Source organism: Balaenoptera ricei, chromosome 6 (genome assembly GCF_028023285.1).
Source record: "Balaenoptera ricei isolate mBalRic1 chromosome 6, mBalRic1.hap2, whole genome shotgun sequence".
NCBI lineage: Eukaryota > Metazoa > Chordata > Mammalia > Artiodactyla > Balaenopteridae > Balaenoptera > Balaenoptera ricei.
Window position 1 is genome coordinate 30,393,800 of NC_082644.1, and position 72,089 is coordinate 30,465,888.

General features: G+C 38.3%; 1 protein-coding gene and 1 pseudogene across 1 annotated transcript; one reads left to right on the forward strand and one right to left on the reverse strand.

The window, feature by feature from the left end:
• Positions 1-9,337: 9,337 nt before the first annotated feature.
• LOC132366935 (potassium voltage-gated channel subfamily KQT member 1-like) lies at positions 9,338-11,550 on the reverse strand (annotated as a pseudogene).
• Positions 11,551-39,174: 27,624 nt separating this feature from the next.
• On the forward strand, positions 39,175-59,741 carry LOC132368038 (pre-mRNA-processing factor 40 homolog A-like). The gene is made up of 2 exons (XM_059926656.1): positions 39,175-39,309; positions 58,629-59,741. Exons 1-2 carry the CDS (start codon positions 39,175-39,177, stop codon positions 59,739-59,741), a joined length of 1,248 nt encoding a protein of 415 aa, XP_059782639.1.
• The last annotated feature ends 12,348 nt before the right edge of the window (positions 59,742-72,089 follow it).

Here is a 72,089-nt window from a genome sequence, read left to right on the forward strand (position 1 = left end):
ACCAACAGTGCCCAAAGTTTCCTTTTCTCCACATTTTCACCAGCATTTATCTCTTAACTTTTTGACATTAGCCTTGCTAACAGGTGTGAGGTGATATCTCATTGTGCTTTTGATTTGCAGATCCCTGATGATTAGTGATGTTAAGCACATTTTCATGCCTAACATCACTATTTCCAAATAGACCATTTGTATGTCTATTTGGAAATACGTCTATTCATGTTATTTGCCCATTTTCTACTTGGATTATTTGGGTTTTTGCTATTGAGTTGTATGAGTTCCTTGTGTATTTGGATATTAAGGATATGTGGTTTGCACATATTTTCTCCCCTTTTGTAGGTTGCCTTTTCAATTTGTTGGTGGTTTCCTTGGCTGAACAGAAGCTTTTTAGTTTGATGTAGTCCCACTTGTTTATTTTTGCTTTGTTGTCTTTGGTTTGGTGTCAAACCCAAACAATCATTGCCAATACTGATGTCAAGGAGATTGCCACCTTTGCTTTCTACTATGAAATTTATGGTTTCAGGTCTTACGCTTAGTTCTTTAATCCACTTTGAGATGATTTTTGAGTAATTATTTTAAAGTTTGGCCCTGCATAATTATCTTATCAATACTGTTTATTTTAACTTTGTTTGGAACAGAATAATGCTATAACAAAGGAGTGAAGGGGCCCCTGTAATCAATTTTTGACCTGGCCCACAGGGCAGATAAAAAATCTCAGATTCAAAAAACATCACTTACCCTTGTTTATGGAGTATAAAGGGCATTGCCTCAACACAAAGCTTCAAAGAGAATATCTTATAACCTAGATAATTAAAAGAAATTTGAAAATGCTTGTCCTACCAAAACTCAATAGTGCTGCTTCCTACACTGGGGAGGTCACTGTGTACAATTCAACAAATTATCCTAGCCCTGGAAAAATACTTTTTATAGCACATGCAGCATTGTGCACTCTTTCAGAAATAAATGCCCTGCAATGGTGTATTTGCTACCACAGAAAAGACTTCCAGAAGCCATGGCCTGAAATGATGCCCTTCAATAACGTCAGAAAAACTAAATAGAATATAAATACATATACAAGTATATGTGTATACACACACGTGTACACATACACATAAATAAAGCAAAGGATACCAAGGACTGAAAAACATTTCCAATAAATAATAAATTAATAGTGATACTCAAAATATTTCAAAATCTTTTACAAACTAGAAGCAAGAGACCTAAATGAATACTATGCAAATGTTTAAAACAACAACAACAACAAAAAACTTCATTTGATATTGATCTAGCACTTGTTCTTAGGGTGCTAACAGAAGTTCTCAACAGCAGTACTATAGACATTTTCAGTCAGATAATTCTTTGTTGTAGGGGGCTGTCTTGTACACTGTAAGTTTAGCAGCAACCCTGGCCTCTACTACTAGATGCCAGTCATACCTTCTCCCCCTGAAATTGTAACAACGAAAAATGTCTCCAGTCATTGCCAGCTGTCCTGGATAGAAAAAGTTGTCTGCTTGAGAAGCATTGCTCTAGCATTTTTAACAAGATAATGTGAGGCTTGTATATCTGATATCTGTTCCCTCAAGGTATCAACTGTAAAATTATCTAATTCTAAGTATGTCTAAAGAAAAAGATCTGTAACTGTTTTTTCTTCTTCTGTTAATTGGTGTCTTCAGACATTTCTATCTTTTTCTATCTTCTTTTCAGCTTTAGTGACATATCTAGAAAATTATGCCTTTTCTCTACATTTTCATATTTACTGTAATAAAATTATTATAGTTAAAAATCTTCATCACATCTATAGTTATAGCTCCATTCTAATTCATAATGTTGGATTGAGATATGACCTGTTTTTCCTCATAAGACATGATAAAATCTAGCCTGGCAAACTCAAATAAACTAGATTTGGTGTATCATTTTCCTCTTTGTTATTTTAATCTCTTTTAAACTTTATTAGACCCTTCCAACTATTCATTTCAGGGTTGCTTTGAATTTTTTCTGTTTCTTAGGTTGAATTCATAGTTATTCATTCAACAAGTGTTAATCCAGTACCCACTAGGTACTGAAGATACAGCATGAAAATGATAAATAATGTATGAACTAACTTCTATTGAAAAAAACTTTGGCCATATCTCATATCATTTTTTTGGACGTGGCATGTGGCTTGTGGGATCTTAGTTCCCTGACCAGGGCTTGAATCTGGGCCCTCAACAGTGAGAGCGTGCAGTCCTAACCATTGGACTGCCAGGGAATTCCCATACATCTTATATCTTAATATACTAGTGGCTCATTTTCACTCCCCTAATAGTCAATTTTCCATTTTTATTTTTAAAATAAGCATACAGATATTTCTAAATTTCTAAGAGTTTAGAATTTTTGACACCTAGAATTATTGTAGAAAATAAAAATTATACAGCTTTTCTTTAAGGAATTTTTTAATAGTGAAATTACTTCACAAAACACATTGTTTAAGAGCTATAATCAATAATTCCACATTCACTATATCATGAGGTTATTACTTTTCCATTACGATGTTGCAGAAATAGCAAAAAAAGTCCTGAATAATGACCTCTTCATATTCATTACATTCTGGAGTAAATTTTTCACATGTAGTAAGAGATAAAGGCTTTCTTATGTTAATTAAATGTAAAGGAGTCTCCATTCTTATTTATTAATTAATTTATTTAGGCTGTGAAGGGTTTTCATTTTGGCATGCTAGATTTTCACTGCGGCATGCAGGACCTTTTTTTAGTTGGGGCATGCAGACTCTTAGTTGTGGCATACGGAATTTTAGTTGTGGCATGCATGCGGGATCTAGTTCCCTGACCAGGGATTGAACCTGGGCCCCTTGCATTGGGAGCATGCAGTCCTACCCACTGGACCACCAGGGAAGTCCCTCCATTCATTTTCTTTTTTCTTTTTTTAACATTTTATTGGAGTATAATTGCTTTACAATGGTGTGTTAGTTTCTGCTTTATAACAAAGTGAATCAGTTACACATATACATATGTTCCCATATCTCTCCCCTCTTGCGTCTCCCTCCCTCCCACCCTCCCTATCCCACCCCTCTAGGTGGTCACAAAGCACCGAGCTGATCTCCCTGTGCTATGTGGCTGCTTTGCACTAGCTATCTATTTTACGTTTGGTAGTGTATATATGTCCATGCCACTCTCTCACTTTGTCATAGCTTACCCTTCCCCCTCCCCATATCCTCAAGTCCATTCTCTAGTAGGTCTGTGTCTTTATTCCTGTCTTGCCCCTAGGTACTTCATGACCTTTTTTTTTCTTAGATTCCATATATATGTGTTAGCATATGGTATTTGTTTATCTCTTTCTAACTTACTTCACTCTGTATGACAGACTCTAGGTCCATCCACCTCACTACAAATAACTCCATTTCGTTTCTTTTTATGGCTGAGTAATATTCCATTGTAAATATGTGGCAAATCTTCTATATCCATTCATCTGTTGATGGACACTTAGGTTGTTTCCATGTCCTGGCTATTGTAAATAGAGCTGCAATGAACATTTTGGTACATGACTCTTTTTGAATTCTGGTTTTCTCAGGGTATATGCCCAGTAGTGGGATTGCTGGGTCATATGGTAGTTGTATTTTTAGTTTTTTAAGGAACCTCCACACTGTTCTCCATAGTGGCTGTATCAATTTACATTCCCACCAACAGTGCAAGAGGGTTCCCTTTTCTCCACGTCCTCTCCAGCATTTATTGTTTGTAGATTTTTTGATGATGTTTGTTGGCAATCTGTATATCTTCTTTGGAGAAATGTCTATTTAGGTCTTCTGCCCTTTTTTGGATTGGGTTGTTTGTATTTTTGATGTTGAGCTGCATGAGCTGCTTGTAAATTTTGGAGACTAATCATTTGTCAGTTACTTCATTTGCAAATATTTTCTCCCATTCTGAGGTTTGTCTTTTGGTCTTGTTTATGGTTTCCTTTGCTGTGCAAAAGCTTTTAAGTTTCATTAGGTCCCATTTGTTTATTTGTGTTTTTATTTCCATTCTCTAGGAGGTGGGTCAAAAAGGATCTTGCTGTGATTTATGTCATACAGTGTTCTTCCTATGTTTTCCTCTAAGAGTTTGATGGTGTCTGGCCTTACATTTAGGTCTTTAATCCATTTTGAGTTTATTTTTGTGTATGGTGTTAGAGAGTGTTCTAATTTCATTCTTTTACATGTAGCTGTCCAGTTATCCCAGCACCACTTATTGAAGAGGCTGTCTATTCTCCACTGTATATTCTTGCCTCCTTTATCAAAGATAAGGTGACCATATGTGCGTGGGTTTATCTCTGGGCTTTCATTCCTGTTCCATTGATCTATATTTCTTTTTGTGTGCCAATACCATACTGTCTTGATTACTGTAGCTGTAGAGTATAGTCTGAAGTCAGGGATCCTGATTCCCCCAGCTCCGTTTTTCGTTCTCAAGATTGCTTTGGCTATTCGGGGTCTTTTGTGTCTCCATACAAATTGTGAAATTTTTTGTTCTAGTTCTGTGAAAAATGCCAGTGGTAGTTTGACAGGGATTGCATTGAATCTGCAGTTTGCTTTGGGTAATAGAGTCATTTTCACAATGTTGATTCTTCCCATCCAAGAATGTGGTATATCTCTCCATCTATTTGTATCACCTTTAATTTCTTTCATCAGTGTCTTATAATTTTCTGCATACAGGTCTTTTGTCTCCTTAGGTACATTTATTCCTAGATATTTTATTCTTTTTGTTGCAATGGTAAATGGGAGTGTTTTCTTAATTTCACTTTCAGATTTTTCATCATTAGTGTATAGGAATGCAAGAGATTTCTGTGCATTAATTTTGTATCCTGCTAATTTACCAAATTCATTGATTAGCTCTAGTAGTTTTCTGGTAGCATCTTTAGGATTCTCTATGCATACTATCATGTCATCTGCAAACAGTGACAGCTTTACTTCTTCTTTTCCGATTTGGATTCCTTTTATTTCTTTTTCTTCTCTGATTGCTGTGGCTAAAATCTCCAAAACTATATTCAATAATAGTGGTGAGAGTGGGCAACTTTGTCTTGTTCCTGATCTTAGTGGAAATGTTTTCAGTTTTTCACCATTGAGGACAATGTTGGCTGTGGGTTTGTCATATATGCCCTTTATTATGTTGAGGAAAGTTCCCTCTATGCCTACTTTCTGCAGGGTTTTTATCTTAAATGGGTGTTGAATTTTGTCGAAAGCTTTCTCTGTATCGATTGAGATGATGATATGATTTTTCTCCTTCAATTTGTTAATATGGTGTATCACATTGATTGATTTGCATATATTGCAGAATCCTTGCATTCCTGGGATAAACCCCACTTGATCATGGTGTATGATCCTTCTAATGTGCTGTTGGATTCGGTTTGCTAGTATTTTGTTGAGGATTTCTGCATCTATGTTCATCAGTGATATTGGCCTGTAGTTTTCTTTCTTTGTAACATCTTTGTCTGGTTTTGGTATCAGGGTGATGGTGGCCTCGTAGAATGAGTTTGGGAGTGTTCCTCCCTCTGCTATATTTTGGAAGAGTTTGAGAAGGATAGGTGTTAGCTCTTCTCTAAATGTTTGATAGAATTCACCTGCGAACCCATCTGGTCCTGGGCTTTTGTTTGTTGGAAGATTTTTAATCACAGTTTCAGTTTCAGTGCTTGTGATTGGTCTGTTCATATTTTCTATTTCTCCCTGGTTCAGTCTCGGCAGGTTGTGCATTTCTAAGAATTTATCCATTTCTTCCAGGTTGTCCATTTTATTGGCATAGAGTTGCTTGTAGTAATCTCTCATGATCCTTAGTATTTCTGCAGTGTCAGTTGTTACTTCTCCTTTTTCATTTCTAATTCTATTGATTTGAGTCTTCTCCCTTTTTTTCTTGATGAGTCTGGCTAATGGTTTATCAATTTTGTTTATCTTCTCAAAGAACCAGCTTTTAGTTTTATTGATCTTTGCTATTGTTTTCTTCATTTCTTTTTCATTTATTTCTGATCTGACCTTTATGATTTCTTTCCTTCTGCTAACTTTGGGGGTTTTTTTTTGTTCTTCTTTCTCTAATTGCTTTAGGTGTAAGGTTAGGTTGTTTATTTGAGATGTTTCTCGTTTCTTAAGGTAGGATTGTATTGCTATAAACTTCCCTCCTAGAACTGCTTTTTCTGCATCCCATAGGTTTTGGGTCGTCGTGTTTTCATGGTCATTTGTTTCTAGGTATTTTTTGATTTCCTGTGATTTCTGCAGTGATCTCTTGGTTATTAAGTAGTGCATTGTTTAGCCTCCATGTGTTTGTATTTTTTTTACAGATCTTTTCCTGTAATTGATATCTAGTCTCATAGCGTTCTGGATGGAAAAGATACTTGATACAATTTCAATTTTCTTAAATTTACCAAGGCTTGATTTGTTACCCAAGATATGATCTATCCTGGAGAATGTTCCATGAGCACTTGAGAAGAACGTGTATTCTGTCGTTTTTGGATGGAATGTCCTATAAATATCAATTAAATCCATCTTGTTTAATGTATCATTTTAAGCTTGTGTTTCCTTATTTATTTTCATTTTGGATGATCTGTCCATTGGTGAAAGTGGGGTGTTAAAGTCCCCTACTATGATTGTGTTGCTGTCAATTTCCCCTTTTATGGCTGTTAGTATTTGCCTTATGCATTGAGGTGCTCCTATATTGGGTGCATAAATATCTACAATTGTTATATCTTCTTCTTGGATTGATCCCTTGATCATTATGTAGTGTCCTTCTTTGTCTCTTGTAATAGTTTTTGTTTTAAAGTCTATTTTGTCTGATATGAAAATTGCTACTCCTACTTTCTGTTTCTCCATTTGCATGGAATATCTTTTTCCATCCCCTCACTTTCAGTCTGTATGTGTCCCTAGGTCTGACGTGGGTCTCTTGTGAACAGCATATATACGGGTCTTGTTTTTGTATCCATTCAGCCAGTCTATGTCTTTTGGTTGGAGCATTTAATCCATTTACATTTAAGGTAATTATCGATATGTACATTCCTATTACCATTTTCTTAATTGTTTTGGGTTTATTATTGTAGGTCTTTTCCTTCTCTTGTGTTTCTTGCCTAGAAAAGTTCCTTTAGCATTTGTTGTTAAGCTGGTTGGGTGGTGCTGAATTCTCTTAGCTTTTGCTTGTCTGTAAAGTTTTTAATTTCTCTGTCAAATCTGAATGAGATCCTTGCTGGTAGAGTAATCTTGGTTGTAGGTTTTTCTCCTTCATCACGTTAAATATGTCCTGCCACTCCCTTCTGGCTTGCAGAGTTTCTGCTGAAAGATCAGCTGTTAACCTTATGGGGATTCCCTTATGTGTTATTTGTTGTTTTCCCTTGCTGCTTTTAATATTTGTCCTTTGTATTTAATTTTTGATAGTTTGATTAATATCTGTCTTGGCATGTTTCTCCTTGGACTTATCCTGTATGGGACTCTCTGTGCTTCCTGGACTTGATTAACTATTTCCTTTCCCATATTAGGCAAGTTTTCAACTATAATCTCTTCAAATATTTTCTCAGTCCCTTTCTTTTTCTCTTCTTGTTCTGGGACCCCTATAATTCGAATGTTGGTGTATTTAGTGTCGTCCCAGAGGTCTCTGAAATTGTCTTCAATTCTTTTCATTCTTTTTTCCTTATTCTGCTCCTTGGCAGTTATTTCCACCATTTTGTCTTCCAGCTCACTTATTTGTTCTTCTGCTTCAGTTATTCTATTGTTGATTCCTTCTACTGTATTTTTAAGTTCATTTAGTGTGTTGTTCATCTCTGTTTGTTTGTTCTTTAGTTCTTCTAGGTCTTTGTTAAACATTTCTTGTATTTTCTTGATCCAGCCTCTGTTCTATTTCCGAGATTATGGATCATCTTTACTATCATTAATATGAATCCTTTTTCAGGTAGGTGGCCTATAAATAAATTTCTTCATTTATTTGGTCTTGTAGGTTTTTACCTCGCTCCTTCATCTGTAACATATCTTTTTGTCATCTTATTTTTTTTTTTTTAGATGGGTGGGATTGTGTTCCTGTCTTGCTGGCTGTTTGGCTTGAGGCTTCCAGCACTGGAGCTTGTAGGCTGTTGGATAAAGCCAAGTTTTGGTGCCAAGATGAGGACCTCTGGGAGACCTCACCCTGATGAATATTCCCTGGGGTCTGAAGTTCTCTGTTAGTCCAGTGGTTCAGACAAGAAGCTCCCACCACAGGAGCTCAGGCCCGACACCTGGTCCATGAACCAAGATCCCACAAGTCATGCGGGGCGGCAAAAAGAAAAAAAAGGAGCAGAACAATAACAAGAGTAAAAAATAAAATAAGATTAGAAATCTGATGTTAGAAAAAATAAAATTATACGTGAAACAACAAATGAGAGGTAAAAGAGAACTACAGTAGCAAAAAAGAGAGGGAAAAAAAGCCAAAAAAGGCCTTGGCTGTGGGGGGCGGAGCTTAGGCAGGGGCGGAGTTTAGCTGGCGAGTGGGGTCTAGGCTTAGGTCCCACGTAGCTGGAAAAGGCTCTGTGGGGGTGAGGGGTGGGGATTAGGCTCAGCGCAGCTGGAGGTGCCCTGGAGTGCCTCTGGCCTCAGAGAGCAGAGGACCAGGCCCGGGACCCTAGCAGGATCCCTGAGCCCAAGTCAGTGGGGGAAATGCTAGGCACATTCTTCCCGATCCTCTCATCCTGGAGAGTCCCTCCCCGTTCACCTCTCCTCTTCTTCTCCCTGCTCCCTCCTACACCTCTAGGACCCGCGTGGCCAGAGGGTTCCCCAGAAGGTGGGGGGACCCGGCCCAGGACCCAAGCAGGCTTCCTGGGGCCCGATAGGGCAGGGGAAACACTAGCCGTGTTCCCACCTGATCCTCTGAACCCCTGAGGGTCCCTCCAGGAATGGGAATGCTTCCCCTCCCCCAGCCAACCCTCAGGGGCACTGGTCCAAACTGGTCTCCACTTCTCCTTCCCACTCACTCCCCACCACATCCTACCGGGTCGATTGGGGGTTCCTGCCATCCCGCTGGGTGTCAAAGTCCTCCACCAGCATGTGGTAGGTGCCCTAGTTGTGGGAAGACGTGAACTCCACGTCCTCCCTCTCCACCATCTTGACTCCACCCCTGAATCAATGGTAATTTAAATACTTCATATATTATATCTTCTTTGACAGAGAAAGAGTTTAAAAAGCAGGAACATCACCAATCAAAACAGTAAAATGCTGCATCCAATTCCAACAAAATCAGAAACATGTCTGTGAATCCTTGCCCATTGTATTTCCAAATTAGCCTGCAGATCCTTCCTAACGCACCAAGTAAAGAACACAAAGTCGCTGGCATAAATATTTGATAGGGCACAGCAAAAAAATCAACTTTACAAGAACTTCAAATTATATATGGTAACAATCATGTCAGAACAAATGATAAAAACAGGAACAATACTGAAGAGTCTAGGTGGAACCAACCCATGTGTTTGTTAAAACTAAGGAGGTAGGGCCTATGTCCAAAACCTAACAGTTGCTATCTCTGGGTGGTAAGGGAAAAGGTCTTTTCTTCATTATTCTTTTCTGTATGTTTCATATGCTCTATATTGAGCATATGCCACTTTTTTAATCAGAAAAAAAAATCTCTTAAAATTTGAGTGGACATCTTTTCATCACGAAGAGATGGGTAGCGGTAGGATGACCTTTGGGCAAATGTGTCCAGATGGAAAAGCCTGGCATAATTGTCATATCTGTTTACCGAGAAATGGTCAGGCCTCTGCTCCTCCCATACGGGGTTGCATGTGATGTGAGAGACCTCCAGCATCTTCTTTCCAGAACTCATCCCGTTGTCCTTGTCCAGTTTGAACTTTTTTTTCTTTACCATTACAGACTTCTTGGGCTTGGGACTGAGGAAGAGCAGAGTGTAGCTCCAGGAGGGCTTCTGGACGTAGAATTTCTAGGTGGAAGAGTCGGGGTTCTCGGCCACGTAGCACAGCCATGCCATCTGAATAAGCGAGGCTGCCACCAGGATCTGCTGGTTGAAATCCTTCTGCCTTTGCTTCTGCTGGACCTTCAGTGCAGAACCAGAGCCTAGAATTCCCACTGGGAGCACAAAGGAGGAGATGGCGAAGACAGAAAAGCAGGAGGCGATAGTCTTCTAGACCCACGTCTGGGGCACCTTGTTGCCATAGCCAATGGTGGTGACCATGACCACCCCCCCCCCACCACAGGGCATCGCGTAGCTGCCAAACTCGACTCGGCTGGATTTCTCTTTCATGGTGTCCTTCTTGGCCAGGTACACAAAGTGGGAGGAGAAGATGAGGTCCACGAAGCTGATATACAGGAGTTCCTGGCGGTGGATGGACCATGGAGCCCAGCAGCCCTGGCAGTCAATGTGCAGCATCCTCAGGATCTGGAGGAAGCAGATGTCCCTGATGGCCAAGGTGGCAAACACCTGCCCTTTAGAGCCCACTTAGAGGACAACCATGGAGGCCTTGGCGGCAATGAGGTCAATGATGGAAATGGGTTTCCAGGCAAAGTGCAGCTGGCCCCAGATGTCCCGTACTCGCTGCAGCACCCTGCTGACCAGAGGTGGAGCACTTACTCCATCCCAAAGAACACAACCAGGACAATCTCCATCCAGAAGAGGGTCCCCGTGGCTTGGCAACATACAGCTCGACGGTGGACAGCACTCTGAAGATGTCAGACCAGGACAATGAGGAAGACAAAACACTTCCAGTTGGAGGTGCTGGAGGAAGTTGTAGATGCAGCCCTGGATGTGAGTGTGCATGAGCAGAGGGTGGCGTCCACTGTACACAGAGATGCAACACAAGGGTCGAGGCTCTGGGGCAGCCTTGGGCCAAGGTCAGCAGCAGGGGGCATGGTGGGGTGGGGTGATGAACGTGTAGAGTGCACTGCCAGTGGGGCCACCCTCAGCTAGTTCCACTGAGAATGGGCCCTTCTTGGCCAGCCCCACGCTGTCCTCCCAGGCATCTGGCAGGTGGCCCCTGCCCCAGCACTTCCTCTTGGGCAGGGGCGGGGAGGAGGCTGCAGCCAGGGCCAGGCAGGGTCCACAAGGGCGGGCTGGCATCAGGAGCTGCAGAGTAGTGTGGCCGGCCGCTGCTGTCAGCTGAGCTGTGGGGCTGCTGCCCGCCCAGCCAGGGTGTGAGGGACAGAGCCAGGAAGTCTCAGATGACTTTTTAACTAACAAACTACTGGTCTAAAATGTATTATTTCAGATTAAGTGGGTATCTACCTTATATACTGTTAAGGACAAGTGTTTAAAGAGCTTTTTTAACTCTTTGGACCCAGGAATCCTACATCTTAGAATTAATTAATTGTAGTGAATGCCCAGATCCAGTTTTAGAGCACTCATTCCCCAACTGCCCAGTGTGTTGGCAGACAATAGCTCACAGCTGAGTCTCCCTCCAGGCACTGGCCTTGGCAAAAGGGAGTGCCTCTTCCCAGGAGCAGTTGCATCCAATGGCTGGTCAATGTGGGGTATAAAGGCCTGTCAACCTTACCTTACTTTGGGCAACTCTCAAAGGTTTCTCCTTCAGTCTGCTACAGGCTGGACACTGGCAGTACTACCCAGTGAACTTTTTGCATATTAATCTCCATCCCTGAGTCTATTTCTCAGGGAATCCAACCAAATATTTAAAAATCCATGCAAATAAAAGATGTGTAACAGGCTGAAAATTTTATTAACAAGAAATTGCAAAGCAATCTTAAAGAACTATGAGATATATATATATACCTGAATCTATATCAAAATAAAAAAGATATGGTTGTGCTAGATGAAAGAACTATGAGAATAAACATATAAATTCAACATTCAGAACAATGATATTAAAACAATGTTGTTTCTGGAATGTAAAAAGTTTTTTACCAAAAATAAGAAATGTATCATCTCTTTCAAATTTCAGAGGAGAGAATTTTTCATTGAATGACATTTCAATCTGACTTCTGATCAAAAGAGAAAACTCACCAATGACCTATCAAGGGTCCCATTTCTTCTTTATGGACAGGCTATGTCTTCCATGAGGCTAAAATATAGCTCATCCTCCTTGACCCCTAATCTCTCCACTGACACTTCTTCCACCTCAATGTAGACATAAATTGCTTTTCTTAATTGCTTTCACATTTGCATCTTTAGACCCAATTTACATCTAAGCATCCCACTGGACCATCTTCCATAGCAGAGGCTACTTTATGGGAATTGCTTATGGACTTGTTCTAGCTCTCTTATTAGGTGAAACATTTCTTAATAGTTTATTCACTTTATTTCCTCTAAGTTCTGAAATGAGTCTTGCATAAATTAAACATCAACACCTTCTGGATAAGAGTCAATGAATGAAGTATGAATTACTGAATAAAGGAGAAACTTCTCAAAAAGGGAGTAAGTCACTGAATAGTAGTTAAAAATAGGGTTTTTAAAAAAAAATTTTCAGAAGTGACAATACTTACCCAAGTTTAAATGACAAGGAGAAGCTTGGAAAGAATTAGATTTAATGTACAGGTAAAAGAATACCAGGCATTGGGAAGGAAGGCACCTACATTTCTGAGAAGGGAGAGAAATAAGTTACTTTTCTCCCTATGTCTCAGACCTTCTCTTCCTCTTTAGGCCTTGGTCCTTGGAGGACACTTCCCAATAAAAATATCAAAGGTGGTGCTGCTGCAGGGCCAGCTGGGTTGTCAAGGCTTCTCTCTGCTGATGAGCTCTCACTCACCTGGGCAAGGTTCTCCTGGCATGGCCTTGGTAACCATCCAAGGCTGCCTCTGTTGCTCCAATAAACAGATCACATCTAGCTTAGACATAGAAAAATCCTACTTGCAAGAAAAGAAAAGAAATATGATCAAGCTGTAGGTGTGGCAGAATTCAAGTTCAGTTTTCATCATTGAAGAAGAAAGACGATTACAAGAATAACAAGACGAAAGTGTAAAGGACTTCTGAAGAATGGTATGCAACAGATACCTTTTTCACAACCATACAGTACAGATTATTCCCTCAGTAGCAGAGGCCAGAAATTCAGACAACTCAAAAAATCCACAAAGACAAAGGCATAAATTCCAGATGGTGAATACTGAATGATTTGCAAATAAATGTCCTTACCAATCAAGACCAGGCTGCCATAGTTCTCCAGCATCACATCTCTATATAGATCCTTCTGAGTGGCACCCAGGCAATCCCACTCCTTCTGAGTGAAGTCCACTGCCACATCCTTGAATGCCACCAACCTCTGAAAAAAGTCACCACATACATCACTGGCGAAGTTATAAAGACAAGTTTTCAAGAAATAAAGAGAGATGGAGAAGTCATCATAGAAAGGAGTAGGCACAGGCTGACACTAGAGGCACATGTCTGATAGGATAGGAGCTGGCACCCTCCCTCCTTCTCATTTTAGACACAAGTCTCCTTCAGACAGAAGGGCTGGAAGTGAGCAAATATTGTAAAATGGAGTTTCCCAAATAAATTAAGTAGCAAAAAGCACATAGCTTTGAAGACTAAGAAAACAAACTTGTGGCCTTCATCCATCTTATGTGTATCTTATATTTACATCTTTGAAAGTACAATTTGCACATGATTCAAAAATTTCTTACTCAGTTTCATCATTATGTCACAATATGTGATCACAAGCATTTTTCTTTGTCAAGACAAATATCCAGTAAACATTTTTATTGCCTGCTATATACAAGACAAATGGTATTTCTTATAGTTAAACCTAACTTAACAATTCTTATACTTTATATTTTACACATTCACATTTGCCCAGACTTCTTAAGGTCTTCACAGATATAAAGCTATTATCTAGTTATCCCATTACATCTCATTAAAAAACTAGTGGAACAAATCAAAGGTGAGAGGGGCCCTCCAGGAGGAGCGGGAGAGGAGCAGAGGGTGTTTTCCCTGCCCACTCAGACACTGGGAGCCTGCTGAACTCCCAGGCCAGTCCCCTGATCTCCAAGGCCTCCCTTCCCCGCAGCTGCATTGGTCCTGGGGGCATAGGAAGGAGGCCGAGGGGAGAACACAAGAGGCAGCTGGGCGGGGCCCTCTGGGAGGAGCAGTAGAGGAGCAGAGGTCATTTGCCCTGGCAACTCAGGCCCAGGAAACATGCTGGGCTCCCAGGTGAGGTCCCCCACCCTCTGAGACCAGGGGTGGGGGGCATGCCTGGGCCCCTTCTGTTCCATTGAGCCTAAGCCCCACCTTCCATGGCCTTTTCCAGCCCTGTGGGTCTTAAACATAGGCCCCGCCCACTGCCCAAACCTCACCCTTGCTTAGGCCCCACCCTCCACAGCCAAGGCCTTCCCCCCCTTTTTTTCTTTTCCCTACTCCTTTTTTTTTACTATTCTGGTACTGTTGTACATTCCAGTTGTTGATTCATCTATATTTTTATTTTTATATTCTTTCTAACATATCTGTTTACTAGTCTAATTTTATTTTTTACTTTGTTATTGCTCCCTTTTTTTTTTTGCCACCCCATGGGGCTTGCTAGATTTTGGTTCATGAGCCGGGGGCCAGGCCAAAGCTCCTGTGGTGGGAGCTCCAAGTCCAAACCACTGGACTAACAGAGAACCTCAGACCCTAGGGAATATTCATCAGAGTGAGGGCTCATGGAGGTCCTCATCTCAGCACCAAGAGCCAGCTCTACCTAACAGCCTACAAACTCCAGTGTTGGAAGCCTCAGGCCAAACAACAAGTAAAACAGGAACACAATCCTACTCATAGAAAGAAAAAAAAATGAGATGACAAAAAAATAAGTCACAGATGAAGGAGGAAGGTAAAAACCTACAAGACCAAATAAATGAGGAGGAAATAGGCAATCTACCTAAAAAAGAATTTAGAGTAATGATGGTAAAGATGATCCAGAATCTCAGAAACAGAATGGAGGCATGGATTGAGAAAATACAAGAAATGTTTAATGAAGATCTAGAAGAACTAAAGAAGAAACAAACAGAGATGAACAACATAATAACTGAAATGAAAAATACACTAGAAGAAATCAATAACAGAATAACTGAGGCAGAAGAATGAATAAGTGAGCTGGAAGACAAAATGGTGGAAATAACTGCCAAGGAGCAGAATAAGGAAAAAAGAATGAAAAGAATTGAAGACAATTTCAGAGACCTCTGGGATGACACTAAATGCACCAACATTCGAATTATAGGGGTCCCAGAACAAGAAGAGAAAAAGAAAGGGTCTGAGAAAATATTCAAAGAGATTATAGTCAAAAACTTTCCTAACATGGGAAAGGAAATAGTCACCCAAGTCCAGGAAGCACAGAGAGGCCCATACAGGTTAAGCCCTAGGAAAAACACACTGAGACACATATTAATCAAAGTAACAAAAATTAAATTCAAAGAAAAAATATTAAAAGCAGGAAGGGAAAAACAAAAAATAACGTACAAAGGAATCCCCATGAGGTTATCAGCTGATTTTTCAGCAGAAACTCTGCAGGTCAGAAGGGAGTGGCAGGATATACTTAAAGTGATTAAAGAGAAAAACCTACAACCAAGAATACTCTACCCAGCAAGGATCTCATTCAGATTCGGTGGAGAAACCAAAAGCTTTCCAGACATCCAAAGCTAAGAGAATTCAGCACCACCAAACCAACTTTACAACATATGCTAAAGAAACTTCTCTAGGTGGGAAACACAAGAGAAGAAAAAGACCAACAAAAACAAACACAAAACAACTAAGAAAATGATAATAGGAACATACATATCGATAATAACCTTGAATATAAATGGATTAAATGCCCCAACCAAAAGACACAGACTGGCTGAATGGATACAAAAACAAGACCCATATGTATGCTGTCTATAAGAGACCCACTTCAGATCTAGGGACACCTACAGACTGAAAGTGAAGGGGGGCAAAAGTATTCTGTGCAAATGGAAATCAAAAGAAAGCTGGAGTAGCAATACTTGTATCAGATAAAATAAACTTTGAAATAAAAACTGTTATAAGAGATAAAGAGGGACACTACATAATTATCAAGGGATCAATCAAAGAAAAAGACATAACAATTATAAATATTTATGCAGCCAACATAGGAGCACCTCAATACATAAGGCAAATGTTAACAACCACGAAAGAAGAAATTGACAGTAACACAATAATAGTGGGGGACTTTAACACCCCAGTTACACTAATGGACAGATCATCCAAACAGAAAATTAAAAAGGAAACACGAGCTTTAAATGACACAATAGATCAGATAGATTTAGTTGATATTTATAAAACATTCCACCCAAAAGTGGCAGAATACACTTTCTTCTCAAGTGCACACGGAATATTCTCCAGGATAGATCACACCCTGGGTCAGAAATCAAGCCTTGGAAAATTTAAGAAAAGTGAAATCGTATCAAGCACCTTTTCTGATTAGAAATCAATTACAGGGAAAAAACTATACAAAACATGAACACTTGGAGACTAAACAGTGTGCTACTAAATAGCTAAGAGATCACTGAAGAAATACATAGAAACAAATGAACAAAAACACGACGACTCAAAACCTATGGGATGCAGCAAAAGCAGTTCTAAGAGGGAAGTACAGAGCAATTCAATCTCACCTCAAGAAAAAAGAAAAATGTCTAATAAACAATCTAACCTTACACCAGAGCAAGTAGAGAAAGAAGAACAAAGAAAACCCAAAGTCAGTAGAAGGAAAGAAATCATGAAGATCAGAGCAGAAATAAATGAAATACAGACGAAGAAAACAATAGCAAAGATCAATAAAACTAAAATCTGGTTCTTTGAGAAGATAAACAAAATTGATAAACCATTAGCCAGACTCATTAAGAAAAAAAGGGAAAGGATGCAAGTCAATAAAATTAGAAATGAAAAAGGAGAAATCACAACTGACACCGCAGAAATAGAAAGGATTACAAGAGACTACTACAAACAACTATATGTCAATATAATGGACAACCACGAAGAAATGGACAAATTCTTGGAAAGGTACAATTTCCAAGACTGAACCAGGAAGAAGTAGAAACAGACTTATCACACGGAATGAAATTGAAACCGTAATTAAAAACCTTCCAAAAAACAAAAGCCCAGGACCAGATGGCTTCACAGGCAAATTCTATCAAACATTTAGATAAGAGCTAACACCCATCCTTCTCAAACTCTTCCAAAAAATTGTGGAGGAAGGCACACTCCCAAACTCATTCTATGAGGCCACCATCACCCTGATACCAAAACCAGAAAAAGATATCACAAAAAAAGAAAATTATAGACAAATATCACTGATGAACATAGATGCAAAAATCCTGAAGAAAATACTAGCAAACAGAATCCAACAACACATTAGAAGGATCATACACCATGATCAAGTGGGATTATCCCAGGGATGCAAGGATTCTTCAATATATGCAAACCAATCAATGTGATACACCACATTAACAAAGTAAGGAATAAACACCATATGATCACCTCAATAGATGCTGAAAAAGCTTTTGACAAAATTCAACACCCATTTATGATAAAAACTCTCAAGAAAGTGGGCATAGAGGGAACCTACCTCAACATAATAAGGGCCATATATGACAAACCTACAGCAAGCATCATACTCAATGGTGAAAAACTGGAAGCATTTCCACTAAGATCAGGAACAAGACAAGGATGTCCACTCTCGCCACTCTCATTCAACATAGTTTTGGAAGTCCTAGCCATGGCAATCAGAGAAGAAAAAGAAATAAAAGGAATCCAAATTGGAAAAGAAGAAGTAAAACTGTCACTGTTTGCAGATGACATGATACTATACACAGATAATGCTAAAGATGCCACCAGAAAACTACTAGAACTAATCAATGAATTTGGTAAAGTTGCAGGATACAAAATTAATGCACAGAAATCTCTGGCATTCTTATACACCAACAAAGAAAAATCAGAAAGAGAAATTAAGGAAACAATCCCATCTACCATCACTACAAAAAGAATAAAATACCCAGGAATAAACCTGCCTAAGGAAGCGAAAGACTTGTACTCAGAAAACTATAAAACCCTGATGAAATAAATCAAAGATGACATAAACAGATGGAGAAATATACCATGTTCTTGGACTGGAAGAATCAATATTATGAAAATGACAATACTACCCAAAGCAATCTACAGATTCAATGCAATCCCTATCAAATTACCAATGGCATTCTTCACAGAATTAGAACAAAAAATTTACAATTCACATGGAAACACAAAAGAGCCCAAATAGCCAAAGAAATCTTGAGAAAGAAAAATGGAGTTGGAGGAATCAGGCTCCCCAACTTCAAACTATACCATAAAGCTACACTAACCAAGACAGTGTGGTACTGGCACAAAAACAGAAATATAGATCTATGGTACAGGATAGAATGCTCAGAGATAAACCCACGTATATATGGTCACCTAATTTACAACAAAGGAGGTAAGAACATACAATGGAGAAAAGACCGCCTCTCCAATAAGTTGTGCAGGGAAACTGGATACCTACATGTAAAAGAATGAAATTAGAATACTACCTCACACCATACACAAAAATAAACTCCAAATGGATTAAAGACCTAAATGTAAGACCTGACACTATAAAACTCTTAGAGGAAAACATAGGAAAAACCCTTTGACATAAACCACAGCAAGATCTTTTTTGACCCACCTCCTAGAATAATGGAAATAAAAACAAAAATAAACAAATGGGACTTAATTAAACCTAAAAGCTTTTGCACAGCAAAGGAAACCATAAACAAGACAAAAAGACAACCCTCAGAATGGGAGAAAATATTTGCAAATGAAACAACAGACAAAGGATTAATCTCCAAAATATACAAACAGCTCATGGAGCTCAATATCAAAAAAACAAGCAATCCAATCCAAAAATGGGCTGAAGACCTAAATAGACATTTCATTAAGGAAGACATACCGATGGCCAAGAGGCACATGAAAAGATGCTCAACGTCACTAATTATTAGAGAAATGCAAATCAAAAGTACAATGTGGTATCATCTCACACCAGTCAGAATGGCCATTATCAAAAAATCTAGAAACAATAAACGCTGGAAAGGGTGTGGTGAAAAGGGAACCCTCCTGCACTGTTGGTGGGAATGTAAATTGATACAACCACTATGGAAAACAGTATGGAGTTTCCTTAAAAAACTAAAAATAGAACTACCATATTTCCCAGCAATCCCACTACTGGGCATGTTCCCTGAGAAAACCATAATTCAAAAAGAGACATGTACCACAATGTTCATTGCAGCACTATTTACAACAGCCAGGACATGGAACCAACTTAAATGTCCATCAACAGATGAATGGATAAAGAAGATGTGGCACATATATACAATGGAATATTACTCAGCCATAAAAAGAAACGAAATTGAGATTTTTGTAGTGAGGTGGATGGACTTAGAGTCTGTCATACAGAGTGAAGTAAATGAGAAAGAAAAACAAATACCGTATGCTAACACATATATATGGAATCTAAAAAATAAAAAAATGGTACTGATGAACCTAGTTGCAGGGCAGGAATAAAGATGTAGACATAGAGAATAGATTTGAGGACATGGGGTGGGAGGGGGAAGCTGGGGTGAAGTGAGAGTAGCATCGACATGTATACACTACCAAATACTGAATGTAAAATAGTTAGCTGGTGGGAGGCAGCCTCATAGCACAGGGAGATCAGCTCGGTGTTTTGTGGTGACCTAGAGAGGTGGGATAGGGAGGATGGGAGGGAGGCTTAAGAGGGAGGGGATATGGGGACATATGTATGCACATGGCTGATTCACTTTGGTGTACAACAGAAACTAACACAGTACTGTGAGGCCATTATACTCCAATAAATCTGTTAGAAAAAACAAAACCAAACAAACAGAAAAACTGAATTACCAGTTCTTAACCTTTATATTTTAGACATTTAGATTTGCCCAGACTTCTCAAGGTCTTCACAGATGGAAAGCTATTACCTAGTTATCCCATTACATCTTATTAAAAAAAACTAGTGGAAAAAATCAAAGCTTTCTTACACACAGACCCATGTGGTGATTCACCACAGCCTTATTAAGCCATAGTTTTGTGAAAGGAGGCTTTAATATTTCCCATGAGGGAATATGCTCTATCTGCATTCCTGACTGAAAACTGGACAAATGAGAGATATCTAATAATCTGTCAACTGGTCACTCAAGGACAGACTGGGAGGAAGAGGACTTAGGGAAGGCAATCATGACAATGGCAGATCTGGGAGTACATTCCTGGAAGACACTCCAGTACCTATTTTCAGGACAAATAATAAAACATAGGAACTGAAAAAATTCAGGAAGTGACAATTCGAACTCACATGAGCCATAGCTTTCAGAATTTCAAGACTGATCTGTCTTTTGGGTGATTGTCCTGAGATGGCAGAGCTGGATAGAAAAAAAGAATTCAGTAGAGACCAGGCTTTCCTCAGAGAAGTCAAAGTGAGTATTACAATTACCTGTTCTCCTCATCCCTCCTTCCTTCCACATACATATTAACTGAGGGAGTTCTAAGAAACCACATACACAGCTCCATCCTAAACTCGAAGAACTTGGCTATAGCAGGAATGACAATCTTACTCAGGTGCTTTAGCAAAATGTCTTCATTCTAACCTCCCAAAGGAAGTTTCTTGAACATCCAAGTTCCTAGACCTTTAACTCTGTTTAAAATCCCTCAGTGATTATTTTTATATATTGCCTATAAATTACGGTTGTTTTCACTAACAGGTTGGTCAGAACATCCAAGTACCTCATTACAATATGTGGAAATGCCTTCTTTTGCCTTATTTTTTCTTAACTGTGTTATTTTGGAGATCATTTTACATTGATGCATTAAATGCTACTTTATTCTTATTTTAGTTATTGAATTTTCCATCTTGAAAATGACCCATAATTTATTTAACTAGCTGCCTAATAATCAATATTTAGATTATTTCCAAGCAACTGCTATTTATTTTACATTGTATGATCCACAAATGAATCTGTATGATAACATCCATAAGTGGAAATGAAGGGTGTGTGTAATACAAATTTTGACACAAGAACTGCCAAACTGCCAACTATAAAGGCCCTATTATCATTTATTAGTGCTGAGAGTTCAGTGAATTATACCAACTTCTAGTCTACACCCACATTGAGGAAAGTCTTATGGGTTCATCTGGCAGAAGGAAAACAATCCTGGTTGGAAGCATGAGAATGAAGAAAAACATAAAGAGTAAATGATATGAGGGTAAATTTCATTGAGTATTCATCAGGAAAAAATATTCATGTTTAAATATGTGTAGAAATAACATTCATTACAAATAAATACTGGAAAGGATAGGGGAAGAGTAGGAAGCTGGCAAATGGAGTTTAAGACGTTCCAAAGTTCCAATATTGGGAAATAGTAAAAATAATAATTTGTATTAAGTCATAATACATCAAGGATGCATGTTGTAATCTTTAATGTAAACATTAAAATAAACATAAATAAATGTATAACTGACAGAGGAACTGGAAAGATAAAAAATTCAATTAATCCAAAATAAGGCAAAAGAGAAGATAAAGCAGATATACTAAATGGAAAACAAATAATAGTAGGATAGACATAAACACAACTATATAAGTAATTGTATTTAATGTAAACTAGGTAATATAAACTAAGAAAAGACTAAAATTGTCAGAGCATATTTAAAAACAAAACCCAACTACATGCTATTTATAAGAGACACCCTTCAAATATAAGGATAGAGAAAGATTGAAAGTAAAGGATAAAAAAAGACACAGCATGTATATACTAACCAAAAGACAGTAGGTGGAACTAGGGTAATACCAGAAAAAAATAGACTTTATGTCTATTAATTATTCTTGCCATAAACAGGGATATTTCATTTTTACTATAATGTCAACTCAACAGGCAAGATCACAAAATCCTAAATCTATATGTATTCAATAACATAAAATCAAAATACATAAGACAAAAATTCACAAAAGTAAAAGAAAACTGACAAAATGCAAAGATAGTGAGAGCTTTAACATACCTCTCTCTACAGCTAACATAAGAAATAGAAAAAAAATCAGTAAAGATTAAAGACTATCTTGACTGACATAAATAACAAAGTTGATCTGACATATGTAGAATCAAATGACATAATTCACATTCTTTTCAAGTGCATTTGAAATACTTACTAAAATTGGCCATATCCTGGGCTATAAAAAAAGCTTTACAATATTCAACAAGGAAATCATTCAGAGTATATTCACTGACAATATGGAACTAATCTAAAGGTCTAAAAACCACCAGAAAATCCCCAACTGCCTGGAAGTTAAACAGTATACTTTAAAATTATCCAAGCATCAAAGAAGAAATCAAAATGCAAATTAGAATATATTATGAATTGAAAAATAGTGATGTATGACATATCAAAACTTGTGTGATGTGCTCAAAGTAGTGCATACAGAAAAATGTACAGCCTTAAAGATGTGTTAAAGAAAATTTATAGTCTTCTTACAGAAAAGAAGGCTAAAAGTTAAGTGTTTAAGCTTCCATCTCAAAAAGCTAGAAAGCAAAGGAAGAGCAAATCAAACCTAATGAATAAATATAATAATAAAGATAAGGCAGGATTATCAATGAAAAAGAAATCAAAGATTCCATCAAGAAAAATCAACAAAATCAAAAGTTGTTCCTTTATAAAGATTAATAACATTGATAAATCCCTAAAAAGGCCAAACAACAAAATAAGAGAAACATAGACAATAAAAGGGATACAAAGTTGTTCCTATAGAACCCACAGATACCAAGAGAATATTATGAACAACCTTAATAAATGTGAAAAATTGGATGTAAATGTACAAGTTTCTCAATTAATGCAACTTATCAACGCTGTCACAAGTAGAAAATAAGAATATTCCATTACATACCAAAGAAATCTGTCATTAAAAATTCCCACAAAGAAAACCAAAGCCCAGATGACTTCACTGATGACTTCTTCCAAACATTTAAGGAAGAAATGACACCAATCTTAAACTCTTTCTATGTGGTCAATATAACCTTGATTCCAAAACCTGACAAGGAAGAAAGAGAAATTACAGACCAATCTCTCTCATGAACAAAGTTGTAAAATCCTAAATAAAGTTGCAGTCATATAAAAAAAAGATAGACATCATACCCAAGGTGAGTTTATTTGAAGAATGTAAGGGATGTCTGACATTTGAAAATCAATGTAACTTACCTCATTAATTTTAAAAAGAGAAATTCGTATGACCCTCTTAATAGATGCAGAAAAATCATTTGACAAAATTCAACATTATGATAAAAACTAAGCAAACCAGAAATCAAAGGAAATACCATCATTAACCTGATAAAGCATATCTTAATGTCGCCTCAAATATCATAATGCTAATAAACTGAATGCACTCCCCTTAAGATTGCAAAAAGACTCACCACTTCTATTCAACTAGAGGTCCAAGCCAGTACAACAGGGCAACAGAAAAGAAACATGGGGCACAAGTACTGAAAAGGATGAAATTAAATTCATTATTCACAGATGACATGACTGTGTACATAAAAAAATCTAAAAGAACCTACAGATAAACTACTAGAATTGAGTGTTTTTTATCAAGGTTGCTGGATACAAGGTTAACTTAAAGAGTCAACTTGATTTCTATAAATCAAGAATTAAATAGAAACAAATATTTTTAACTGATGCACCTTCAATAATATAAAAAGAATCCTCAAAAAACTAAGAATAGAACTACCATATGACCACTTCTGGGTATTTTTCTGAATAAAAACAAAAACACTAAATCAAAAAGATATCTGCACCCCTATGTTCATTGCAGCATTATTTACAATAGCCAAGATATAGAAAAAACCTGAGTGTCCATTGATGGATAGATGGATAAAGAAGATGTGGTATATATACACAATGGAATACCACTCAGCCATACAAAAGAATGAAACCCTGTTATTTGTGACAACACAGATGGACCTTGAAGGTATTATGCTAAGTGAAATAAGCAGACAAAGACAAATATTGTATGATTTCATAGATATAAAAATCAGATTAGGTTTACCAGGGGGAAGGGGGTTGAGGGTTGGGCGAAATGGGTGAATGGGGTCAACTGTATGGTGATGGATGGTAACTAGACTTGGGGTAGTGATCACTTTGTAGTGCATACAGATGGCGAATTATAATGCTATATACCTGATACTTACATAATAAAAAAAGAAAAGAAAAAATATACAAATAAAAAGATAGCTAGGACTAAATTGAACAAAATAAGTTTAAGACCTCTAAATTTAAAGTGACATAATATTACCAAAAGGACGTATAGCAGTAATAGATACACCATGTTCATAGATCAGAAAACTGTATTAGTAGATGTAAATTTTCTCAAAAACTTTGTAGATTCAATACAATTACAGTAAAAAAAAAAAACAAGCGAATATTTTTATGAAATTGGCAAACTGGTTCTAATATTCTTATAGAAGTGCAAAGGTCCAAGAATAGCCAAGGCAATCTCAAAGGACAACAAAGGTCATCAACGCCTATTGTAAAGTTATTGAAATTTAGAGACTATGAAACTGGAATTAGAATAAATTGACCAAGAGCTCAAAACGGAGAGTACAGGAAAAGACACACATATGCAGTCACCTGATCTATAACAAAGGTATAATTTCTCTACAGTGAGGAAAGGATGGCTTTTTAATAAATGGTGCTGGGTCAACTTGCTATCCATATGGAAGAAATCAAACTCTAAATATCAGTTCCATATGGTTGCAGATATAAAGGTGAAAAGCAAAATACTAACACTTTTAGAAGAAAACATGATATATTTATGATCTTGGAATGGAAAGATTTTTTAAAATAGGACACAAAAAGCACTACCCATAAAGAAAAATTGATAAAATGGACTGTATTAATATTAAGAATTACTGTGCATCAACAGATACCTCTAAAAAACCTACAAACTGTAATAAGATATTCACTAGAATACATATGTCCAAAAAAGGATTTGTCTCTGGAATACATGTTTTTAAATCTCCTAAAATCAATAACAAAAAGACAACCCAATAGAAAAATGGGCAAAAACTTGAACAGACACTTCACAAAAGAGAATACCCAAACAGCCAATAAACATAAGAAAATGTGCTCAACTTTATTAGGCATCAAAGGAATGTACAAACTCCAGAAAGGCTAAAATTAAAGACATGAAAAGTACTAAGCATTAGTGAGAATGTGAAGTAACTGGAACTTTCATACACTGACAGTGGGAGTACAATGAAAACCTGTTTGGAGAAAATCCACTGAAGTTGAACTTTTTTACCCCTTAAGACCCAGCAATTTCACTTCTAGGTATAAACCCAAGAGAAATGCACATTTATGTGCATCAAAAAACACCTATTGAAAAATTCATAGTAGCAGCATTTGTAACAGCACCAAACTAGAAATTGCAACTGCATCAGACAGTGGTATTATGTTAGAGTCACACAATAGAATAGTACAGAACAATAAGAATGGATGAACTGTAACAACAAGCAATAATATGAATCTCACAAATATAAACCTGAGCAAAGGAAGACAGAAAAGAGTACAGTGCGGAGTAAAAATAAAGTAAATATATAATGTTAAAGTCAGGATAACGGTTACTCTTAGCAGTAAGATGACAGGGCAGGGGTGTAGGAGAACTGAAATGCTGGCATTGTCCTTTTTTTCCTCCCTGTCTCAGTGCTGATTATCACCAAGGCCTCTTAGGTTTTTAAAAATTCATCAATTTGTATAATCATACATAAAACTTTTTGCAGTACGTATAATGTACAGTACTTGAATGAGGACTACTAAGAATGTAACAAAAATACAAGTATAACAAATTGACAATAATAAAAACTTTGAAAACACCATGTGTTGGAAGAACCACTTTGAAGAACACTTAGGCAGCGTGTAAAAGTGCTTAAGACACTTAGACCTTTTAACACAGGAAACAGAGGTTCAGACCTGTATCAACCCTCAGAAACACATAACGATAGCACTGGAGCCACTCACGATGAAGGCGGGTGGTTACTACAGCTGCAAATCACACACGCGTGCCCACAAATGTGGCACTGGCCCCTTCCCCTGCGTCCAACCAAGCCCAGCTTAGGCGCACACTCCGCGTGACCAGGACCAGCCAACCCAGCCTCTCCATGCGACTAGGCCCTGCCCCCTCCAGCTACGCCTAACCAAGCCCGCCCCCGGAACTCAGCCCGCCACCTTCCCTTCCAGGTGCCAGGCAGCGCCCCGGAGCTAGGCCCCGCCTTCACCCACCAACCAGGGCTCTCGAACGGCGTGTGGCCCCTTTCCCGTGTCCCATCCCCTCATGCACAGTCACGCAAACAGCACATAGCCGCGCAAGCACGTTCACAGCCACTCCCAGACAGACGCACAGTGACCGCCACTATGACACCGTCATCCTCTTTAGCCCAACCCACACGCCAAGTCGAGAGGCAGCGCAAAAGAGTGACCATTCCTCCGGGGCCGAAAGCCTCAGCGCAGAGTCCGGGCGTCAGCCGCCAATCGGTGGCGGGAAGGCAGGCCGGGGCAGAAGCAGCTTCTGGCGCAGGGGTCTCCGGGAAGTGTAGTCCTGGGCGCCGGGGCAGGGACTGCCGGTAAGAAGTGGAGCTGGGCGGTAGGACGATTGGATCAGTGTGCTGAGTTGCCTCCAGCCTGCGCGTTGCTGAGGGTGATGCACTCTCCAGAGGTGGACAGCCCAACGATGGGACCTGCGCGAAATACGTTGGACCCTTTGGAAACCGAGTCCAGAGCTGAGAACGCTGTGGGCCCGCCTCCAGGGCGCCCTGATAATTATCCGGGGGGAGGCCCACAGTGCTGTCCCCACCCAGACGGAATGGCGAAGGTCGCAGATTCCTGATGGTGCTCAAGGCGACTTTCACCTTAGCCTGGGCCTAGGAGGCCTACACTGAGGGAGCCACTTTTCCTGGATTCTGCAGGAGGAAATGTCAGCCCAGGGAAATTGAGGCAGGATTCCCGGCCAGCCCGATGTCTCAGGTCTGTGCGTTGTCCAGTGAGAGAAGCTTAACGAAAGAGGGGATGTTTAAGTTTCAAAGAAATAGACAGTTGACCCTTGAACAACACAGGATTGAACTGAGTGGATCCACTTATATGTGTGTGTGTGTGTTTGTTTTTGTTTTGTTTTGTTTTGTTTTGTTTTCCATACTGCATTACTGCAGGATTCCAGGTTGGTTGAATCCATGGATGGGGAACAGCATATATGGAGAGCAGACTATAGTTATACCGGATCTACTGCACAGAGAGCCAGAGACCCAAACCCCACCCCCACCTCCACCCCCACCCCCACCCTGCTTTGTTCCTCGGTCAACTGCATATGTTAATTTAAAGTACATTTAAAGGAAAAGAAGAAAATAATCATCACTTTTTACCCATAAATCTCACTAACTTCGAGGCAAACACTGTTAAAACTTATAGGCTTAACTTTTCATGTGCATATTTTATATCTAATGTTGTATATTTTCATGCACTCCTACCCACATTTTGAAAGTCTTTCCACTGCCACCCCCCCCAACCCCCCAAATGTACTGATCCTACCACCTTCTCATAGCCCTCTATCTAACTGTCTCTCTCCTTTCTTGTTAAATTCCATGGTCAATCTTTATATTCACTGGTATACTCTTGCTTGCTGTTCTCTTGCTTTGGTTAAATACAATACTGGTTATAGAAAAATCTCCTCCTACTTTGCACTTGTACCCATGCAGAGCAGCTGAATGTGACTGGGAAAAAAACACGACCACACTGACAGGTCTCACTTTAAATGAGAGGCCACTCTAGCTATCCTGTCCTACCTAAGGTGTAGGGGTAGTGGGGGAGACTGAGAAGCACATGTGAAGTTCATAGTCCAGAGGCACAGGTTCACTGAAAGACTGAGACCTAATCATAACACTATAGAATGGTTCCCCTCCCCCAGTACCTTACCACCGCATTCCTAAATGCTTATTTACAGCAGTTCCTTTTACTCAGTACATCATAACTGGCTATCAAAAATTTATAAGGCATACTAAAAGGTAAAAACACAGTTTGAAGAGATAGAGAAAGCATCTGTACAAGACTCAGATCTGGCAGGGATGTAGGAATTACGAGACTAAATATTTAAAACAACTATGACTAATATGCTACAGGCTCTAATGGAAAAAATAGAGAGCATGCAAGAATAGGCAGGGCTTCCCTGGTGGCACAGTGGTTAAGAATCCACCTGCCAATGCAGGGGGCATGGGTTTGAGCCCTGGTCCGGGAAGATCCCACATGCTGCGGAGCAACTAAGCCTGTGCGCCACAACTACTGAGCCTGTGCTGTAGAGCCCAGCCCAAGAGCCACAGCTATTGAAGCCCTCATGACACAACTACTGAAGCCCGAGTGCCTAGAACCCATGCTCTGCAGCAAGAGAGCCACTGCAGTGAGAAGCCCGCGCACCACAATGAAGAGTAGCTCCCGCTTGCCACAACTAGAGAAAGCCTGCACACAGCAACAAAGACCCAATGCAGCCAAAAATTAATTAATTAATTAATTAATTTAAAAACTTTAAAAAAAAAGAATAGATAGGCAGAGTTATGGAAATTCTAAGAAAGAACCAAAAAGAAACGCTAGAGATAAAAACACTAACAGAAATGAAGAATGCCTTTGATGGGTTCACTAGTGGACTAGACATGTTGTGTGGAAAGAATTTCTGAACTTAAGGATATCAATAGAAACAAAAGAAAACAAAGACTGGAAAAAAAAACCCCAATATTCAAGTACTGTGAGACATAACAAAAGCAGTAACATACATGTATTGGGAATACCAGAAGGAGAAGAAAGAGAAAAAGGAATAAAAGCAATATGTGAAGCAATAATAATGACTGAGAATTTCTCCCAAATTAATACCGAATACCAAACCACAGATCCAGGAAATTCAGAGAACACCAAGGAGGATGAATGCCCCAAACGCTAAGCCTAGGCATATCATTTTCAAACTACAGAAAAGCAAAGATAACCTCCCCCCAGAATCCTGAAAAAAAGCCAGAAAAATACCCACCTTACCTGTAGAGAAGCAAAGATAAGAATTACATTCAAATTCTCAGAAACTATGCAAGAAAGAAGAGAGTGGAGTGAAATATTTGAAGTATTGAGAGGAAAAAAACAACCAACCTAGAATTCTGTGAAACCAAGCTATGAAATTATCCTTCAAATGTGTAGGAGAAATAAAGACTAACAGACAAAACAAAAATCGAGGAAATTTGTTGCCAGTAGATCTGCCTCAAAGAAATGTTGACGGAAGTTCTTTACAGAGAAAGAAAATGATATAGATTAGCAACTCCAGATCTATGTAAAGAAAGGAAGAGCATCAGAGAAGGAATAAGTGAAGGTAAAATAGAAACTTTTATTTTTCTTATTCTTAATTGATCTAATGTAACAGTTTGTTCAAAATAATGATGGTGATACTGTATTTGACTGTGTATGCTTGTGTGTGTGTGTGTGTGTGTGTATGCTTATGTATAAGTGAAACAAATGACAGTATATTAGGGTTCTCCAGAGAAACAGAACCAACAAGATCTATCTCTATAGCTACATCTATATCTATCTATCTATCTACCTATCTATCTATCTATTGAGAGAGATTGATTTACTATAAGGAATTGACTCACATGATAATGGAGACTGAGAAGTCTAAGATCTACAGTTTACAAGTTGGAGACCCAGGAGAGCCAAAATAGTTCCAGTCCAAGTCTAAGGGCCTGAAAACCAGAACTGATGATATAAGTTCTAGTCCAAGTTCAAGTCTGAAGCCAGAAGACCAAAATCCCAGCTCGAAGTGAGTCAGACAGAATTATTTCTTACACAGCCTTTTATTCTATTGAGGATTTCAATGGATTGGACAGGCCCACACACATTTGGGAGATCAGTTTGCTTTACTCAGTCTACTTATTCAAATGTTAATTTCATCTAGAAACACCCACACAGGCACACCCAGAAATACTGTTCAATGAAATATCTGGGCACCCTGTGGCCCAGTCAAGTTGACACATAAAATTAATTAACCATTATGTATACAATTAATGATCATTAGTTTTATAATATTTGCTATTAAAATGACAGGTAGTTTTTCAGAATAATGTTTTATAAGCAACTGAAACAATTCAGTCTTAAAAAGCCTGTCCGAATGTGTGGAACAAAAATATAACTAAATTATATTAACAGTAGGAAAAATCTTATCTTCTTCCCCTGGAGAGTCAGGAACATCAAGGAGCTGAAATTGTGAAAATTCTGAGGTTTTGTACTCTCTGAGCATGGGTTTCTCCAAGAGCAGATCCTGAGCCAAGGATTTAAGTTTGCAAGTAGTTTATTTGGCAAGTGGAGAAAACATTAGTAAAGGAGTAAGAAAATGGGACAAGAAGGTATCTCCTAAAGTGTGCATTATCAAGCAAGTTACCACTGTGGGTAATGGGAGTGTAATTCCATTGGGGAATTCTAGAGACAGTGTAGAACACACACCTCAGCATTTTCCCCCTGAGGGGTGAGGGAGCTGGGGTGTCTTCACACAATGCTGCCAGTAATTGGTTGAAGGCTACTGACAGAGGTGTTCATTGCTGGCACTTCCACTGCTGCACACTCAGGCTCTAGTGTAGGGGAACCAAAGTAGAGAGACACAGCTGTTGGCGATTGGCTGTGGGCATTGTGCCCTGGAGTGTTAGGGAATGTGCATGAGGAGACAAGAGTGTCTGCTACGCAAGCCCAGTTCAGTAGCACTTTGATGATTAGAACTGACTTTCCTTTTGATCTTACATTTTCTTTCTTTCTAAGCAGCGTTTTATTTCTTCCATTAGGACAAGAGTTTAAAGTTTGGAGATAACCCTCTTCTTTGATCAATATATGAGTTTATTTTAGTGACTCTATATTACCTTATGTGGAAGTGGTCAAAAATCTAAATTTGAGGCTGAGTAATATGAAGCTGTGCCAGGCCCTGAAATGTAGATGATTAATGTAATAGTGCCTTCAGGATCTCCCTATCTTCTGAAAGCATGGACAGGGAAAATAATGGTGACAATAGGATGCAGAATTACTATGACAGAATAAAGCTAGGAATCATTCTAGCACTGAGCCCAGAGGTTAACAAACCTCTAGGGTGTGTAATATTATAATCCCAATTTCACAAACGAGGAAATGGCCTCAGAGAGGTAACAAAACTTTCCAAAATGAACCGTCTAGCAAGTGGCTAAAGAAGGGTGTGTAGCAGGACTAGCTAAATTTCAACACCACATATTAAGGTCTATTCGAGCACACCTATGAGAGGAAAAGTGGCTTTTAAAAAAAATTGTGTTTTCTTTCAGTAACTTCTTTTTACATTTTCACAGAGTAATAATTTTCTATTCTATTTCTTTTTCACTTATATCATAATATACTCATTATCCCAAATATAAATTCTTCAGAGAACATTTTTTAAATGTCCAGATATTATTTTTTATTGAGATATAATTGACACATATTCAGGTGTATAACATAATGGTTTGATATATGTATATATTGCAAAATGATCACCATTATAAGTCTAGCTAACATGCATCACCACACATAGTTACAATTTTTTTCCTTATGATGAGAACTTTAAAGGTGTACTCTTTTAGCAACTTTCAAATATACAATACAGTATTGTTAACTATAGTCACCATGCTATACATTACATCCCCAGGACATTTATAACTGGAAGTTTGGACTTTTTGATCACCTTCACCCATTTCACCCACCCCTTGCCCCTTGCCTCAGCAACCTCCAACCTCTGTTCTCTGTATCTGTGTGTTTGGTTTGTGTGTGTATGTGTGTGTGTGTGTGTGTGTGTGTGTGTGTGTTTCAGATTCCACATATGAGTGAGATCATATAGTATTTGACTTTCTCTCTCTGACTTATTGCACTTAGCACAATACCCTCAAGGTCATCCATGTTGTCACAAACAGGAGTATTTCCTTCTTTTTTAATGACTGAATAATATTCCATTGTATATATATATATACCACATCTTCTTTATCCATTCATCTGTTGATGGACACTTAGGTTGTTCCCATGTCTTGGTTATTGTAGATAATGCTGGAGTGAACATGGGGTTGCAGATATCCTTGAGATAGTGATTTTGTTTTCTTCAGGTAAATACCCAGAAGTGGCATTGCTGAATCATATGGTAGTTCTATTTTAAATTTTTTGAGGAACCTCCATATTATTTTCCATAGTTGCTGTACCAAGTTACATTCTGACCAACAGTGCACAAGGGTTTCCTTTTCTCTACATCCTCACCAACATTTTTTTTTTAAATTGGAATATAGTTGCTTTACACTGTTGTGCAGTTTCTCCTGTACAGTAAAGTGAATCAGCCATACATATACATATATCCCGTCTTTTTTGAACATATGTTATTTCTTGTTTTTTTTTTTTATGTAATAGCCATTCAAACAGGTGTGAGGTGATATCTCATTGTGGTTTTGATTTGCATTTCCCTGATGGTTAATGATGTTGAGCACCTTTTCATATACCAGTTGGCCATCTGTATGTCTTCTTTGGAAAAATATCTGTTCAGATCCTCTGCCCATTTTTAATTGGGTTGTTGGGGGAAGGGGTTGTTTGTTTTTTGTTTTGCTGTTGTATGATTCTTTATGTATTTTGAATATTAACCCATTATCAGATATATGATTTGCAAATATTTTCTCCCATTCTGTAGATTGCCTTTTTATTTTGTTGATTATTTCCTTTGCTGTATAGAATCTTTTTAGTTTGATGTAGACCCAGTTGCTTATTTTCACTTTTGTTGCCTTTGCTTTCAGTGTCAAATCCAAAAAATCATTGCCAAGACCGATGTCAAGGAGCTTATGCTTTCTTCTAGGAGCTCTATGGTTTCAAGTCTTATGTTCAAATCGTTCATCTATTTTGTCTTGATTTTTGTGTGTAGTGTAAGATGGGGATCCACTTTCATCTTTTGCATGTGACTGTCCAGTTTTCCCAGCATCATTTATTGAAGAGACAGTCCTTTCCCTATTGCATATTCTTGACTCCTTTGTCCATATATTAATTAATTAACCCAAAATTAAATTAATTATATGTGTGGGTTTATCCTCCTATTTTGTTCCATTTTGGCTCTCTATTTTGTTCCATTCATCTGTATGTCTGTTTTTATGCCAATACCGTATTATTTTGGTTACTTATAATTTTATAAGATAGTTCAAAAGTAGAAAGCATGGTGTTTCCAGCTTTGTTCTTCTTTCTTAAGATTACCGTGCCTGTTCAGGATCTTCTGTGGTTCCATACAAATTTTAGGATTGTTTTATTTCTGTGAAAAATGTCAATGGAATTTTGATAGGGATCACATTGAATCTGTAGACTATTTTGGGTAATACAGACATTTTAAACAATATTAATTCTTCTGATCCATGAAATAGAATGTCTTTCATTTATTTGTATCTTCTTCAATTTATTTCATAAATGTGTTATAGTTTTCAGTGTGTAGGTCTTTCACCTCCTTGGTTAAACTTATTCCTAGCTATTTTATTCTTTTTGATGCAGAGAACATTACTTTTAATAGTCATATAACATTACACCTTGCAGAGCACATTATTTTTAACCATTCCTTTACTGTTTGAATTTTAGATTGTGTTCCATTTTTCACTTCACTGAACATCCTTGTGAAAATATTTTTTTCTGCATTTATGATCATTTCCTTAAAAGACATTCCTATATATGAATATGTTCCAACATACACAAATATATTTTCCTTATCTATTTCCAATCTGATACCGAAAATCATCTACCTTTTCACTTCCACCAGCAAAAAACAAGAGTACTCAGCTAGCACCATGCCCACTAGCACAAAGCATTATTTCTTTTGAACAGTCCTTGCTAATTTGATAAATAAAAATGGGTAGTCCAAAATTGTTGTTTTGAGATATGTGTTTTAGATGTCTAAAGAGGCTTATGCTTAGTAAATATTTGTTGAGGACTTGTCCTTCCTGTCTTTCCAGCCCACATTTATTCATCTCCTGTTCTCCCTCTTCCATTCAAGTGTGGGATGAACCTTCCTGAAGCACCACCTGTACCTGCTTGACCTTGGCTGGCCAAATAAAAATGAGAGAAAGGCATCAGGTCCAGGCTCTTCTCTGAAGAAGCTTACAGTCCAAAAGAGACAATCCAGGAAAAAGGGCACAGGGACCTCAGGGAAGCTTCAGCCAACGGCCTGCCTAAGCCACATTTTTCAGATAGCTAGTTAATCAGTCAGAGTTGGAGGAGCATTACAGAAAGAAGGAACAGTGTGGAAAAAGTTCCAAGCGGGAAAGGGCCTTTGGAGTGTAGCTGAAACTCAAGAAACGAGTTAACAGCAGGAGTTGAGGCTAAAGAGGTTGGCTGGGGCCTTGAATGCTACGTGAGAACGATGCTTGTCATTGATGAGCCCCTGAGCTCAGAGCTGTTCTCAGGAGATTCTGTATTCTATACTGATATGGAATAGATCCACTATCCTTTTTCTACTTTTTCCAGAGATGCTAGGACACTCAGAGCAAAGTAGTGTTGTATGCTCATAGTGACTTCCCTCAACCTAGTTTTCTGACTCACCTATTGCTCCCTCATCTCCTCACACTTTGCATTTTCTTCCTCTGTCCCCATTTCTCTGTACCCAATTCTGTCAGAACCTTCCTTGAGTCAACTCTGAAAGCTGTGGAAAGTAAAGAAAGAGCACATTTGTGACTTTTCTCAAAGGAGGAAGTTTCTATAGAGACAGACATTGTATCACTTTCATTATAAAGTTGAGGAACCTGGAAATCAGAGTGGTCTGAGGTGACACAACCTACTATGGCCAAGTTAAATTCACCTTAGGTCTGTATATTTCTTCATCTAACACCTTTCACCTTTCATCATTGTAAATGACTGTCCCCAGAAGACAGAGGGTTGTGGTTATGGGTAGTACTGAAGAGGAGTAGGGCCTCTGCATGGAACTGTAAAGAGGAAGATTCTGGCTCCATTGAGGAATGTCTTCTCAAATCAGAGTGGTCCTCAGGGCTACTATCTGTCTCGCAAGAGAACCTTCTGGTGCAGGAGGAATCCAAACAAAAGCTGGACCACCACTTACCTTGGCTGTAGTAGAGAAATCTCAATTCTCCTGGAGCCTCTTAAGTTTCTGGCTAGTGTACTAGTAGAATGCTTTCCTCATTTTGTTGCCTCAGGCTAGCTGCAATGTTGGCTTTCTCGATTGTTTGACACTAAGATCACTATTGTTTTCACCATCAACTCTGTATACTAGTTTTTCCAAGATCAAATCAAATTATCTCCCTTGGCAGGGAGACTGCTGGTCCACAAGGTCCTGCCCTGACCTGATAGAACCACTGTGTCACAAAGCTGAGGGTGAATGGGAATATTCCCTGGATAAAATGCTGCAGACACCCACTTTTCTTACTAAGTTTTAGTAGTTTTTCTTGAATAAAAGGCTTTCAATTTGTTGTATGTAATTTCCAGGGTCCTAAAATGGTTATTTTGGACTAATTTTTCCAGTTTTATCATTGCTTTTTGGGGAGAGAATTTACTGAGCTCCTTAGCCATTAAAAATTCCCACCTGAAGTCCACCATTTCTGATCACCATGTATTTGTTTACCTTTCTGCTCCCACTTACAGAGGGCGCTCAACACCTTCCCAAGAGAGATTCCAAATTCTTTCTAGTCACTGCTTCAAGCTCAAAACCCAGAATTTCTGGGTGATGGCTACTAGTCTCTATATCAGGTCCAGATGTGACTTCTCATTATCAGGAGGTCTATGAACTAAAAAAAGAAATTGTCTCCTCCCCAAATTCCACCTTTAATCGTTTTAAAAGGAGAAGATAACCTTAATAAACACTCCAATTCAGAAAAGAGGATAATGGGGGTATCCAGAAATTGCTGATATTCTAAAATCCAGTTTGGCATAAGGTTTAACCCTCCTATCCTTAATTGGATTCTGACTGTATTCCCTGGGAACATATCCCCTGTTCATTGTTTTCCTTTATTTTCTTTTAGCATTTCTTAAGGAAAAAAACATATTCCTTTAGATATTGCAGACGAAGAACAATCTCAAAAAGAACTTAGTCTCTCACCCTAGGAAAAGAAGAGGAAATTAAACACAAAGCAAGCAGAAGGAAAGAAATAATAAAATTAGAAAAGAAATTAATAAAATAGAAAAATAATACAGATGTAACCAAAGTTGTTTTTTTTTTTTGAAAAGATCCAAAAATAGGCAAACTTTTAGCTAGATTGAGTAAGAAAAAAAATTAACAAAATACAGAGATTAGCTCAAGATGGCAGAGTAGAAGGACGTGCACTCACCCCTTCTTGCGAGAGCACAGGAATCACAACTAACTGCTGAGCAACCATCCATCAATGGAAAAATGCTGGAACCTATCAAAAAAGATACCCTACATCTAAAGACAAAGGAGAGGCCACAGTGGGATAGTAGGAGGGGGACAGTCAAATAGAATCAAATCCCATACCAGCTGGGGGGGGGGGGACCTCAAACAAAAACAATTATACCACAGAAGTTCTTCCACTGGAGTAAAGGTTCTAAGCCCCATGTTGGGCTTCCCAGCCTTGGGGTTCAGCAATGGGAGGAATCCCCAGAGAGTCCAGCTTTGAAGGCCAGCAGGATTTGATTACAGGACTTCCACAGGACTGGGGGAAACAGAAATGCCACTCTTGGAGGGCATACACAAAGTCTTGTGTGCACCAGGACCCAGGGGAAGAAAGCAGTGATCCCGTAAAAGACTGGGCCAGACCTACCTGCTAGTATTGGAGGATCTCTTGCAGTGGTGGGGTGGGCCAGCTGTGACTCACTGCAGGGACAAAGACACTGGCAGCAGCAGTTCTGGGGAGCACTCATTGGCGTGAGCCCTCCCAGAGGCCACTATTAGCCCCACCAAACAGCCTGTAGGCACCAGTGCTGGGTCACCTCAGGCCAACAAACCAACAGAGAGGGAACACAACTCCATCCATTAGCAGACAAGCAGATTAAAGTTTTATTGAGCACGGCACTGCCCACCAGAGGAACAAGAACCAGCTCTACCCACCACCAGTACCTCACGTCAGGAAGCTTGCACAAGACTCTTAGATAACCTCACTCATCATGGGACAGACAACAGAAATAAGAAGAACTACAGTCCTGCAGCCTGCAGAATGAAAACCACAATCACGGAAAGTTAGACAAAATGAAACAGCAGAGGATTATGTCCCAGATGAAGGAACAAGATAACCCCCGCCCCCAAAACAACTAAGTGAAGTGGAGATAGACAACCTTCTGCAAAAAGAATTCATAATAATGATAGTGAAGATAATCCAGGATCTCAGAGAAAGAATGAAGGTGCAAGTAATGTTCAACAAAGACCTAGAAGAACTAAAGAACAAACAAACAGAGATGAACAATAACTGAAATTAAAAATACACTAGAAGGAATCAATAGCAGAATAACTGAGGCAGAAGAATGGATAAGTGACCTGGAAGACAGAATGGTGGAAATCACTGCCATGGAATAGAATAAAGAAAAAAGAATGAGAAGAAATGAAGACAGCCTAAGAGACCTCTGGGACAACATTAAATGCACCAACATTCTTATTATAGGGGTCCCAGAAGGAGAAGAGAGAGAGCAAAAACCTGAGAAAATAGTTGAAGAGATAATAGCTGAAAACTTCCCTAACATGGGGAAGGAAATAGTCACCCAAGTCCTGCAAGCACAGAGAGTCCCAGGCAGGATAAACCCAAGAAGGAACATGCTGAGACACATAGTAATCAAATTGACAAAAATTAAAGACAAAGAAAAAATATTAAAAGCAACAAGGGAACTCCCATAAGGTTATCAGCTGATTTCTCAGCAAAAGCTCTGCAGGCCAGGAGTGGCATGATATATTTAAAGTGATGAAAGGGAAGAACCTACAACCAAGAATACTCTACCCAGCAAGGCTCTCATTCAGATGTAACAGAGAAATCAAAAGCTTTACAGACAAGCAAAACTTAAGAGAATTCAGCACCACCAGACCAGCTTTGCAACAAATGCTAAAGGAACCCCCCTAGGTGGGGAAGAGATCAGCAACTTAAAACAACTTTGTACATATGTAGACTGCTATATCAAAACCTCATGAGACATCCAAGATAATGGAGGACATGGAGTTCATCTCTCTCCATGGATGCCTCAGGAATACATCTACAGATGCAACAGTTCTCACAGAACACTGGTTGAACATTAGCGGAAGACCATGGACACTGGAGGGGACTAAATATCCCCACATAACTGGGTAGGAAGAAAGAAAGAAGGGAGAAGGAGGAGGAGAGGAAGGGGGATGGGACCTGCACCCTGGGGCAGGTCAGCTGAAGCAGAGGAGAGACTCCCGCATCTGGGGAAGCCCCCTCTTCAATGGGGAAATCGGTTGGGACAGAAGGGAAGCATTTGAGGCTGTTGGAGGAGCGTGAAGCAGCTGATCTATGGCAGACAGGACAGAGTGAGAACTACACAGACGGTCCATGCTCCAGCACTACATGCCCCGGACTGGGACGTGTGTTCACTGGTGTGCAAGGGGTCTGGGAGCTGGAGCGTGGGGATTGGAGAACAGGCCCAGGGCAAGGACTGCTGTTGGCTGTGGGGAGACTGAGGGGACCGGAGGGAGGAAATCTGCAGCAGGAGATGCCTACGGACGAAGACCAGACTGCCATGGAAGCAGGGCACTACTGATGAGTCACACACAGGGGGTGGAGCCAATATTGTAGCCTCTCTCTCCCCACACACTGGTGCCTGCTGATGGGCAATAGAAAAAGCCCTCTCAGGACTGGCCCTCGTGCACCTGCTGCCAGGCAATAGAAAAAGCCCTCCCAGGGCTGGCCCTTGCACGCCTGCCACTTGACTCCAGAAAAGGCATTCACTAGGGCCATATCTCTTGTGCCTGTGGTTGCCAGCTTCCCTGCACATCTGGTGTCGCCAGGCCTCCCTCGATTGAAGCAGTCATACCACCTCCACGCCCTGCCCTCGCTGGGGCAGACCCAAGTGCTCCAGGGCAGCCTCAGGACCAGACTCCTGTGAGTGGCCCACACGCAGAGGTGGGGATAAAACCAAAGCTGAACCCCAGGAATGGGGCGAATAAGGAAGAAGATCGAAAATCTCTCCATCAGCTGCACAAGCTGCAGGATAAATCCCCATGATCAGCTAGGTAGACCCTGCATCTATGGAATATCTGAGTAGACAATGAGTGTTCCCACAAAAAACAGTCTGGCTTTGGCAGCTGTGGACTTTGGGGGCAAGTGCACGTGGGAGTTGGGCCATATCAGAGTCTTAGTGGTCCCCACAGTGCCGACAACAGGTCCAGAGACCAGCCCAGAGGCAGTGGAGGACCACTTGGGGCAGTGGAGGTGGGCTGCATCTCACAGTGGGTGAAAGGACACTGACGGCTGAGACCCCAGGAAAACATTATTATTACTGGTACTTTCCTTTTTTTTTTATTTATACTTTTGTTTTAACATCTTTATTGGAGTATAATGCTTTACAATGGTGTGTTAGTTTCTGCTGTACAACAAAGTGAATCAACTGTATGTATACATATATCCCCATATCCCCTCCCTCTTGCGCCTCCCTCCCAACCTCCCTGTCCCACCCCTCTAGGTGGTGAAAACAACACCAAGCTGATCTCCCTGTGCTATGCAGCTGCTTCCCACTAGCTGTCTCTTTTACATTTTGTAGTGTAAATATGTCAGTGCGACTCTCTCACTTCGTCCCAGCTTACCCTTCCCCCTCCCCATGTCCTCAAGTTCATTCTCTATGTCTGCATCTTTATTCCTGTCCTGCCCCTAGGTTCATCAGAACCGTTTTTATTTTAGATTCCATACATATGTGTTAGTATACAGTATTTGTTTTTCTCTTTCTGACTTACTTCACTCTGTATGACAGTCTCTAGATCCATCCACATCTCAACAAATGACCCAATTTCGTTCCTTTTTATGGCTGAGTAATATTCCATTGTATATATGTACATGTACTTTATCCATTCGTCTGTTGATGGGCATTTAGGTTGCTTCCATGACCTGGCTATTGTAAACAGTGCTGCAATGAACATTGGGGGGCATGTGTCTTTTTGAATTGTGGTTTTCTCTGGGTATATGCCCAGTAGTGGGATTGCTGGATCATATGGTAATGCTATTTTTAGTTTTTTAAGGAACCTCCATACTGTTCTCCATAGTGCCTGTATCACTTTACATCCCCACCAACAGTGCAAGAGGGTTCCCTTTTCTCCACACCCTCTCCAGCATTCATTGTTTGTAGATTTTCTGATGAAACCCATTCTAACTGGTGTGAGGTGATACCTCATTGTAGTTTTGATTTGCATTTCTCTAATAATTAGTGATGTTGAGCAGCTTTTCATGTGCTTCTTGGCCATCTGTATGTCTTCTTTGGAGAAGTGTCTATTTAGGTCTTCTGCCCGTTTTTGTATTGGGTTGTTTGTTTTTTTAATATTGAGCTGCATAAGCTGTTCATATATTTTGGGGATTAATCCTTTGTCTGTTGATTCGTTTGCAAATGTTTTCTCCCATTCTGAGGGTTGTCTTTTCGTCTTGTTTATGGTTTCCTTTGCTGTGCAAAAGCTTTAAAGTTTCATTAGGTCCCATTTGTTTATTTTTGTTTTTACTTCCATTACTCTAGGAGGTGGATCAAAAAAGGTCTTGCTGTGATTGATGCCAAAGAGTGTTCTTCCTATGCTTTCCTCTAAGAGTTCTACAGTGTCCGGTCTTACATTTATGTCTCTAATCCATTTTGAGTTTATTTTTGTGTATGGTGTTAGAGAGTGTTCTAATTTCATTCTGTTACATGTAGCTGTCCAGTTTTCCCAGCACCACTTGCTGAAGAGACTGTCTTTTCTCCATTGTATATCCTTGCCTCATTGTCATAATTTAGTTGACCATAAGTGCATGGGTTTACCTCTGGGCCTTCTATCTTGTTCCATTGATCTATGTTTCTGTTTTTGTGCTGGTACCATATTGTCTTGATTACTGTAGTTTTCTAGTATAGTCTGAAATCAGGGAGTCTGATTCCTCCAGCTCTGTTTTTTTCCCTCAAGACTGCTTTGGCTATGCAGGATCTTTTGTGTCTCCATACAAATTTTAAGATTTTTTGTTCTAGTTCTGTAAAAAATGCCATTGGTAATTTGATAGGGATTGCACTGAATCTGTAGATTGCTTTGGGTAGTACAGTCATTTTCACAATACTGATTCTTCCAATCCAAGAACATGGTATATCTCTCCATCTGTTGGTATTATCTTTAATTTCTTTCATCAGTGTCTTAGAGTTTTCTGCATACAGGTCTTTTGTCTCTCTAGGTAGGTTTATTCCTAGGTATTTTATTCTTTTTGTTGCAATGGTAAATGGCACTGTTTCCTTAATTTCTCTTTCAGATTTTTCATCATTAGTGTATAGGAATGCAAGAGATTTCTGTGCATTAATTTTGTATCCTGCTAATTTACCAAATTCATTGATTAGCTCTAGTAGTTTTCTGGTGGCATCTTTAGGATTCTCTATGTATAGTATCATGTCATCTGCAAACAGTGACAGTTTTACTTATTCTTTTCCAATTTGGATTCCTTTTATTTCTTTTTCTTCTCTGATTGCTGTGGCTAGGACTTCCAAAACTATGTTGAATAATAGCGGTGAGAGTGGACATCCTTGTCTTGTTCCTGATCTTAGAGGAAATGTTTTCAGTTTTTCACCATTGAGAATGATGTTTGCTGTGGGTTTGTCATATATGACCTTTATTATGTTGAGGTAGGTTCCCTGTATTCCCACGTTTTGTAGAGTTTTTATCATAAATTGGTGTTGAATTTTGTCAAAAGCTTTTTCTGCATCTATTGAGATGATCATATAGTTTTTATTCTTCAATTTGTTAATATGGTGTATCACATTGATTGATTTGCTTATATTGAAGAATCCTTGCATCCCTGGGATAAATCCCACTTGATCGTGGTGTATGATCCTTTTAATGTGTTGTTGGATTCTGTTTGCTAGTATTTTGTTGAGGACTTTTGCCTCTATATTCATCAGTGATATTGGTCTGTAATTTTCTTTTTTTTTGTAGTATCTTTGTCTGGTTTTGGTATCAGGGTGATGGTGGCCTCATAGAATGAGTTTGGGAGTGTGCCTTCCTCCACAATTTTTTGGAAGAGTTTGAGAAGGATGGGTGTTAGCTCCTATCTAAATGTTTGATAGAATTCACCTGTGAAGCCCTCTGGTACTGGACTTTTGTTTGTTGGAAGATTTTTAATCACAGTTTGAATTTCATTACTTGTGATTGGTCTGTTCATATTTTCTATTTCTTCCTGGTTCAGTCTTGGAAGGTTATACTTTTCTAAGAATTTGTCCATTTCTTCCAGGTTGTCCATTTTACTGGCAAACTGTTGCTTGTAGTAGTCTCTTAGGATGCTTTGTATTTCTGTGGTGTCGGTTGTAACTTCTCCTTTTTATTTCTAATTTTATTGGTTTGAGTCCTCTCCCTCTTTTTCTTGAGGAGTCTGGCTAATGATTTATCAATTTTGTTTATCTCTTCAAAGAACCAGCTTTTAGTTTTATTAATCTTTGCTATTGTTTTCCTTGTTTCTATTTCATTTATTTCTGCTCTGACCTTTATGATTTCTTTCCTTCTGCTAACTTTGGGTTTTGTTTGCTCTTCTTTCTCTATTTTCTTTAGGTGTAAGGTTAGATTGTTTATTTGAGATTTTTTTTGCTTCTTGAAGTAGGCTTGTAGAGCTATAAACGTCCCTCTTAGAACTGCTTTTGCTGCATCCCATAGGTTTTGGATCGTCGTGTTTTCATTGTCATTTGTCTCTAAGTATTATTTGATTTCCTCTTTGATTTCTTCAGTGATCTCTTGGTTATTTAGTAACGTAGTGTTCAGCCTCCATGTGTTTGTGCTTTTTATGTTTTTTCCCATGTAATTCATTTCTAATCTCCTAGCATTGTGGTCAGAAAAGATGCTTGATATGATTTCAATTTTCTTAAATTTATTGAGGCTTGATTTGTGACCCAAGATGTGATCTACCCTGGAGAATGTTCCGTGTGCACTTGAGAAGAAAGTGTAATCTGCTGTTTTTGGATGGAATGTCCCATAAATATCAATTAAATCTATCTGGTCTATTGTGTCATTTAAAGCTTCTGTTTCCTTATTTATTTTCATTTTGGATGATCTGTCCATTGGTGTAAGTGAGGTGTTAAAGTCCCCCACTATTATTGTGTTACTGTCAATTTCCCCTTTTATAGCTGTTAGCAGTTGCCTTATGTACTGAGGTGCTCCTATGTTGGGTGCATATATATTTATAATTGTTATATCTTCTTCTTGGATTGATCCCTTGATCATTATGTAGTGTCCTTCCTTGTGTCTTGTAACATTCTTTATTTTAAAGTCTATTTTATCTGATATGAGTATAGCTACTCCAGCTTTCTTTTGATTTCCATTTGCATGGAATATCTTTTTCCATCCCCTCACTTTCAGTCTGTATGTGTCCCTAGGTCTGAAGTGGGTCTCTTGTAGACAGCATATATATGGGTCTTGTTTTTATATCCATTCAGCAAGCCTGTGTCTTTTGGTTGGAGCATTTAATCCATTCACGTTTAAGGTAATTATTGATATGTATGTCCCTATGACCATTTTCTTAATTGTTTTGGGTTTGTTTTTGTGGGTCCTTTTCTTCTCTTGTGTTTCCCACTTAGAGAAGTTCCTTTAGCATTTGTTGTAGAGCTGGTTTGGTGGTGCTGAATTCTCTTAACTTTTGCTTGTCTGTAAGGCTTTTGACTTCTCCATCGAGTCTGAATGAGATCCTTGCTGGGTAGAGTAATCTTGGTGGTAGGTTCTTCCCTTTCATCACTTTAAGTATATCATGCCACTCCCTCCTGGCTTGCAGAGTTTCTGCTGAGAAATCAGCCGTTAACCTTATGGGAGTTCCCTTGTTTGTTATTTGTCATTTTTCCCTTGCTGCTTTCAATAATTTTTCTTTAATTTTTGCCAATTTGATTACTATGTGTCTCAGCGTGTTTCTCCTTGGGTTTATCCTGTATGGGACTCACTGCGCTTCCTGGACATGGGTGGCTATTTCCTTTCTCATGTTAGGGAAGTTTTCAAATATAATCTCTTCAAATATTTTCTCGGGTTCCTTCTCTCTCTCTTCTCCTTCTAGGACCCCTATAATGCAAATATTGTTGCATTTAATGTTGTCCCAGAGGTCTCTTAGGCTGTCTTCATTTTTTTTCATGCTTTTTTCTTAATTTTGTTTGGCAGCAGTGAATTCTACCACTCTGTTTTCCAGGTCACTTATCCGTTCTTCTGCCTCAGTTATTCTGCTATTGATTCCTTCTAGTGTAGTTTTCATTTCAGTTATTGTATTGTTCATCTCTGTTTGTTTGTTCTTTAATTCTTCTAGGTCTTTGTTGAACATTTCTTGCATCTTCTCGATCTTTGCCTCCATTCTTTTTCTGAGGTCCTGCATCATCTTCACTACCATTATTCTGAATTCTTTTTTCTGAAAGGTTGCCTATCTCCACTTCATTTGGTTGTTTTTCTGGGGTTTTATCTTGTTCCTTCATCTGGTACATAGCCCTCTGCCTTTTCATCTTGTCTATCTTTCTGTGAATGTGGTTTTTGTTCCACAGGCTGCAGGATTGTAGTTCTTCTTCCTTCTGCTGTCTTCCCTCTGACCATCACTTTACTTTTAATTTATCTGTGTGTTTAAAATGGATTTCCTCTTGACAACATATTATTTTGTCTTGCTTTTATCCATTCCATCAATCTCTTCTTTTAATTGTTTTATTTAGACTATTCACATTTAATTTGATCATTAATCAAGTTGGTTAATATCTATCATATTCGTAACTGTTTTCTATTCACTGCCCTTGTCCTTTATTTCCTTTTTATGTTCTCCTGTTTTTCTGCCTTCTCTGCTTTTAATTGAGCATTTATATTGTTCCATTTACTCTCTTCCCATAGCATACGAATTATAACTCTTAAAAATGCTTTTTTCCATGAGTAGTACAGGTTACTTATAATAGTATTTACAATTTCTCTTGTTACATTGCGGTCATTTGTTTCAGTTACCCAAATGATGGAAACATTCAATACATTTTTATCAGTACATTTGTAAGAGTTATTTATTAAATCAATTAAGAATCAAAAACATGAAAGATTTTATTTTAACTTATTTAATGCTCATTTTTAATATAGATCTGAGTTTCTGACCTATATCATTTACCTTCTCTGAAAAACTTAAATCCTTTCTTGCAAGGCAGATCTAAAGGGAACAAATATCCTCAGATTATATTTGTCTGAGAAAGTCTTTATTTCTCCTTGACATTTTTCATTACAGTAAATACATATAATATAAATTTTACCATTTTTAAATGTACAGTTAATGTTATTAAATACAGTTATAATGATGTGCAATATACTTATGGTATATGTATATACAATCCAGCTCTGTAAATCTTTTCATCTTGTAAAACTGAAACTTTATGTCCATCAAACAATATCCTCCATTTCCCCTATCCCCAAGCAATCACAATTCTATTTTCTGTCTCTATGATTTTGACTACCCTAAGTACCTCAAGTAAGCAGAATTGTATTTGAAGTATTTGTCTGTTTTGAAAATTGCATATAGTATTTTTTTATTAGTTATCTATTTTTTACATATTAGTGTGTATATGTCAATCCCAATCTCCCAATTCATCCCACAACCACCACCACCACCACCACCACCACCCCTGCATTCCCCCCTTGGTGTCCATACGTTTGTTCTCTACATCTGTGTCTCTATTTCTGCCTTGCAAACAAGTTCATCTGTACCATTTTTCTGATTCCACATATATGCATTAATATACGATATTAGTTTTTCTCTTCCTGACTTACTTCACTCTGTATGACAGTCTCTAGGTCTATCCAGGTCTCTACAAATGACCCAATTTCATTCCTTTTTATGGCTGAGTAATATTCCATTGTATATATGTACCACATTTTCTTTATCCATTCATCTGTTGATGGGCATTTAGGTTGCTTACATGACCTGGCTACTGTAGATAGTGCTGCAATGAACATTGGGGTGCCTGTGTCTTTTCGAATTATGGTTTTCTCTGGGTATATGCCCAGTATTGGGATTGCTAGGTCTTATGGTAATTCTATTTTTAAGGAACCTCCTTACTGTTCTCCATAGTGGTTGTATCAATTTACATTCCTACCAAAAGTGCTAGAGGGTTCCCTTTTGTCCACACCCTCTCCAGCATTTGTTGTTTGTAGATTTTCTGATGATGCCCATTCTAACTGGTGCGAGGTGATACCTCATTGTAGTTTTGATTTGCATTTCTCTAATAATTAGTGATGTTGAGCAGCTTTCCATGTGCCTCTAGGCATCTGTATGTCTTCTTTGGAGAAATGTCTGTTTAGGTCTTCTGCCCATTTTTTGACTGCATTGTTTGTTTTTTTAATATTGAGCTGCATGGGCTGTTTATATATTTTGGAGATTAACCATTTGTCTGTTGATTCGTTTGCAAATATTTTCTCCCATTCTGAGGTTTGTCTTTTCATCTTGTTTATAGTTTCCTTTGTTGTGCAAATGATTTTAAGTTTCATTAGGTCCCATTTCTTTATTTTTTTTTTATTTCCATTACTCTAGGAGGTGGGTCAAAAAAGATCTTGCTGTGGTTTATGTCAAAGAGTTTTCTTCCTATGTTTTACCCTACGAATTTTATAGTATCCAGTCTTACATTTAGGTCTTTAATCCATTTGGAGTTTATTTTTGTGTATGGTGTTAGGAAGTGTTCTAATTTCATTCTTTTTCTTGTAACTGCCCAGTTTTCCCAGCACAACTTATTGAAGACACTGTCTTTTCTCCATTGTATATCCTTGCCTCCTTTGTCATAGATTAGTTGACCATAGGTGTGTGGGTTTATCTCTGGGTTTTCTATCCTGTTGTATTGATCTACATTTCTGGGTTTTTGTTTTTTGTTTTTGTTTTTTTTTTTTTTGCCTGCATTGGTTCTTTGTTGCTATGCGCGGGCTTTTCTCTAGTTGTGGTGATCAGGGGTTACTCTTTGTTGCGTTGTGTGGGCTTCTCATTGCGGTAGCTTCTCTGTTGCAGAGCATGGGTTCTAGGTGCAAGGGCTTCAGTAGTTGTGGCTCACAGGCTCTAGAGTCCAGACTCAGTAGCTGTGGCACATGGGCTTAGTTGCTTATCAGACCAGGGCTTGAACCTGTGTCCCCTGCATTGGCAGGCAGATTCTTAACCACTGCACCACCAGGGAAGCCCTACATTTCTATTTTTGTGCCAGTACCATATTGTCTTGTTTACTGTAGCTTTGTAGTATAGTCTGAAGTCAGGGAGTCTGATTCCTCCAGCTCTGTTTTTTTTTTCCCTCAAGATTGCTTCAGCTATTTGGTGTCTTTTGTGTCTGCATACAAATTTTAAGATTTTTTGCTCTAGTTCTGTAAAAAATGCCATTGGTAATTTGATAGGGTTTGCATCTGTAGATTGCTTTGGGTAATATAGTCATTTTCACAATATTGATTCTTCCAATCAAAGAACATGGTATATCTCTCCATCTGTTTGTGTCATCTTTGATTTCTTTCATCAGTGTCTTATAGTTTTCTGAGTACAGATCTTTTACCTCCTTAGATAGGTTGATTCCTAGGTTTTTTTTCTTTTTGTTGCAATGGTGATGGGATTGTTTCTTATATTTCTGTTTCTGATCTTTCATTGTTAGTGTATAGGAATGCAAGAGATTTCTGTGCATTAATTTTGTATCCTGCAACTTTACCAAATTCATTGATTAGCTCTAGTAGTTTTCTGGTGGCATCTTTAGGATTATCTATGTATTGTATCATGTCATGTGCAAGCAGTGACTGTTTTACTTCTTCTTTTCCAATTTGTATTCCTTTTATTTCTTTTTCTCCTCTGATTGCCGTGGCTAGGACTTCCAAAACTATGTTGAATTATAGTGGTGAGAGTGGACATCCTTGTCTTTTTCCTGATCTTAGAGAAAATGTTTCAGTTTTCGCCATTGAGAATGATGTTTGCTGTGGGTTTGTCATATATGGCCTTTATTATGTTGAGGTAGGTTCCCTGTATTCCCACGTTTTGTAGAGTTTTTATCATAAATTGGTGTTGAATTTTGTCAAAAGCTTTTTCTGCATCTATTGAGATGATCATATGGTTTTTATTCTTCAATTTGTTAATATGGTGTACCACATTGATTGATTTACGTATATTGAAGAATCCTTGCATCCCTGAGGTAAATCCCACTTGATCATGGTGTATGATCCTTTTAATGTGTTGTTGGATTCTGTTTGCTACTATTTTGTTGAGGATTTTTGCATCTATATTCATCAGTGAAATTGGTCTGTAATTTTCTTTTTTTTTGTAGTATCTTTGTCTGGTTTTGGTATCAGGGTGATGGTGGCCTCATAGAATGAGTTTGGGAGTGTTCCTTCCTCTGCAATTTTTTGGAAGAGTTTGAGAAGGATGGGTGTTAGCTCTTCTCTAAATATTTATAGAATTCACCTGGGTAGCCATCTGGTCTTAGACTTTTGTTTGTTGGAAGATTTTTAATCACATTTCCACATTCAGTGCTTGTGACTGGTCTGTTCATGTTTTCTATTTCTTCCTGGTTCAGTCTTGGAAGGTTATACCTTTCTAAGAATTTGTCCATTTCCTCCAGGTTGTCCATTTTATTGGCATAGAGTTGCTGGTAGTAGTCTCTTATGATGCTTTGTATTTCTGGGTGTCTGTTGTAACTTCTGCTTTTTCATTTCTAATTTTATTGATTTGAGTCCTCTCCCTCTTTTTCTTGATGAGTCTGGCTAAAGGTTTATCAATTTTGTTCATGTTCTCAAAGAACCAGATTTTAGTTTATTGATCTTTGCTATCATTTTCTATTTCTATTTTGTTTATTTCTGCTCTGATCTTTATGATTTCTTTCTTTCTGCTAACTTTGGGTTTTGTTTGTTCTTCTTTCTCTAGTTCCTTTAGGTGTAAGAATAAATTGTTTATTTGAGATTTTTCTTGTCTCTTGAGATAGGTTTGTATTGCTATAAGCTTCTCTCTTAGAACTACTTTTGCTGCATCAGATACGTTTTGGATAGTCGTGTTTTCATTGTCATTTGTCTCTAGGTATTTTTTGATTTCCTCTTTGATTTCTTCAATGATCTCTTGGTTATTTAGTAACGTAGTGTTTAGCCTCCATGTGTTTGTGTTTTTTACGTTTTTTTCCCTGTAATTTATTTCTAATCTCATAGCGTTGTGGTTGGAAAAGATACTTGATATCATTTCAATTTTCTTAAATTTACCCAGGCTTGATTTGTGACCCAAGATGTGATCTACCCTGGAGAATGTTCCGTGTGCACTTGAGAAGAAAGTGTAACCTGCTGTTTTGGGATGGAATGTCCTATAAATATTAATTAAATCTATCTGGTGTATTGTGTCAGTTAAAGCTTGTGTTTCCTTATTAATTTTCTGTCTGGATGATCTGTCCATTTGGTGTAAGTGAGGTGTTAAAGTCCCCCACTATTATTGTGTTACAGTCGTTTTGCTGTTTTATAGCTGTTAGCATTTGCCTTATGTATTGTGGTGCTCCTATGTTGGGTGCATATATATATATGGGTGCAAATATATATAATTGTTACATCTTCTTCTTGGATTGATTCCTTGATCATTATGTAGTGTCCTTCCTAGTCTCTTGTAACATTATTTTAGTCTATTTTATCTGATATGAGTATTGCTACTCCAGCTTTCTTTTGATTTCCATTTTCATGGAATATCTTTTTCCATCCCCTCACTTTCTCTTGTAGACAGCATATATATGGGTCTTGTTTTTGTATCCTTTCAGCAAGCCTGTTTCCTTTGGTTGGAGCATTTAATCCATTCACATTTAACGTAATTATCGAGATGTATGTTCCTATTACCATTTTCTTAATTGTTTTGCGTTTGTTTTTGTAGGCCCTTTTCTGCTGTTGTGTTTCCCACTTAGAGAAGTTCCTTTAGCATTTGTTCTAGAGCTGCTTTGCTTGTGCTGAATTCTCTTAGCTTTTGCTTGTCTGTAAAGCTTTTGATTTCTCTGTCAAAGCTGAATGAGATACTTGCCAGGTAGAGTAATCTTGGTTTTTGGGTTCTTCCCTTTCATCACTTTAAATATATTGTGCCACTCCCTTCTGACTTGTAGAGTTGCTGCTGAGAAATCAGCTGTTAACCTTATGGGAGTTCCCTTGTATGTTATTTGTCATTTTTCCCTTGTTACTTTTAATAATTTTTCTTTGCTTTTAATTCTTGTCAATTTGATTACTATGTGTCTCAGCATATTTCTCCTTGGGTTTATCCTGCCTGGGACTCTCTGCACTTCCTGGACTTGTTGGCTATTTCCTTTCTAATTTTAGGGAAGTTCTCAACTATAATCTCTTCAAATATTTTCTCAGCTCTTTTCTCTCTCTCTTCTCCTTCTGGAACCCCTATAATGCGAATGTTGGTGTGTTTATTGTTGTCCCAGAGGTCTCTTAGGCTGTCTTCATTTCTTCTCATTCTTTTTTCTTTATTCTGTTCTGCAGCAGTTTTCCACCATTCTGTCTTCCAGGTCACTTATCCACTCTTCTGCCTCAGTTATTCTGCTATTAATTCCCTCTAGTGTATTTTTCATTTCAGTTATTGTATTGTTATCTCATTGTTTGTTTGTTCTTGAATTCTTCTAGGTGTTTGTTCTTTAATTCTTCTAGGTCTTTGTTAAACATTTCTTACATCTTCTCCATCTTTGCTTCCATTCTTTATTCGAGGTCCTGGATCATCTTCACTACCATTATTCTGAATTCTTTTTCTGGAAGATTGTCTCTACTTCACTTAGTTGTTCTTCTGGTGTTTTATCTTGTTCCTTCATCTGGTATATAGTCCTCTGCCTTTTCAGTTTGTCTATCTTTCTGTGAATGTGGTTTTCGTTCCACAAGCTGCAGGATTGTAGTTTATTTTGCTTCTGCTGTCTTCCCCCTGGTGGATGAGGCTATCTAAGAGGCTTGTGCAAGCATCCTGATGGGAGGAACTGGTGGTGGGTAGAGCTGGGTGTTGCTCTGGTGGGCAGAGCTCAGTAAAACTTTAATACACTTGTCTGCTGATTCGTGGGCTGGGTTCCCTCCCTGTTGGTTGTTTGGCCTGAGGTGACACAGCACTGGAGCCTTCAGTGTCTTTGGTGGGGCTAATGGCCAACTCCAGGAGGGCTCACACCAAGGAGTACTTCCCGAACTTCTGCTGCCAGTGTCCTTGTCCCCGCAGTGAGCCACAGCCACCCCTTGCCTCTGCAGGAGACCCTCCAACACTAGCAGCTAGGTCTGGTTCAGTATCCTATGGGGTCACTGCTCCTTCCCCCTGGGTCCTGGTGCACACACTACTCTGTGTGTGCTCTCCAAGAGTGGAGTCTCTGTTTCCCCAAGTCCTGTCGAAGTCCTGCAATCAAATCCTGCCAACCTTCAAAGTCTGATTCTCTGGGAATTCCTCCTTCTGTTGCCAGACCCCCAGTTTGGGAAGCCTAATGGGGGGCTCAGAACCTTCACTCCAGTGGTTGGACTTCCGTGGTATAAGTGTTCTCCAGGTTGTGAGTCTCCCACTCAGCGGTTATGGGATTTGATTTTATTGTGATTGCACCCCCTTCTACCATCTCACTGTGGCTTCTCCTTTGTTTTGGATGTGGGGTATCTTTTTTGGTGAGTTCCAGTGTCTTCCTCTCGATGATTGTTCAGCAGTTAGTTGTGATTCCAGTGCTCTCACAAGAGGGAGTGAGCGTATGCCCTTCTACTCCACCATCTTGAACCAATCTCTGAAGTATCTGTCTTTTTGTGACTGGTTTACTTCACTTAGCATAATGTCCTCAAGGTTTACCTATGTTGTAGTGTATGTCAGGATTTCCTTCCATTTTAAGGCTGAATAATATTCTGTTTTATATATATATATACATATATATATACATTTTGCTTATCTATATGTATATATATATAACACATTTTGCTTATCCATTCATCTGTCAGTGGACACTTGCATTACTACCACGTTTTAGCTATTGTAAATAATGCTGCTATAATGTGTCTAGGGTGGGTCTCTTTGAGTTCATTTTACTTGGAGTTTGTTGAGCTTCTTGGATGATTATATTCATATCTTTTATCAAATTTGGGAAGGTTTTGGCCATTATTTCTTCAAATATTTTCTCTGTCCTGTTCTCTCTCTCTTCTTCTGAAGTCCCACAATGGTATGTTGATCTTCTTGATGGTGTCCCATAGGTCCCTCAAGTCTGTTCAATTTGCTTCATTCTTTCATCTTTCTGTTCCTCAGACTTGATAATTTTAAATTCACTGATTCTTTTTTCTGCCAGCTCAAATATGCCTTTGAATCCCTGTAGCATATTTTTAATTTCAGTTATTATACTTTTCAGCTCCAGAATTTCATTTTGGATAATTTTTAGGTTTTCTGTCTTTTTACTGATATTTTCATTTTCTTCACACATCTTTTTCTTGATTTTCTCCATGTCATTATTTATTTCTTTGATCATCATTAAGATAGTTGTTTTAATTTTTTTTCTAGTGGTCCACCGTCAGGTCTTTTTTGGGACAGTTTCTTGGTTTATTTTTTCCTTTGAATGCACCACACTTTTCTTTCTTTATGCCTTGTGATTTTTTTGTTGTTGAAAACTGGATGTTTGGATATAAAAATTTGTTAATTCTGGAGATTCAATTTTCCCCTTTCCCAAGGGTTTGCTGTTTTATTTTGGTTCTGTTGTTATTGTTTTCATTGTTGTAGACTGTCTCTGTGCTGAGGATAAGTCTGAGCTGAAAATTGATCTTCTTGGTTCTTTTCTGAGCTGCACTTTCCCTTGGGCAAACTCCCCTATATATGCAGTTAGTTTTTAATGTCCTGGTCTTTGATGTCTGGCTCCCAAAAGGAGGAGGGAAATGAAGAGGAAAAAAATGGCGCTAGCTCTTTAAATCTCCAGGAAGCCACTCCAGCTAGAGAAATAGATGCTTATAACAATGGGGGGAGGTTCGATGATAATGGTACCACCTCTTTTTCTGCATCTCTGTTATCAGAAGCAACAATAAGTGATCAGAGCACAGATCCCAATATTTGGAGGACAGCATCCTCTTTGCCTAATCTGGTTCCCACAGGCTATGTGCAAGGCAACCCAAGAACATGTGCACAGCTTGCCTGCCCCAGGGCTGGGAATGAGAAATGGGTAACTGCTACTGTGTTCAGAGGTGAAATTGACAGAAGTTAATTGCAATTTACCATACAAATCTCCGTTGGAAGTTGCAAACTTTCAGTAGACTCCAGTATAATTACATCTGACAGATTCTGCCATTGTAAATGTTTATGTGGGGAGACAGATTTCTGATATTTTCTACTCTCCCATCTTCCCAATCTTCTCTGCCTTTTTTTGATTACTGTTACAATGATTTATCTTTCTCCATTCTTTTTATTTTTAATATGTGTCAATATTTAAAGTAGGTTCATTTTAGAAAACATGGGTGTTGGTTTTTTATCCACTCTGACAATGTCTATCTTTTAATTGATGTATCTATACCATTGATATTTAAAGTGATTATTGATATATTTGGATTAATATCTAACTTTTTTTTTTACATTTTCTATTCATTGCTCTTCTTCTTTGGTCTTATTATTGTCCTTCACGTTTTTCTTCACTTTGTGGTTTTAATTGAGCATTGTATATTATTCCATTTTCTCTCCTTTCTTAGGATATGTATTATATATATTTTTAAACTTTTTTGAGTGGTTTCCTTAGAGCTTTCAATATACATTTACAACTAACAAAAGTCGACCTTCAAATAACACTATACTGCTTCATAAGTAGTACAAATACTTATAATAACAAACGTATCTTATGCTCTCTTCCTGTCCATTGTTTTATTGCTGTTATTTATTTCACTTACACATACAAAATTATACATGACATACATATATTTAAACACATATAAGCATACTTAAGCTATTATTATATTGAACAAACTGTTAGGTTAATTATGGATAAAAAATACAAGATTTTATTTTACTTTTATTTTTCCTTTCTCTAACACTCTCTTTTCTTTATATAGATCTTAGTTCTGAATTTCATTTTCTTTCCTTCTAAAACATTTCTTGCAAGGTAGGTCTACTTGTGACAACTTACCTCAATTTTTGCTTTTCTGAAAATGATTTCTCCTTCACTTTTCAAGGATCATTTCACAGGGTACAGAATTCTAGGTTAGTGGGTCCTCTCAACATTTAAATATTTCACTCTACTCTCTTCTTGTATGATTACTGAAGAGAATTCAGATGAAATTCTCTTCTTTCCTTCTCTATAGGTAAGTTGTCTTCCTCTGACTTTTTAGAAGATTTTCCTTCATATTTGATTTTCTGTAGTTTTAATATGAAATGTTTAGGGGTAGTTTTTTGGCATTTTCCTGCTTGAGGTTCTCTGAGATTCCTGGATCTGTGGTATGATGTCTGACATTAATTTGGGAAAATTCTTGGTCATTATTGCTTCACATATTGCTTCTGTTCTTTTCTCTCTTTTTTCTTTTTCTGGTATTCCCATTACATATATGTTCCTTTTTAGCAGTAGCACACAGTCCATAGATAGTCTGTTCTTCTTTGTCTCTTTTCTCTATGCTTTTGCATTTTGGAAGTGTCTAATAAGATATCCTCTAGCTCAGAGATTCTTTCCTCCGTCATGTCCAGCCTAGTAATGAGGCCAACAAAAGCATTTTTTCATTTCTGTTACTGTGGATTTTAATCTCTAGCATACTTTTTGATTCATAGAATTTCTATATCTCTACTTACATTGCCCATCTGTTCTCTCATGCAGTCTACTTTTTCCATTAGAACCCATGGCATAAGATCATAGTCGTTATATTTTATATTTTTTAAATTTTTTTAACATCTTTATTGGAGTATAATTGCTTTACAATGGTGTGTTAGTTTCTGCTGTATAACAAAATGAATCAGCTATACATATACATATATCCCCATATCTCCTCCCTCTTTCGACTCCCTCCCACCTCCCTATGCCACCCCTCTAGGTGGACACAAAGCACCAAACTGATCTCCCAGTGCTATGAGGCTGCTTCCCACTAGCTATCTATTTTACATTTGGTAGTGTATATAAGTCCATGCCACTCTCTCACTTCGTCCCAGCTTAGCCTTCCCCCTCCATGTGTCCTCAAGTCCATTCTCTATGGCTGAGTCTTTATTCCTGTCCTGCCCCTAGGTTCTTCAGGGCCTTTTTTATTTTTTTAGATTCCATATATATGGACTCTTGATGAGTCTGGCTAATGGTTTATCAATTTTGTTTATCTTCTCAAAGTACCAGTTTTTAGTTTTATTGATCTTTGCTATCATTTCCTTCATTTCCTTTACATTTATTTCTGACCTGATCTTTATGATTTCTTTCCTTCTGCTAACTTTGCAGTATTTTTGTTCTTCTTTCTCTAATTTCTTTAGGTGTAAGGTTAGGTTGTTTATTTGAGATGTTTCTTGTTTCTTGAGGTAGGATTGTATTGCTATAAACTTCCCTCTTAGAACTGCTTTTGCTGCATCCCATAGGTTTTAGGTCATCATGTTTTCATTGACATTTGTTTCTAGGTATTTTTTAATTTCCTCTTTGATTTCTTCAGTGATTTCTTGGTTATTTAGTAGTGTATTGTTTAGCCTCCATATGTTTGTATTTTTTACAGATTTTTTCCTGCTATTGATATCTAGTCTCATAGCACTGCGGTTGGAAAAGATACTTGATGCAATTTCAATTTTCTTATATTTATCCAGGCTTGATTTGTGACCCAAGATATCATCTATCCTGGAGAATGTTCCATAAGCACTTGAGAAGAAAGTATATTCTGTTCTTTTTGGATGGAATGTCCTATGAATATCAATTAAGTCCATCTTGTTTAATGTACCATTTAAAGCTTGTGTTTCCTTATTTATTTTCATTTCGCATGATCTGTCCATTTGGTGAAAGTGGGGTGTTAAGGTCCCCTACTATTATTTTGTTACTGTCGGCTTCCCCTTTTATGGCTATTAGCATTTGCCTTTGTATTGAGGTGCTCTTATGTTGGGTTCATAAATATTTACAATTGTTAAATCTTCTTCGTGGATGAATGCCTTGATCATTCTTTAGTGTCCTTCTTTGTCTCTTGTAATAGTCTTTATTTTAAAGTCTATTTTGTCTGATATGAGAACTGCTACTCCATCTTTCTTTTGATTTCTATTTGCATGGAGTATGTTTTTTGATCCCCTCACTTTCAGTCTGTATGTGTCCCTAGGTCTGAAGTGGGTTTCTTGGGTCTTCTTTTTTTATCCATTCAGCCAGTCTATTTCTTTTGTTTGGAGCATTTAATCCATTTCATTTAAGGTAATTATTGATATGCATGTTCCTATTACCATTTTCTTAATTGTTTTGGGTTTGTTATTGTAGGTCTTTTCCTTCTCTTGTTTTTTCCTGCCTAGAGAAGTTCCTTTAGGATTTGTAGTAAAGCTGGTTTGGTGGTGCTGAATCCTCTTACCTTTTGCTTGTATTTAAAGGTTTTAATTTCTCCATCGAATCTGAATGAGATCCTTGCCTGGTAGAGTAATCTTGGTTGTAGGTTCTTCCTTTTCATCACTTTAAATATGTCCTTCCACTCACTTCTGGCTTGCAGAGTTTCTGCTGAAAGATCAGCTGTTAACCTTATGGGGATTCCCTCATATGTTATTTATTGCTTTTCCCTTGCTGCTTTTAATTTTTTTTCTTTGTATTTGATTTTTGATAGTTTGATTAATATGTGTCTTGGCATGTTTCTCCTTGGATTTATCCTGTATGGGACTCTCTGCACTTCCTGGACTTGATTGACTATTTCCTTTCCCATATTAGGGAAGTTTTCAACTACAATCTCTTCAAATATTTTCTCAGTCCCTTTCTTTTTCTCTTCATCTCTGACACCTCTATAATTCGAATGTTGGTGCATTTAATGTTGTCCCAGAGGTCTCTGAGACTGTCCTCAATTCTTTTCATTCTTTTTTCTTCTGCTGCTCTGTGGTACTTATTTCCACTATTGTATCTTCCAGGTCACTTATCCATTCTTCTGCATCAGGTATTCTGCTATTGATTCCTCTAGAGAATTTTAAAATTCATTTATTCTGTTGTTCATCACTGTTTGTTTGCTCTTTAGTTCTTCTAGGTCCTTGTTAAACATTTCTTGTATTTTCTGCATTCTATATCCAATATTTTGGATCATCTTTACTATCATTACTCTGAATTCTTTTTCAGGTAGACTGCCTATTTCCTCCTCATTTGTTTGGTCTGATGGGTTTATACTTTGCTCCTTCATCTGCTGTGTATTTCTGTCTTCTCATTTTTTTTAACTTACTGCATTTGGGGTCTCCTTTTTGCAGGCTGCAGGTTCGTAGTTCCCATTGTTTTTGGTGTCTGCCCTCAGTGAGTAAAACTCGTTCAGTGGGTTGTGTAGGCTTCCTGGTGGAGGGGACTGGTGCCTGTCTTCTGGTGGATGAGGGTGTATCTTTTCCTTCTGGTGGGCAGGACCACATCTGGTGGTCTGTTTTGAGGTGTCTGTGAACTTATTATGATTTTAGGCAGCGTTTCTGCTAATGGGTGCTGTTGTGTTCCTGTGTTGCTAGTTGTTTGGCATGGGGTGTCCAGCACTGTAGCTTGCTGGTCGTTGAGTGGAGCTGGGTCTTAGTGTTGAGATGGAGATCTCTGGGAGAGCTTTTGCCATTTGATATTATGGGGGGCCGGGAGGTCTGTGGTGGACCAATGTCCTGAACTCGGCTCTTCCACCTATCAGGCTCAGGCCTGACACCTGGCTGGAGCACCGAGACCCTGTCAGCCACACGGCTCATAAGAAAAGAGAGGGAAAATAAAAGAAAGAAAGAAGAAATATATAAATAAAATAAAATAAAGTTATTAAAATAAAAAATTATTAAAAATTTAAAAATTAGAAAGTAATAAAAAAAAGAAAGAAAGAAAAAAGAGAGTAGCCAAACCAAAAAAACACATCCACCAATTATAAGTGCTAAAATCTGTACTTAAAAAAAAAAGAAAAATCGGACAGACAGAACCCTAGGAGAAATGGTAAAAGCAAAGGTATACAGACAAAGTCTCTCAGAGAAGCATACACATACACACTCACAAAAAGAGGAAAGGAAATGCAAGCTCGTGCCCCGGCAGCCCCAAAGCCGCACCTCCCCAATGCTCGGTCCTAGCGCCTGCCCATGCCCCTCTAATACACATTCCCGAACCTATTTGCTTTCTCCCTTCTTCCCCTCTACGCCTGCACTCGCCCCGGCTTCCCTCATTAACGGCAGCTCAGCTCCCCACGCCCTCGCCTCCCTTAACTGCCCTTTCCTCCTTCCTTGTCGAATTGTTCTCCCTGCCCCACCACAACTTCCCTCCATGCCACTCGGCACGCCTCCTACCCCCACCCTGGCACGCGCTCGCCAGCTGGTGCGTACTGAGCTCGAACCCGCTCCTCACAACCCCTCCTCTCGCCTTCCCCACCCCCTCCCTCCACCTCGAGCCCCGCGTGCGCGCATCCAGCCCCGGCCACCGCTAACACTAGAAGCTGCTTACTCCACCCCTATCCCACCCTACCCAACCCTTGGTGGCCTCAGGCGACGCCGAGTGAGGCTGAGGCTGGGGGCGAATCGCCAAAGAGCTGCGTGTCGGCAGTGCAGTCTGATTGGACAGCGGGGAAGCCTGTCAGCTTATTGGCCCTGCTGATCCTGCCCCGTAGTGCAGGGCAGCCTTTAACCTTTAGCCCCAGTGGGCGCCAGCCACTCAGATCATTTCTTGTTGGTATATGTAGCGGCAGTGGCTGCCAGCAGAGCAGTCTGAGTCCAACGATGAGGCTGGGGATGGGAGCCGAGCATGGAGGCCTCATGATGGGACACCCTGGCATGCATTATGTCCCAATGGGTATGCATCCTATGGGTCAGAGAGCGAATATGCCTCCTGTACCTCATGGAATGATGCCGCAAATGATGCCCCCAATGGGAGGACCACCAATGGGGCAAATGCCTGGAATGATGTCTTCAGTAATGCCTGGAATGATGATGTCTCATATGTCTCAGGCTTCCATGCAGCCTGCCTTACCACCAGGAGTAAATAATATGGATGTAGCAGCAGGTACAACATCTGGTGCAAAATCAATGTGGACTGAACATAAATCACCTGATGGAAGGACCTACTACTATAATACTGAAACAAAACAGTCTACTTGGGAGAAACCAGATGATCTTAAAACTCCTGCTGAGCAACTTTTATCTAAATGCCCTTGGAAGGAGTACAAGTCTGACTCTGGAAAGCCTTACTATTACAATTCTCAAACAAAAGAATCCCGCTGGGTGAAACCTAAAGAACTTGAAGATCTTGAAGGATACCAGAATACCATTGTTGCTGGAAGTCTTATTACAAAATCAAACCTGCATGCAATGATCAAAGCTGAAGAAAGCAGTAAACAAGAAGAGTGCAGCACATCAACAGCCCCAGTTCCTACAACAGAAATTCCAACCACAATGAGCACCATGGCTGCTGCAGAAGCAGCAGCTGCTGTTGTTGCAGCAGCAGCTGCAGCAGCAGCAGCAGCTGCTGCAGCCAATGCAAGTGCTTCCACCTCTGCTTCTAGTACTGTTGGTGGAACTGTTCCAGTTGTTCCTGAGCCTGAGGTTACTTCGATTGTTGCTACTGTTGTAGATAATGAAAATAGAGAAAGCATGCAGCAATGAAGACCCAATGCAGCCAAAAATGAATAAATAAATAAATTTATTTTTTAAAAAAAGGTAATAGCCAAGAACTACCCAAATCTGGGGAGAGATTTAGACATCTAAGTTCATGAAGTTCATAGGGCCCTTCAAAATTTAAACCCCAAATGATCTTCTCCAAGACACATTATAACAAAACTGTCTAAAATCAAAGACAAAGAGAGAATTTTAAAAGAAGAGAGAAAATTTTTTTACATACAAGGAAACTTCAGTTAAGCTATCAACTGATTTTTCAGGAGAAACCTTGCAGGCCAGTAGAGTGGGATGATATATTCAACATGCTGAAAGGAAAAAAAAAAACTGTCAAAGAATTATACTTTACCTGGAAAAGCTGTCCTTCAGAAATAAAGTAGAGATAAAGACTCTCCCAAACAAACCAAAGCTGAGAGAGCTCATCACCACTAGACCTGCCTTATAGGAAATGTTGGAGCGTTTTTCAATGTGAAATGAAGGGCCCTAATTAGTAACATGAAACCATATTAAAATAAAAGCCACACTGCCAAAGGTAAGTATACATCAAATTCAGAATATTCTAATACTATAATATGGTGGTGTGCTAACCTCTTGGTGCTAGTGTTAAGGTTAAAGGACAAAAGCATTAAAACTAACTATAGTTATAACAATTTGTTAATGGATACACAATATAAAAAGAGGTTTAAAAAAAAGAGGTAAATTGTGACATCAAAAGCAAAAAATGTGAAGGGGAGTAAAAGAGCAGAGCTATTGCATATTATTGAAGTTAAGTTGTTATCAATGTTAAATAGATGGTTACACGTATACTATGTTTTATGTAAGCCTCATGGTAATGACAAAGCAAAAACATATAGTAGATACACAAAAGATAAAGAGAAGGAAATCAAAGTATATCACTATGGATAATCATCAATACACAAAGGAAGACAATAGAAAGGAAATAAAGAAAAAGCAAACAACAAAAAAAGCCAGAAACAGTAAGATTGCATTAATAGGTGCTTCCCTATGAATAAGTACTTTAAATGTAAATGGCTTAAATTCTCCAATCAAGAGCATATAGTGGCTGAATGGATTTAAAAAACAAGAACCAAGGATATGCTGCCTACAACTCATCTCAGTTTTAGGGACATATATAGGCTCAAAGTAAAGGGATGGAAAAAGATATTCTGTGCAAATGGAAACCAAAAGGAAGCAGGGAGTGCTACACTTACATCAGACAAAACAGACTTTAAGCCAAAAACTGTAACAAGAGACAAAGAACGTTATTGTATAATGATAAAGGGGTAAATTTATCAAGAGGATAAACAAATTGTAAATTTAAATGCTCCCAACAACATAGTACCTAAATATATTAAGCAAATACTAACAGATCTGAAGAGAGAAATAGACAATACAATAATAGTTGCAGACTTCAATACCCCACTTTTAACAATGGATAGATCATCCAGAGAGTGGAAGCAGTGGACTTGAATTACACTTTAGACCAAATGGGCCTAACACACATATAACAGAACATTCCATATTACAAAACCAGAATACGCATTCTACTCAAGCATACAAAGAACATTCTCCACAATAGATGATATGTTAGATCACAAAAGATGTCTTAGCAAACTTAAGATGATTGAAATCATACCAAGTATCTTTTCTTACCACAGTGATACAAAACTAGAAATTACTAACAGGAGGAAAACTGTAAAATTCACAAAGATGTGGAAATTAAACAGCCTGCTCCTGAACAACCAATGGGTCAAAGAAGATATCAAAAGGAATCAGAAAATATCTTGAAACAAACAAAACCAAAAATACAACATACCAAAACTTCTGAGATGAAGCATAAGAAATTCTAAGAGGAAAGTTTTAGCCTACATTAAGAAAAAAGAAAGAACTCAAATAAATAACCTAACTTTACACCTCAAAGAAGTAGAAAAAGAAGAACAAAGCCCAAATTTAGCAGAAGGAAAGAAATATCAGAGCAGACATAAATGAAGTAGATACCAGAAAAACAATAGAAAAGATCAACAAAACTAAGAGCTAATTTTTGAAAACATACAGAAAATTGATAAACCTTTTAACAAAGGAAAAAGACTATATGAATAATATTAGAAATAAAAGAGGAAACATTACAACTGACAACACAGAAATACAAAGAATCACAAGAGGTTACTCTAACAATTATACATCAACAAATTGGATAACCTAGAGGAAATGGAAAATTCCTAGGAACATACAACCTATCAAGACCGAATAATCAAGAAAGAAAATCTGCACAAACCAATATCAATAACATTGAAGCAATAATTTAAAAACCTCCCAACAAAGAAAAGTCCATGAGCAGATGGTGTCACTGGTGAATTGTAATAAACATTTAAAGAAGAATTAATGCCAATTCTTCTCAAACTCTTCCCCCAAAACTGCAGATGAAGAGAACACTCCCAAACTCATTTTACAAAACCAGCATTACTCTGATACCAAAGCCACTACAAGAAAAGAAAACTACATCCCTGGTGAATATAGATGGAAAAAAACTCATGAAAATATTAGAAAATATTAAACCAAATTCAATTGACACATTAAAAGGATCATACACCATGATGAAGAGGGCTATATCCCTGGGTTACAAGGATGATTCAACATACACAATCAATAAATGTGATACATCACATTAATAGAATTAAAGATAAAAATCAAACAATCCTCTCAATAGATGCAGAAAAAGCATTTGAAAAATTCAATATCCTTTCATGATAAAGATTCTCAACAAATTGAGTATAAAAAGAATGTACCTCAACATAATAAAGGCCATATATGACGAGCACACAGCTAACATCTTACCCAGTGGTGAAAGGTTGAAAGCTTTTCCTCTAAGATTAGAAATAAGAAAGGCATGCCCACTCTCACCACTCTTATTCAAGAGAGTACTAGATGTCCTAGCCAGAGCAATTAGTCAAGAAAAAGAAATAATAGGCATCTAAATCAGAAATAAAGAAGTAAAACTATCTCTGTTTTCAGATGATCTTATATAAAAATAATCCTAAAGACTCTGCTAAAAACTATTAGAACTAATAAATGAATTCAGTAAAGTTTCAGGATAATGTAAAATCAACATACAAAAATCAGTTGCACTTCTATACACTAACAAATGATCAATCTGAAAAAAAATTTTAAAAACGAATCCTATTTACAATAGTATCAAAAACAATATAATACTTAGGAATAAATTTAACCAAGGAAGTGAAAGATCTGTACACTAAAAACTGTAAGACAGGGAATTCCCTGGTTGTCCAGTGGTTAGGACTCTGTGCTTTCACTGCCGTGGGCCCAGGTTTGGTCCCTGGTCAGGGAACTAAGATCCCACAAGTCACACAGTGCAGCCAAAAAAACAAAACCAAACAAACTGTAAGACATTGATGAAAGAAATTGAAGAAGACACAAATAAACAGAAAGATGTCCCATATCCATGGATCAGAAGGATTAATATTGTTTAACTATCCATACTGCCCAATGCCATCTATAGATTCAATGCAATCCCTATAAAAATTCCAGTGGTATTTTTCACAGAAATAGATAAAACAATTCTAAAATTTGCATGGAACCACAAAAGACCCCAAGTAACCAAAGCAATCTTAGGAAAGAACAAAGCTGGAGGCATCATGCTCCCTGATTTCAAACTGTATTTCAAATCCATAGTAATCAAAACAGTATAGTATTGGCATAAAAAATACACATTGATCAATGGAACAAAATAGAAAACCCAGAAATTAACCCATGCATATTAAGTCAAATAATATTTGACAAGGGAGCCAAGAATACTCAATGGAGAGAGAACAGTCTTCAACACATGGTGTTGGGAAAACTATATAACCACATGCAGAAAAATAAAATTGGACCCCTCCCTCACACCACTCACAAAAATTAACTCAAAATGGAACTAAAGACTAAAGATAAGACCTTATATCATAAAACTTCTAGAAAATAACAGAGGGAAGAAGCTCTTGACATAGATGTTGGCAATGATTTTTTTATGACACTAAAATCACAAGCTACAAAAGCAAAAGTCAATAAGTGGCACTACATAAAACTAAAAACTTCTACATAACAACATAAACAATTAACAAAATGAAAAGGAAACCTACAGGATGGGAGAAAATATCTGCTAATCATACCTAGGATAAGGAGTTAATATTCAAAATATAGAAAGAACTCATACAACTCAGTAGCAGAAAAAAGAAACAATCCATTTTAAAAAGTGGGCAGAGAACCTGAATAGACATTTTCCCAAAGAAGATATCCAAATGGCCAACATGTACATGAAAAGATGCTCAACATCACTTATCATAAGGGAAATGCAAATCAAAACCACAAGATATTACCTCACACCTGTTAGAATGGCTATTACAAAAAACAAAAACAAAAAAAAAACCAAGAGATAACAAGTGTTTTTAAGGATGGGAAGAAAAGGGAACTCTTGTGCACTGTTGGTAGGAATGTAAATTGGTACAGCCACTATGGAAAACAGTAAGAAGGTTCCTCAAAAAAACTAAAAATTGAACTACCTTATGATCCAGCAATTCCACTTCTGGGTATTTTTTGAATATAACAAAAACACTAACTCAAAAAGATATATACACACATATGTTCACTCATATGGAGATTCCTCAAAAAATTAAAAATAGAACTAAGATATGACCCAGCAATTCCACTCCTGTGTATATATCCAAAGGAAATGAAATGAGTATCTCAAAGAGATATTTGCACTCTCATGTTCATTGCAGCATTATTCACAATAGCCAAAGTATGGAAACAACCTAAGTGTCCATCAATGATAAAGAAAACATTATACACACATACATACATACACACACACAATAGAATATTATTCACACATAAGAAAGAAGGAAATCCTGCCATTTGAGGCAACGTGGATGGCTCTTTAGGGCATTATCCTAAGTGAAATAAGCCAGACAAAGGAAAATACTGTATGATCTCACTTATATGTGGAATCTAATAAAACCAATCTCATAGAAACAGAGAGAGTATAGTGGTTGTTGCTGGGGCTGGGGGCCAGGGGAAATGAGAGTTTGTCAAAGGATACACACTTATAGTTTAATATTGAATAAGTTCTGGGGATCTAATGTACCTCATGGTAACTATAGTTAACAATACTGTATTATATACTTGAAAGTTGCTAAGAGAGTAGATCTTAAATGTTCTCATCACACAAAAAAAGGTAATTATGTGAGGTAATTGAAGTGTTAACAGACCTTATTTTAGTAATCATTTAACAATAAATGTGTATACAATCATCACATTGTACACCTTAAATTTACACATTATGTATCAATTATGTCTCAATGAAGCTGGAAAAATAAAATATGAAGTTTTAAAAATAGAAAGTCATCTAATACACATGAAAAAATATGGAATTAGAAAGTCATCATTTTGCAGCCATCAGAATAATGGATTCATGCAAGAAGCATCAGTAAATGCTAAGTGTAGTGGATGAATCTATGAGGAGTTAAAGGATATTTACATAGTCTCAAAGATTCCCCCCTCCAGGGAACTTATTAATATTAATGGAAAACAGAAACTTGACAGGGGAGAAACCTGGTAGACAGCAACCTTAAATGCTCAAAGTTAATATAACTGGTAATGAAGTAAATCAATATCATATGACTTCTGATATGATGAAGTGACAATACAAAGTCATTTCTATGGTTTTTTGAACGAAAATTATCAGAATCTAATTATGAGGAAACATCAGACAAAAACAGAGAGACAGTCTACAAAATAACTGGTCCATACTCTTCATTTAAAAGGTCATGAAGAGGAGGAGCTTCAAGATGGCGGAAGATTAAGACATGGAGATCACCTTCCTCCCCACAATTACATCAGAAATACATCTACATGTGGAACACCCCCTACAGAACACCTACTGAATGCAGGCAGAAGACCTCAGACCTCCCAAAAGGCAAGAAATTCCCCACGTACCTGGGTAGGGCAAAAGAAAAATGAAAATACAGAGACAAAAGAATAGGGACGGGACCTGCACCAGTGGGAGGGAGCTGTGAAGGAGGAAAGGTTTCCACACACTAGGAAGCCCCTTCGTGGGCGGAGAATGCTGGTGGCGGAGGGGGGAAGCTTTGGAGCCACGGAGGAGAGCGCAGAAACAGGGGTGCGGAGGGCAAAGCGGAGAGATTCCCGCACAGAGGAACGGTGCCGACCAGCACTCACCAGCCCGAGAGGCTTGTCTGGTCACCCGCCGTGGCAGGTGGGGACTGGGAGCTGAGGCTCCGGCTTTGGTAGGATCCCAGGGAGAGGACTGGGGTGGGCTGTGTGAACACAGCCTGAAGGGGGCTAGTGTGCCACAGCTAGCCAAGAGGGAGTCCGGGAAAAAGTCTGGAGCTGCCAAAGAGGCAAGAGACTTTTTCTTGCCTCTTTGTTTCCTGGTGCATGAGGAGAGGGGATTAAGAGCGCCGCTTAAAGGAGCTCCAGAGATGGGCGTGAGCCATGGCTATCAGCGCGAACCCCAGAGACGGGCATGAGACGCTAAGGCTGCTGCTGCAGCCATCAAGAAGCCTGTGTGCAAGCAAAGGTCACTATCCACACCTTCCCTCCCAGGAGCCTGTGCAGCACGCCACTGCCAGGGTTCCATGATCCAGGGACAACTTTCCTGGGAGAACACACGTTGCACTTTAGGCTGGTGGAACATCACGCCTGCCTCTGCCACCACAGGCTCGCCCCAAACTCCGTATCCCTCCCTCCCCCCAGCCTGAGTGAGGCAGAGCCCCCGAATCAGCTGCTCCTTTAACCCCATCCTGTCTGACCGAAGAACAGATGCCCTCAGGCGACCTACACGCAGAGGCAGGGCCAAATCCAAAGCTGAACCCCAGGAGCTGTGTGAACAAAGAAGAGAAAGGGAAATCTCTCCCAGCAGCCTCAGGAGCAGCAGATTAAATCTCCACAATCAACTTGATGTACCCTGCATCTGTGGGATACCTGACTAGAAAACGAATCATCCCAAATTTTGGAGGTGGACTTTGGGAGCAATGATATACATATTTTTTTTGCCTTTTTCTTTTTTTGTGAGTATGTATATGTACGCTTCTCTCTGTGATTTTGTCTGTATAGCTTTGCATTTACCATTTGTCCTAGGGTTCTGTCTGTCCGTTTTGGGGGTTTTTTTTAGTATAGGTTTTAGCACTGGTTATCATTGGTGGATTTGTGTTTTGGTTTCATTGCTCTCTTTTTTTCTTTCTTTCTTTTTCTTTTTATTACTTTAAAAAAATTTCTTTTTAATAATTATTTTTATTTTTCATTTTAATAACTTTATTTTATTTTATTTTATCTTCTTCTTTGTTTCTTAATTTCTTTTCTCCCTTTTATTCTGAGCCATGTGGATGACAGGCTCTTGGTGCTCCAGCCAGGCATCAGGACTGTGCCTTTGAGGTGGGAGAGCAAAGTTCAGGACATTGGTCCACAAGAGACCTCCCAGCTCCACGTAATATCAAACGATGAAAATCTCCCAGAGATCTCCATCTCAAGGCCAAGACCCAACTCCACTTGATGACCAGAAAGCTCCAGTGCTGGACACACTATGCCAAACAACTAGCAAGACAGGAACACAACCTCACCCATTAGCAGAGAGGCAGCCTAAAATCATAATAAGGCCACAGACACCCCAAAACACACCACCAGACATGGACCTGCCCACCAGGAAGACAAGATCCAGCCTCATCCACCAGAACACAGGCACCAGTCCCCTCCACCAGGAAGCCCACATAACCCACTGAACCAATTTTACTCACTGGGGGCAAACACCAAAAACAACAGGAACTATGAACCTGCAGCCTGTGAAAAGGAGACCCCAAACACAGTAAGTTAAGCAAAATGAGAAGACAAAGAAACATACAGCAGATGAAGGAGCAAGATAAAACCCACCAGACCTAACAAATGAAGAGGAAATAGGCAGTCTACCTGAAAAAGAATTCAGAATAATGATAGTAAAGATGATCCAAAATCTTGGAAATAGAATGGAGAAAATACAAGAAACGTTTAACATGGGCCTAGAAGAATTAAAGAGCAAACAAACAGTGATGAACAACACAATAAATGAAATTAAAAATTCTCTAGGAGGGATCAATAGCAGAATAACTGAGGCAGAAGAACGGATAAGTGACCTGCAAGATAAAATAGTGGAAATAACTACTGCAGAGCAGAAAAAAGAAAAAAGAATGAAAAGAATTGAGGACACTCTTAGAGACCTCTGGGACAACATTAAATGCACCAATATTCGAATTATAGGGGTGCCAGAAGAAGAAGAGAAAATGAAAAGGACTGAGAAAATATTTGAAGAGATTACATTGAAAACTTGCCTAATATGGGAAAGGAAATAGTTAATCAAGTCCAGGAAGCACAGAGAGTCCCACATAGGATAAATCCAAGGAGAAACACGCCAAGACACATATTAATCAAACCAACAAAAATTAAATACAAAGAAAAAATATTAAAAGCAGCAAGGGAAAAACAACAAATAACATACAAGGGAATCCCCATAAGGTTAACAGCGGAGTTTTCAACAGAAACTGTGCAAGCCAGAAGGGAGTGGCAGCACATATTTAAAATGATGAAGGGGGAAAACCTACAATCAAGATTACTCTACCCAGCAAGGCTCTCATTCAGATTTGATGCAGAAATTAAAACCTTTACAGACAGGCAAAAGCTAAGAGAATTCAGCACCACCAAACCAGCTTTACAACAAATGCTAAAGGAACTTGTCTAGGCAGGAAACACAAGAGAAGAAAAAGACCTACAATAACAAACCCAAAACAATTAAGAAAAGGATAACAGGAGCATACATATCGATAATTACCTTAAATGTAATTGGATTAAAGCTCCAAGCAAAAGACATAGACTGGCTGAATGGATACAAAAACAAGACCTGTATATATGCTGTCTACAAGAGACCCACTTCAGACCTAGGGACGCATCCAGACTGAAAGTGAGGGGATGGAAAAATATATTCCATGCAAATGGAAATCAAAACAAAGCTAGGGTACCGATTTTCATATCAGAGAAAATAGACTTTAAAACAAAGACTATAACTAGAGACAAAGAAGGACACTACATAATGATCAAGGGATCAATCCAAGAAGATATAACAATTGTAAATATTTATGCACCCAACATAGGAGCACCTCAATACATAAGGCAAATACTAACAGCCATAAAAGGGGACATCGACAGTAACAAAATCATAGTAGGGGACTTAACACCTCACTTTCACCAATGGACAGATCATCCAAAATGAAAATAAATAAGGAAACACAAGCTTTAAATGATACATTAAACAAGATGGACTTAATTGGTATTTATAGGACATTCCATCCAAAAACCAACAGAATACACGTTCTTCTCAACTGCTCATGGAACAGTCTCCAGGATAGATCATATCTTGGGTCACAAATCAACCCTTGGTAAATTTACAAAAACTGAAATTGTATCAATTATCTTTTCCAACCACAATGCTATGAGACTAGATATCATTTACAGGAAAAAATCTGTAAAAAATACAAGCACATGGAGCCTAACAATACACTACTGAATAACCAAGAGATCACTGAAGAAATCAAAGAGGAAATCAAAAAATACCTAGAAACAAATGACAATGAAAACACGATGGTCCAAAACCTATGGGATGCAGCAAAAGCAGTTCTAAGAGGGAATTTTATAGCAATACAATCCTACGTTAAGAAACAAGAAATATCTCAAATAAACAACCTAACCTTACACCTAAAGCAATTAGAGAAAGAAGAAGAAAAAAACCCCAAAATTGGCAGAAGGAAAGAAATCATAAAGATCAGATCAGAAATAAAAAGATATGAAGGAAACTATAGCAAATATCAATAAAACTACAAGCTGGTTCTTTGAGAAGATAAACAAAATTGATAAACCATTAGCCAGACTCATCACGAAAAAAAGAGAGAAGACTCAAATCAATAGAATTAGAAATGAAAAAAGAGAAGTAACAACTGACACTGCAGAAATACAAAGGATCATGAGAGATTACTACAAGCAAATATATGCCAATAAAATGGACAACCTGGAAGAAATGGACAAATTCTTAGAAATGCACAACCTTCCAAGACTAAACCAGGAAGAAATAGAAAATATGAACAGGCCAATCACAAGCACTGAAAGTGAAACTGTGATTAAAAGTCTTCCAACAAACAAAAGTCCAGGATCAGATGGCTTCACAGGCGAATTCTATCAAACATTTAGAGAAGAGCTAACACCTATCCTTCTCAAACTCTTCCAAAATATAGCAGAGGGAGGAACACTCCCAAACTCATTCCAAGAGGCCACCATCACCCTGATACCAAAACCAGACAAAGATGTCACAAAGAAAGAAAACTACAGGCCAATATCACTGATGAACATAGATGCAGAAATCCTCAACAAAATACTGGTGAACAGAATCCAACAGCACATTAAAAGGATCATACACCATGATCAAGTGGGGTTTATCCCAGGAATGCAAGGATTCTTCGGTATACGCAAATCAATCAATGTGATACACCATATTAACAAATTGAAGGAGAAAAACCACATGATCATCTCAGTAGATGCAGAGAAAGCTTTCGACAAAATTCAACACCCATTTATGATAAAAACCCTCCACAAAGTAGGCATAGAGGGAACTTAGCTCAACATAATAAAGGGCATATATGACAAACCCACAGCCAACATTGTCCTCAATGGTGAAAAACTGAAACCATTTCCACTAAGATCAGGAACAAAACAAGGTTGCCCACTCTCACCACTATTATTCAACATAGTTTTGGAAGTTTTAGCCACAGCAATCAGAGAAGAAAAAGAAATAAAAGGAATCTAAATCAGAAAAGAAGAAGTAAAGCTGTCACTGTTTGCAGATGACATGACACTATACATAGAGACTCCTAAAGATGCTACCAGAACACTACTAGAGCTAATCAGTGAATTTGGTAAAGTAGCAGGATATAAAATTAGTGCACAGAAATCTCTTGCATTCCTATACACTAATGATGAAGAATCTGAAAGTGAAATTAAGGAAACACTCCCATTTACCATTGTAACAAAAAGAATAAAATATCTAGGAATAAACCTACCTAAGGAAACATAAGACCTGTATGCAGAAAATTATAAGACACTGATGAAAGAAATTAAAGATGATACAAATAGATGGAGAGATATACCATGTTCTTGGATTGGAAAAATCAACATTGTGGAAATGACTCTACTACCCAAAGCAATCTACAGATTCAATGCAATCCCTATCAAACTACCACTGGCATTTTTCACAGAACTAGAACAAAAAATTTCACAATTTGTATGGAAACACAAAAGACCCCAAATAGCCAAAGCAATCTTGAGAACGAAAAACGGAGCTGGAGGAATCAGGCTCCCTTACTTCAGACTATCCTACAAAGCTACAGTTATCAAGACAGTATGGTACTGGCACAAAAACAGAAATATAGATCAATGGAACAGGATAGAAAGCCCAGAGATAAACCCATGCACATATGGTCACCGTATCTTTGATAAAGGAGGCAAGAATATACAGTGGAGAAAAGACAGCCTCTTCAATAAGTGGTGCTGGGAAAACTGGACAGCTACTTGTAAAAGAATGAAATTAGAACATTCTTTAACACCATACACAAAAATAAACTCAAAATGGATTAAAGACCTAAATGTAAGGCCAGACACTATTAAACTCTTAGAGGAAAACATAGGCAGAACACTGCATGACATAAATCACAGCAAGATACTTTTTGACCCACCTCCTAGAGAAATGGAAATAAAAACAAAAATAAACAAATGGGATCTAATGAAACTTAAAAGCTTTTGCACAGCAAAGGAAACCATAAACAAGATGACAAGACAACCTCAGAATGGGAGAAAATATTTGCAAACAAAGCAACTGACAAAGGATTAATCTCCAAAATTTACAAGCAGCTCATGCAGCTCAATATCAAAAAAAGAAACAACCCAATCCAAAAATGGGCAGAAGACCTAAATAGACATTTCTCCAAAGAAGATATACAGATTGCCAACAAACACATGAAGGAATGCTCAACATCACTAATCATTAGAGAAATGCAAATCAAAACTACAATTAGATATCATCTCACACCGGTCAGGATGGCCATCATTAAAAAATCTACAAACAATAAATGCTGGAGAGGGTTTGGGGAAAAGGGAACCCTCTTGCACTGCTGGTGGGAATGTAAATTGATAAGCTACTATGGAGAACAGTATGGAGGTTCCTTAAAAAACTAAAACTAAAACTACCATATGACC

Coding starts and splice junctions, on each gene's coding strand:
- LOC132368038 (XM_059926656.1), top strand. CDS start 39,175: ATGAGTGTTCCCACAAAAAACAGTCTGGCTTTGGCAGCTGTGGACTTT. Junction 39,310..58,628: donor GTCCAGAGACCAGCCCAGAG/GCAGTGGAGGAC, acceptor TGGTGGCCTCAG/GCGACGCCGAGTGAGGCTGA.